This window comes from Hibiscus syriacus, unplaced genomic scaffold (assembly GCF_006381635.1).
Source record: "Hibiscus syriacus cultivar Baekdansim isolate YM2019G1 unplaced genomic scaffold, ASM638163v2 tig00110945_pilon, whole genome shotgun sequence".
Lineage (NCBI taxonomy): Eukaryota > Viridiplantae > Streptophyta > Magnoliopsida > Malvales > Malvaceae > Hibiscus > Hibiscus syriacus.
The window spans coordinates 1,203,249-1,275,337 of record NW_024062926.1 but is presented as its reverse complement, the minus strand read 5'-3'; the positions used below and the strand labels follow the sequence as shown (position 1 = coordinate 1,275,337).

The window sequence follows — 72,089 nt, the reverse complement described above, 5'->3', positions numbered from 1 at the left end:
TGGTTTGAGTTCAACGTGGTGGAGAAGATGACCAACATGATTCAACCACAAATTTCGAGATTAACAAAGACGAATTAAAACAATTGGAGCATTCAAATGAAGGCGTTACTAGGCTCTCAAGATTGTTGGGATATCATCGAGGATGGTTACACTGAGCCTGAAAATGCAGCAACAGAAGCAATCATTACCAATGAAGAAAAGAAGGTATTGAAGGAATCCCGGAAAAAAGATAAAAGAGCGTTGTTCTTTATTTTCCAAGGAGTAGACGAATCTACCTTTGAAAAAATTTCTGATGCGAAGACCGCAAAACAAGCGTGGGAGATTTTGCAAAAACCTCTACAAGGTGCCGAAAAAGCAAAGAAGAATACATAGTCGCAGCAACGTGCGCTTGCCAAGAAATAAAGAATCGATTAAAGATGATAAGCAAGAAAGCTTGGAATGGAAAGTCGAGTTTGAGGAGAGTGTTAGAAAGTCAAACTCAATTATATAGAAGAAAGTAGAAAAAAAAGCAATGTGGCAGTGCACTAAACATGTCGGCAAGATTAAGGAGGCAAAAGCTAAAATTTTCTTGAATTACTTAATTATTAAGGTGGTCCCATAAAAACATGTATTGGCAACAAATTGATGTTATAAAAGTTTAGGAATTAACTGGCACCAATCAAGAGTTTCACCACAACAAGAGACAAGCAAATTAAGGCGGCAAGAATATTGTATAAGCATATAAGGCGGTGTATTACATCTTTATATATATATATGTTAGTAGTCTTTAGTATGAAGGTGTGCGTGTAATATGAATGAGATGAAAAATAAATTTGAGTGAAAGTTTAGAAAAATTAGAGAGAATTTGAGAGAGCTTAGCAAAGCTTAGAATAGCGAAATTATGTTTGTAAACAAACCGCAGTTAGTGTTGTAGTGTTGTAATATTGTAATATTGGGGTAACGGGTAACGTCGTTGTAACGTATTTTGGTATGCGAGTTATATAAATTACCGAGAGCCCACATACACTTGTAACAATTACGAAACACACAGAGATCATAACAACTCTATGGGCATTTTGGTATGCGAGAAACAAATTCATCCATGAGGGAAAGCAATTAAGAGTTGAAGATGTTATTACCCTTGTTCGTGGTTCGTGCCCAATGCCTTTATCTCTCTGTTAATGCCAGTCTTTGAAGCTCTTCCATCCCATGCCGCTGGTCACCTCCCACTACTCCAATGGTAAAACTGAATTTTGATGCTCGATGTTTACTTGAAATAACTCGAAACAACGAGGGCCATATAATAGGTGCAAGTCGACAGAAAATCTCAAAGGATATTTCTTCATTCCTAGCTGAATCGATGACAACAGTTCACTCCGTTCAGCTTGCGGTGGAGCTTGGCTTAAACTCAGTTGTCATAGAAGGTGACTCAAAGTCGGTGATTAAAAAGCTAACGTCCACAGCTCCGGATTTGTCAGAAATCAGTGCAATTACATGGGAAGCGAAAATAAAAGGTAGATCAACTACATGCATGCGTTTTTCAGTATTTTCCAAGAGAAGTAAACAAGGCAGCTCACTATTTGGCAGCCGATTCATCTTCTGGACAGACCGATTGCTACTAGGTTGAGGAGGCGACCCACAGTGTGGAGATTCAAGTATCAGAGGACCACAGCCGGACCACTTTATTGTTAGTTTATTTTTTTGGGTTTTCTAATACAAGCCGACTATTCCCGTTTTTTTTTTTAAAAAAAAAAAGATTAAGATTTACTATAGAAGTTAGGATTTAGGTTCAAATTTTGTAGTTAGGAGGTTAGAGTTTTTTAGTTTTAAACTTTTAGGATTTTATCTTGTTCTAATGATAAATTGATAATATGAATTATGGCGTAATTATATATATATATATGTATATGTAAAATTTCATTATAATTTAAATATACACATGAAATTTTAATTTAGTTATATGTATTTAATTTTTCATATTAATCAATATAATTGTTTATAAATACACGTATAAACATGTGCTACTTAAACAATATTGTTAATGGTTCATGAAAACTCATCAAATTTGATTTCTTAGTACAAAAATACAAATTTAAACTTTATGCATTGTATTATATATATATATTTTAAATTCATGGGTAAATTTGTGATTTCACATTAAAATATAATGAATTTACCCATGAATTTAAAAAAAATACTACTTATGTTATATGTTGATAAGGGGATTTTGGCGGCTGTTGAATGTCCTGATCAGGTTGCTGACACAAGTGTGACTGAGGCAATTGCTCGTGGTGCGGGGTTAGTGGCACTGTCTGATACTTTGAAGGTCGTTTCTGGGCTTGATGGTGATGTTGAGAGGCTAAGCTTAAGTGGGGAGAGTAAAGTTGCGAGTAAGAGTGCCCCTCTTATCCTACAGTTTTCGAATCCGAAGAGGGGTAGGGGACGTCCACCTTAGGATGTTGTGAGTAAGCTTGGTATTACTAGTTCAAAAAATAAATATGAAGTTCTTTCTGGATTGGATTCTGAGTCTTTTGTTGTTCTAGATAGTCTCTCGAGGAAACCTAAGTTTCCTTAGGAGTTGCTGCACTGCTGGAGGAGATTAACGTTAAGAAGAGGGATCAATTGACCAAAACTTCAGGTGATGTTGGTTTACTGGGCCCGAAGTTTCTTCCACTACTCCTAGCTCATGAGTGTGTGCTTTTGGAATGTTAAGGGGTTAAATAGGGCCCTGAAGCAAGAGCATGTGTTGCGTAGGATATAGCTGATTAGAGTGGATGTTGTTTGCTTGTTTGAGATTCGGGTTTGAGAGCCTAATGCAGCTAATCTTATTAGCCATCGTTTTTTTTGCTCTAATTACAATGAGTTTAGTAATGATAGAATTTGAGTGTTTTTGGAAGAAAATTTGTGATTTTCGACTGCTGCATGTAGCTAATCAAACTGTCACTATTGCCGGGAAGATTGCTGATTCCTCTGTGGTAATTTCGTTATTGTATGGTGTTGGGAGGAGGTTGCTTTGGCAGCAGTTGAGGCTTATTTGTAGTAGAGTGGGGGCTTCTCCATGTGTTCAGTCAATCGAAATGATGAAATAGTCAAGAGGGGTTGAATTGACAAATAAAATTTTTGGTGGAAGCTTAAAGAGAAATTGAAAAATCAAATACAAGAGTTTTAGAATGTTTCGACTTTTTAAACCACAAATTCACTAATTTGTAAAATTACAAAATTTTTAAACTTAGAAAACCTCACAAGGGAAGTGCTTGCACAATTCAAGAATAAATAAGAACACTTGAGAAATAAAAACAAATGAGTACAAAAGTGTTCTTTGAAAGCAAAAGGAATATTGAAGAACACTGACTTTTATTTTGGCTCAATGTGAATCCTTTTTGACTTTCTCTTTGATCTCTTATCTTCACATATGACTTGAAATCTTATTTTTATACATCTTCATTCAATTCTACTTGTTTGGGCTGTTGTGGGAGTTAATAGAGCTGTTGGGAAGAAATTTCCCAAAATAAATGCTGCCAAGACGCCTTGAGTACCGATACTCATACTTGGAGTATGAGTACTACCTGCATTAAATACAAAAATCTAGCCATTAGGGAAGAGAAGTATGATACTCTCACTTCGAGTATCAATAATGGTATCAATACTTACATAATTTCACTACCAAAATAGCCTACTAGAATTTGCATAACACAAGCAATATTGACACTGCTACAAGAGGTATCAATACTACCTTATTTTTAAGTTACTTATATCGATATTGGTATGGTACCACATGAATAATATCGATATTGTTCTTGTAATATCGGTATTTCAGGGTTGAAAATTAATTTTTAACTTGATTAAAATCCAAAATCCTTTGTAGACAAATTTGAATGATGAAATCTTAAAACTTCATTAAAATATTAATTACTTTTGGTATATCAAAATATCAAAATCAACAATCTCTCCTTTTTTATATAACAAAACCTTTGAAAAATTTTAAGATTCTTGAAAATATTCATTCTTAAACATTTCTTCCACTTTTTGTTAAAACAAAAATCTTTAAAACAATATAGAAAAACAAGATACGAAGATCAAATTTGCCAAATTTAGTCAACAATGTCAAACATCCTTAAATAATAAACATTGTCATAATTGAAGAAATAAGCATGCCTCAAATATCAAAATATCAACTATAATAAAAATACATAATAAGCATCCAAAAAAATGAATATCCAACCAAATCCAAATCCAAAGTAACAAATCACCCAAGAAAATAAAAACAACCAAATATACAAACTCAAAATATCAAAGTATGATGGAACAATATCCAAAACAATCCAAAACATAAGCTGTCAAAATGAAAAGTGATCATGTATCTGATGTAGGAGGAGGATCAAGATTCGAAGATGGAGCACGGAAGGAAGTAAAGTCGCGAAAGAGGGCGTCTATCCTATCCGTAACCGTGTTGAATCTAGTAAGTAAATCACGTTGAGAGTCCACATGCATCGCATCAATCTTTAAAGCCTAAGCCCCTAAAGCAGTGAAATGAGACTCCATGGTTGCAAACCTCAAGTCCAATGTCTCCATCATCGTCTGAAAGAAAAAAGGTATCACCCTAGCATCCTCACCACCGAATCGAGGAGAATCATCAGGAATGTGATTCACTAGATCGTTGATGTCGTTCATTACGTCGTCATCCTGAGGCTGAGCTATTCTAGACTAACCAACATATTGCTTCCCTTTGTCCTTTCTTTGTAGTAGTGCAAACTTTCTCCTATCCCGATTTACGAAGAGATTTTAGATCAATAAATGAGGTCAAGGGAAGAACAACATTAAGATCAACATTAAGACTTGTTTTGACAAAGAAATGGCTAAGTAGACAACCATAAATTACGATATCTATTTTCTTTGACGAGAAACTATTTATGGTGTCAACTAGCTCACCGAAGACAATTTGAGAAAAATTCATTTGTTTATTGTGCTCAAAACAATGAAGCCACCAGGTTTTAACAGTGCGAAAGAAAGAGAATTTACCTTTGGATGACGAAACCACTAAGAGATAATGAGGTCCAAGAAATGCTAATGAATGTTTAAGATACTAGCACTATTTCCTACCTCAAAGTGAGAATCTACGTAATCTTTCTCATTATGTATACCTTTGAGCCCTAGACCTAAGTCAATGGCTATGGAAGCGACATCTATAGTAATGTATCGCCCCAAAAAGATAGGAGCCGATATTGGTTGTGTACTGTTGGTCCTCTTCTTGAACGCATACAACATTGGAATACAAAATACGAACAAGTTGATGAAAGATAACGAGTTTGACTTTAAAAGTATTGTCTAACTTCCAAGCCTTACAAGTACGAATTTATGTGAAATTGAGCTTGGTCATGACAGATTAGGAGGGCATACATATCGATTCAAAAGGTTTTTTTTTACTGGTACATTGAAGTAGGAATTTTGAATAGTGAGTACATCTGGGTCTTGATTAAGGTTAGGATTAGGGATAAGATTAGGGTTTTGAGGAGTAGGGGATAAGAAAGGTGAATTGTTTTGGGAAGTACGAGGACACTTGACATTTTTAGGAAAAAAATTAGGATAAAGAAAACCTGCAAAATAAAAAGATATATATATATATATATATGCTATTTGACACGGGACTAGAGTGTAGGCTAGCTGGTCCGTGCGGCCCTTAGTCGCTTTGCTCGGTTGCTGGGCGCTAAGGCAGCCTTCAAGCTTAAGCTTGGTTGCTTAAGTTGTAAGAAAAAGAATATGGACGGAAATAAGAGGGGACGAGAGTATTTGGCTTGGAAGCCGAGTTAATCTTATTTCCAAATAGAAAAGAATGAATGAATACAATGGGGTAGGGAGGCCCCTTTTTATAGCGAGAATCCCCTACAAGCTTGATGGCTAAGTCTACTTCTACTCTAACTAAAAGTACTTCCCTATTTAAGTTAAAACTCTAAATGATGTGTCCTTCTTGAGCAAGGATTGTGGCTTAGTCCATTTTCTTAGAGGGGGCCAGATTTAGCTTGGGGAGGGCCCGAATCAGGTGGTGTTCGGCCTTATCCCATTCTGCCACGGGCTTGGCATGTTTTGTGGTGATCTTGGTTCGTGGCTTGATGCGTTTGGGCTTCGGAGTGCCTTGGTGCGTGCCAATGCGGGCTGGATGGTGTTGGACTCGGCTTCAAGGTTGCGGTCCGTGACATTCTCCCCCACTAGTTCTAGCGACGCCCTCGTCGCTTGGCTTGCGTGGAATTGTTTGATCTTGTTCTTGAATTGCCATAGGGCTTCGGCGGGTTCCCAACTCCCTTCGCTTTTCGGGAAGCCCTTTCCATTGAACTAGGTATTCGTGCCTTGGTTTGTGTCCTACTCGGTGAACTGCTCTTTCAGCGTGGATTACTTCCACTTCCTTTTCGTAAGATGCTTTTATTCCAACGGGAGCTCAATGAGAGATGCTTCGGTCGGGATCATCCTTATCCGGATGGAATGGCTTGAGTAGGCTCACGTGTAACACGGGGTGAGCTCTGATGGTTTTTGGCAAGTTTAACCTATAGGCCATGGTGCCTATTCGTTTTAGGATCTTAAAGGGTCCTTCATATCTTCGCACCAACCCTTTATGTCTATCTTGGTTGCGCAAGATGTTTGTGAGTTTGGCAAGGACTAGGTCACCCTCTTGGAAGTTTACGTCCCTGCGATTTTTGTCTGCCCACTTCTTGGTACGTTTCCGTGCTTTATGCAGACAGGCTCGGGCTAACTCGTAGCTTTCTTGCCATTCCTTGGCAAACTGATAAGCAGATGGGTTGGGTCCTTGGTACCCAACTATAACCGTGTTGGGTGTGAGCGGTTGTTGTCCGTTTACAATCTCGAACGGGATTCGATTGGTTGCTTCGCTCTTTTGCAAGTTGTAAGAAAATTGTGCCACGTCCAGATGCTTTGGCCAGTCGCTTTGGGTAGCACTTATGTAGTGCCTAAGATAAATTTCTAAAAGTCCATTGACTCTTTCGGTTTGCCCGTCGGTTTGTGGGTGGACTGTAGTTGAAAAGTTTAGGCTTGTCCCCATCAGTTTGAATAACTCGGTCCAGAATCTGCCTGTGAATCGGGTATCTCGATCGTTGATGATCGTTTTGGGAACACCCCAGTATTTCACCACATATTTGAGGAACAAGCGAGCTGCTTCCTTGGCTGGGCATACTTTAGATGCGGGTATGAAAGTCCCATACTTGGAGAATCTATCAACTACCACCATGATACTTGATAGTCCTTCTGAGTGTGGGAGTCTAATGATGAAGTACATCGAGATGCTTTCCCATGGTCGCTCGGGAATGGGTAAAGGTTGTAGTAACCCTGCTGGTTTCTTTAGTTCTATCTTATCTTGTTGGCACACAAGACATGTTTTCACGTAGGCCTCGACGTCCTCTTTCATGTGCGGCCAGTAATAATGTTCGTTTAGCAAGGCCATTGTTCGATGGGTCCCTGGATGTCCTGCCCACTTGGAATCGTGGCATTCCATAAGGAGCTCCTTGCGTAGCTTTCCGTACTTGGGCACGTAGATGCGGTGCCCCTGGGTATATAGTAGATCTCTCTCAAGCCAGAATCTTCTAGATTTGCCTTCTTTGGCATATTCAATTAGAGATTTGGCTTCATGATCTTATGATAGCCCTTCCTTTATGCATTCTAGCACTTGTCCCTTTGGTGAGCTAATGACTTCGATGTTGTACTTTCGGCTTAAGGCATCGGCTACACAATTTACTTTACCGGACTTGTGTTCCATGGAGAAATCAAATTCGGCAAGGAATTCTTGCCAATGAGCTTGTTTGGGGGACAATTTCTTTTGGGTCAGGAAGTAGCTATTTGGGATGTTGTCGGTGAACACTACAAATTTTGATCCGAGTATGTAGTGCCTCCATAGCCGTAAGCAATGGATTACAGCAGTCATCTCTTTTTCATGGACTGAGTATCTCCTTTCAGTCTGGTTGAGTTTTCGGCTTTCATAGGCAATTGGGTGTCCATCTTGCATGATGACTCCCCCGATGGCAACATCGGATGCGTCAGTGTGAACCTCGAAAGGTTTGTTGTAGTTTGGTAGACACAACGCTGGCTCGCTCGATAGAAGGAGTTTGATCTTGTCAAAGGCCTCTTGGCATGTTTGATCCCAAGCCCAAGGCTTTTCTTTCTTAAGTAATTCGGTTAATGGTGTGGTGATCCTGGAGTAGTCTTTGACAAATCTTCGATAGTAATTGGCCAATCCTAGAAAGGATCTTAGTTCGGTTACCTTGGTTGGTGGCTCCCAATTTTCGATGACTCGAATTTTGTTCTTATCCATTTGGATCGTGCCCCCTCCTATGATGTGGCCTAGGAAGGGGACTTTCTTTTGGGCAAACGAGCACTTCTCTTCTTTGACATATAGCTCATTTTCTCGTAGGACTTGGAATACTTGCCTCAGGTGCTGGATATGTTCATCCAATGTCTTGCTATATATCACGATGTCATCTAAGTAGACCACAACAAATTGATCGAGAAAAGGTTGTAAAACCTTATTCATGAGGGTACAAAAAGTTGTTGGGGCGTTTGTAAGGCCAAAGGGCATTACGAGGAATTCGTAGGAGCCGTAACGTGTGACACATGCTGTCTTTGGCTCGTCTCCTTCGGCAATTCTAACTTGGTAGTATCCTGACCTCAGATCTAGCTTGGTGAACCACCTCGCATCGCCAAGTTGATCAAATAGGTTTGCGACGAGGGGGATTGGATACTTGTTTTTCACGGTGAGCTTGTTTAAGGCTCGATAGTCTATGCACCTTCGTAAGGTCCCATCATGTTTCTTTTGAAACAATACGGGTGCTCAATAGGGTGCTTGGGAGGGTCTGATGTAACCTGCATCGAGGAGTTCCTTTAATTGTCTACGCAATTCTTCTAATTCTGGTGGAGCCATTCGATAGGGAGCTTTGGCGGGCGGTTTTGTATTTGGCAAAAGTTATATCTTATGATCCACCTCCCTTTTTGGGGGCAATGCCTTGGGAAGTTTGGGAGGCATTATGTCTTCGAATTCGGCTAATAGTTGTCCTACTTCTCGTGGGATATCTTCGGTTGTAATTTGTGTCTTGCTTACTAGTGATGCCAAGAATGTCGGCTCTTTCTTGTGCATAACTCTGGAGAATTGTATTGCGGATAAGATCTTGGCTCCAACTCCGGGTCCTCGATTAATTGGAACAATGCATTGATGTTTTGGGTCCAAGATACATAGACAGTCGGCAAAGGGGACCGGGAAGGCATTGATCTTGTCGAGAAAACTTAACCCGAGTACCACATCGAAATCGTCGAGGGGGATCACTTTGATGACTTCTTTGCCAGTCCAGCTTCCGATGTTGAGTTCAACTCCTTTGGAGATTCATGTGATTGGAACCTCTTCGGCATTTACAGTTTTGATGTAGCCACTTGCTTTTTCTATGTGAAGGGCAAGCTTACTCGCTACTTGGTTGGACATGAATAGTTCTGAGGCGCCGGTGTCCACAAGGGCACTTAGTTTCTGCCCCTTTATGGAGATGTCCACGAACATGAGTCCCTTTTTCTTTCGACCCTTCTTGACTTCCATGGTACTGATAATGGATCCAAGTTTAAGAGTCTCGGCTTCTTCTTCTTCCTCATCGGATCCATCGATGGCAGAAAGTTGATTCTTTTGAGGGCATTCTCTAGCCAAGTGTCCCAGCCCCTTGCAGTTGTAGCATTGGATGGGTTGTTTTTCCCGCTTTTCCCCTTGTTGGGTTTTGTTGTTCGATGGCTTTCCAGGACCACTTGGTTCTTTGTCCGATTTACCTCTGAATGATTTCTCCTTGTCTCCACCTTTGGCTTTGTATTTTGATTTGGAGGAGTCATGCTTTCGGACCCCAAGTTCTATGATTAATTCGGCGGTAGACAAAGCTTTGGCGAGATCCTTGACTCCTCGACGTTCTAGTTCGTTCTTCACCTATGGTTTTAGCCCATCCATGAAGGTGAAGAACCCGTCCTCTTCGCTTAAACTTGGGACTTGAAGACTTAACTCGACAAATTGTCGAACGTGCTCTTTCAGTGAGCTATCATGTCTAAGACGCCTTAGTTTTGATCGTGCCTCGTTCTCGGCATGGTGGGGGTAGAATTGCTCTTTAAATTCAATTTGGAACTCCGCCCAAGTTCCTATGGTGGTGCCGTCTCGCTTTATCTCGGCACACTTGCGTCGCCACCATAAGAGTGCTAGATCCGTGAGGTAAAACAGCAGCAATGTTTACCTTTTCAGTATCATTCTCGATACCCATGGCTCGGAAGTATTGTTCCATGTCCCACATGAAGTTCTCCACGTCTTTAGCCGATCTGGTCCCCTTGAATTTTTCTGGCTTAGGGACTTCGGCTCGGCCCTTGGGGGTGCTGGTCATCATATTGCCAGCCACGGTAGCCTTGCACAAGGCCACCTCGGTCTTGAGTTGCTCAATTTCCTTCTTGAGATCTTCGATTTCGGTCCCTGAACCTCTATCCTTGAGTTCTTCAACCTCTTGTCTTAGAGCAAGTATTTGGCTCTCAACAGCATCTTCTTGTTGAGAACTCTTTGAGTCAAATCCATTGAGTGCCGCTTGCACATCTTCCTGGATATGTTCCAAGGCTTCAAGCTTCTCGAGATCTAGTGATCCCAGCTTCTCAAGATCGATGGATTCTAACCGATCCAAAACCTCCTTGGTCTCTCTCGCAGAGTCCTCAAGTCTGGTGATCTTGCCTTGGAGCGATGCGAGCAAGTCTTTTGACGTACCTCGCTTCCTCTCTGGGTTGCGAACCTTGACGCCTTCAGGTGCTGCTGGTTCATCGCTTTGAGTAGCCATCTTGTCTGGTTACGAGCCAGTCTCTGATACCACTTGACACGGGCTAGAGTGTAGGCTAGCTGGTCCGTGCGGCCCGTAGTCGCTTTGCTCGGTTGTTGGGCGCTAAGGCAGCCTTCAAGCTTAAGCTTGGTTGCTTAAGTTGTAAGAAAAAGAATATGGACGAAAATAAGAGGGGACGAGAGTATTTGGCTTGGAAGCCGGGTTAATCTTATTTCCAAATAGAAAAGAATGAATGAATACAATGGGGTGGGGAGGCCCCTTTTTATAGCGAGAATCCCCTACAAGCTTGATGGCTAAGTCTACTTCTACTCTAGCTAAAAGTACTTCCCTATTTAAGTTAAAACTCTAAATGATGTATCCTTCTTAAGCAAGGATTGTGGCTTAGTCCCTTTTCTTAGAGGGGGCCCGGATTTAGCTTGGGGAGGGCCCGAATCAGGTGGTGTTCGGCCTTATCCCATTCTGCCACGGGCTTGGCATGTTTTGTGGCGATCTTGGTTCGTGGCTTGATGCGTTTGGGCTTCGGAGTGCCTTGGTGCGTGCCAATGCGGGCTGGATGGTGTTGGACTCGGCTTCAAGGTTGCGGTCCGTGACATATTTAATCAATCCAATACTCAATATAGATTCAATGATTTATAAAAAAGTGAAAATGGTGGCCTAAAAAATTATATATAATATATATAATAAAAAATAGTGTAATATATATATTTATATAAGCATATATGTATAAAACAATTTATATAACAGTATATATACATATATCTATACTTATAATAGTGTAAAACAATTTATATATAATAGTATAGTATATAAAATCGAAATTCCTAAAATTGAATAAAAGTAAATGAAATTCGAATGAAATTAACTAAGTATATGAACTAATTTGTGTTTAAAACATGAAAGAACAAGCCCAACATGCATTTTGCATTAATTTAATGAAAAAGTAACTAAGAATTCGAAAAAAATTGGGTTTGAAAAGAATTTTACCTTGAATCTTTGATTTTAAATGAATATGGAAGATTCTAACGTGGATTATTGATGATTGCGGGATGGAAATATGAAGAACTGCGCGAAATCAACTCCCAGATGAAGGATTTGGATGATTTTTTTATAGAGGATGAAAGGGGGTTCGACGTCTGCTTAGGGTTTTGAGGAAATGAAAAAAAAAAAGATTTTGGGCTATTTCAACAATTACTTGACCCCGAGTACTGATGCGTAGTAAATCTGGTATCGATATTCCAAAGCTTAAAAAATTTGGTATTGATACACAATACTGATACTCCTATTGATGCTGTAAGAACAATATATATACTTGATTAACAATATTGATATTAATAGGTGAGCAACCAAAAAATAGTTTTCCCTAAATCTTTCTACGGTGTAAACTCACAACAGAAAGCTCGAACAGTTAAATTGCCCTGTGTCTGAGCCCGGGCCTATGCTATATCCATAACATTTTAAAAGACATTATTTTGATCTAACCAATGAAAACCAGTGTGCATGAGCTTAGCCTAATTTATTATCAAACACAAACTATTTCGTAATCATGTTTACTAAAATAATTCACAAATCCAAGAAAGAGTTATCAAACCTTACTTGAAATCGAATAAAATCAAACTCGAATTTTAAAAACAAGATCGAATTTCAAACCTATAATTTTGACCAAGTTAAACTCAAACGGACGTTTTACTATAACGAGAACGATAAATAAATAAAGGTAGAAGTATCATAGTTGCATGCATATGAAACACATTACACCAAGCAGTTCAACATTGCAATGACTTCAAAAATAGAAAATTTCAGGCGTATTAATCTGTTGTTTACTACCAAAAATCATAGATGATCCAGAAAAATAACTATGACTTTACCAAAGAAACTGTCCTATGATCACTTAATCTTTGTGCTGCTGAACTTCAACCGCCTCGTGTTGTTCACCGTAATCCTACAGGAAAAAGAACTATATAATCCCCAAACTTGTAAGCAAAGAACATGCATTATACGTTTGATATTAGTGTCGCGGCCGTCTTTCGGTTGGGTCCGGAATTGGGCTTCGACTGGAATTGATTGGGTTAGGAGTCGTCACCGACCACTTTAAAATGAATTTAGGTGGGTCGGACACCATCTTACCTGATCTACGTTGTACCAGAAACATGTCGAGTTCGGGAGTCGGTTACGGTCAAGGAAGGATTAGCACCCTTGAACCGCCCTTTCGGTACCAATTAATTTGTCGGTTGTTTTATTCACGAAAATTAAAATTTAAATTATTCGATCCAAATTACTTACCTCTGATTTGGTTGGAAATCTAAAAAAGGGTCAAAAATATTAAAAATAATAATACCAATAAATAAAAATTAAATACATAAAAAATAATAATAGTAAATAAATAAATAAAATACCAAAATAATAAGAAAGGAAAGAGAGAAAAATAAAATAAAATAAAATAGGAAAATAGGAAAATATAAGATGAAAAAGATAATAATAATATAATAATAATATATTCACGAAAATTAAAATTTAAATTATTCGATCCAAATTACTTACCTCTGATTTGGTTGAAATCAAAAAAGGGTCGAAATATTAAAAATATAATACCAATAAAAATTAAATAATAAAATAATATAGTAAATAAATAAATAAAATACCAAAATAATAAGAAAGGAAAGAGAGAAAAATAAAATAAAATAAAATAGGAAAATAGGAAAAAATATAAGATGAAAAAGATAATAATAATATAATAATAATAAAACAAACAAATAGAGATAAAAAAAATGAAATACGATAAAACAAACCAAGATAAAATTGGAATAAAAAAATTAGATATTGGAAAATGAAAAAATTGTTATGAAAAAATTAACAAAAAAAGAAAAAAAATATATATATACACACACATATATATAAATTATTAATTAATTAAATAAATAAATGAAAGGGACTAATATGTAAAGTTAATAAATTCAGAATCCAAATCAAAAGTGTTGAAAGTTTAATTCCAGTGATCAAAACATAAAACGTACAACTTACAGGACCGATGGAATAGTTTACCCGTGCGCAAAAAATATGTAGAAGGCCCCTTGCAAAACGGCGTAGTTTTGGTTCTAGTTTAAATATATATTTCATTGACCTAAAGAGCCAAACTCCCCCAATTTTCAACTTGGTCTCTCTTTCTCTACCCAAAGAGAGAATAACAAATTCTCTCGCCTCTCTCTAGAGCCCCTCCACCGGAGGGATGTCTGACCGCCCGCCGCCGCCGTCCATAGCCTCACGGCAGCCGAAAAAGTTAAAACCCCTTGAAATACTCCCCGCGTCACACTCAAACCGAAACCGAACCCCTATTCACCGTGACCAAGCCCGAACCACGTAGATCTACAAAAACACTCGACCTTTACCTTTTTCCGGTGAGACCCCGGCGTGCTTGCTTCCCTCTTTGCTCGGTTATCGATCGTTTTTTTGGTATTTTTGTGTGTTTTGTTTTTTTGGTTGTTGTGGTGGGTTTTGGTTTGATGTTTTGTTGTTGATGGGTTACGATTTGTTTACTGTTGATGCTCTCATGTTCGATGGTTACCGTGGTTCACTCTGTTTTGTGATGGTTCTTATGGATTTCTATCGTTGTTTTCGTTTTGTGTTTCGACGATGGTCCTGTTTGGCGTTTTTGATGTTGGTATGTTTGGTGGCCGATCTCTTGGTTTGCTATGGGCTATTTTACTATGGATTTGTGTTATAGTCGATGATCTTCCCCCTGGCAGCGTTCTCACCGGGTGATTTTATAGCCCCGGTGTGGTTGTTATTTAGCCTTGAGATGAGGGGGATCGTGGTCGTTGTGAGGTCGATCGTCCCGAAATGGGTCAGTCCCGGATTATCGGCCGATCGTTAGCACTGTTGACCATTGGCTCCTTGACTTTGCGGCGCTGTTGGAACTGTAGAAACCCTAGTCTTTGGTTGTTGGTTACGGGCTGGGTCAGGCCTAATTTTCGGACTCCCTTTGGACCTTATTTTAGACCTGGACGAAATTTCAAACAAAGAAAAAAGAAAGAAAAAAAATTAATAAAACAAATAAATAAAATAATAATAATAATATATACTAATTAATAAAACTATATAATATATATATTTAAAAAATATTTTTTAAACTATATTATATTTTTTAAAAAAGTTTTCAAAACTATATATTATATAGTTTTTAAAATGTTTTAAAAATATTATATAAGTTTTCAAAAAATGTTTTTAAAACTATATATTATATAATTTTTTAAAAATGTTTTTAAAATTATATATTATATAATTTTTCAAAAAATATTTTTAAAACTATATATATATATATTTCAAAAATGTTTTAAAACTATATATATATAATTTTCAAAAATGTTTTAAAAAACTATATACTATATAAGTTTTCAAAATGTTTTAAAAACTATATAATATATAAATGTTTTCAAAAACTATATATTATATATATTTTAAAAATGTTTTCAAAAACTATATAATATATAAATTTTTGGAAATCGTTTTCTAAAAATTATACATTATATTTTGTCAAAAACAGTTTCACAAACTATATTATTATATACATATATATATAATATATATAAGAAAATAACTTTGGGCGAAAATGAGTGTCTACAGCTGTCCCTCTTTGTCCTTTTTTCGTGGAACGAAAAATAGGACAAAGATAAAAGGACACAAATTTTGCTCGGTGGAGCTGAAAATTGATTAGGAATGACTCCCTGTCGAATTTGAGTTGCAGATGGCCCCTCCTCACGAAGTTAAGTCCATCTTAAAATGATACGGGACTGTAGTTGTAGTCCGAAATTTGAATCGGAATGTGGCTTCTCGTCGTAGTCCGCTTCGATCTTTTTCTCTATGTAAAGACATTGGTTTGAAAATTCGACTTGAAAATGATTCTTTGACTCCAACATGTGGTTGATAGGCCCTCAAGCTGAATAAAACCGAACTCGAAAGATCTTCGTTGACAGATAGTTTTTTTCGACTTAAGCTATGCTGCAGGAAAAATGGCTTATTGTCACTAAGGCTTGGCTAACCCCAGGTCTTCTTCTCGACTTGAAAACCTCGATTACAACTGGACAATAGTGTGAATGATGCGTCATCGAGCTGAATGGAATCAAACTCGACAATTTTATTGACAGATAGCCATTCTTGCCTTGAGCTATGCTGTAAATGATGTGCCTTGTAGCTGAGCGTAGTCGAACTCGAAGGTCTTTGGCAGATAACCCCTAAATGATATGCCGTTGAGCTGAGTGTATCGAACTCAAAGGTTTTGTACCCTTCTAGCCTTGAGTTATAATGCAAATGTACCCTCGAAGCTGAGTATAATCGAATTCGAGGGTCTTTGGCAGATATTCTTTTAAGCTATGCTGTAAATGATGTTCCTTGGAGCTAAGCGTAGTCAAACTCGAAGGTCTTTGGTTAGCAGATAACCCTTCTCGACTTAAGTTATGCAGCAAATGATATGCCCTCAAAGCTGAGTATAATCGAACTCGGGGGTCTTTGGCAGATAGCCCTTCTCGACTTAAGCTATACAAATGATGTGCTTTTGAGCTGAGTGTAATCGAACTCAAAGGTCTTTATTGACAGATAACCTTTCTAGTCTTGAGTTATGTTGTAAATGATGTGCCCTTAGAGCTGAGTATAATCAAACTCAGGGGTCTTTGGGAGATAGCCCTTTTCGACTTAAGCTATGCTGCAAATGATGTTCCTTGGAGCTGAGCGTAGTCGAACTTGAAGGTCTTTGGTTAGCAGATAACCCTTCTCGACTTAAGTTATGCTGTAAATGATATGCCTTGGAGCTGAGCGTAGTCGAAATCGAAGGTCTTTTGGTCACAGATAACCCTTCTAGCCTTAAGTTATACTGTAAATGATGTGCCCTCGAAGCTGAGTGTAATCGAACTCGAGGGTCTTTGGCAAATAGCCCTTCTCGACTTAAACTATGCTAAATAATGTGCCTTTGAGTGAGTGTAATCGAACTCAAAGGTCTTTATTGACAGATAACCCTTCTAGCCTTGAGTTATGTTATAAATGATGTGCCCTCGAAGCTGAGTATAATCAACTCGGGGGTCTTTGGCAGATAGCCCTTCTCGACTTAAGCTATGCTACAAATGATATGCCTTGGAGCTGAGCGTAGTCGAACTCGAAGGTTTTTGGTTGGAAGATAACCCTTCTCGACTTAAGTTATGCTGCAAATGATATGCCTTGGAGCTGAGCGTAGTCGAACTCGAAGGTCTTTTGGTCAGAGATAACCCTTCTAGCCTTGAGTTATGTTGTTAATGATGTGCCCTCGAAGGTGAGTGTAATCGAACTCGAGGGTCTTTGGCAGATAACCCTTCTCGACTTAAACTATGTGCAAATGATGTGCCTTTGAGCTGAGTGTAATCGAACTCAAAGGTCTTTATTGACAGATAACCCTTTTATCCTTGAGTTATGCTGTAAATGATGTGCCCTCGGAGCTGAGTATAATCGAACTCGGGGGTCTTTGGCAGATAGCCTTTCTCGACTTAAGCTATGCTACAAATGATGTACCTTGGAGCTGAGTGTAGTCGAACTCAAAGGTCTTTGGTTGGCAGATAACCCTTCTCGACTTAAGTTATGCTGTAAATGATATGCCTTGGAGCTAAGCGTAGTCGAACTCGAAGGTCTTTTGGTCACAGATAACCCTTCTAGCCTTGAGTTATGTGTAAATAATGTGCCCTCGAAGCTGAATGTAATCGAACTTGAGGGTCTTTAGCAGATAGCTCTTCTCGACTTAAGCTATGTTGCAAATGATGTGCCTTTGAGCTGAGTTCGAACTCAAAGGTCTTTATTGACAGATAACCCTTATAGTCTTGAGTTATGCTGTAAATGATATGCCCTCTGAGCTGAGTTTAATCAAACTCGGGGGTCTTTGGCAGATATCCTTTCCGACTTAAGCTATGCTGCAAATGATGTGCCTTGGAGTTGAGCGTAGTCGAACTCGAAGGTCTTTGGTTGGTAGATAACCCTTTTGACTTAAGTTATACAGCAAATGATATGCCTTGGAGTTGAGTGTAGTCGAACTTGAAGGTCTTTTGATCATAGATAACCTTTCTAGCCTTGCGTTATGCTGTAAATGATGTGCCCTTGGAGCTGAGTGTAATCGAACTCGATGGTCTTTGGCAGATAGCCCTTCTCGACTTAAAATATGCTGCAAATGATGTGCCTTTGAGTTGAGTGTAGTCAAACTAAAAGGTATTTATTGACAGATAACCCTTCTAGACTTGAGTTATGCTGTAAATGATGTGCCCTAGAAGCTGAGTATAGTCGAACTCGGGAGTCTTTGGCAGATAGCCCTTCTAGCCTTGAGTTATGCTGTAAATGATGTGCCCTCGAAGCTGAGTGTAACCGAACTCGAGAGTCTTTGACAGATAGCCCTTCTCGACTTAAGCTATGCTGCAAATGATGTGCCTTGGAGCTGAGCGTAGTCGAACTCAAAGGTCTTTGGTTGGCAGATAACCCTTCTCGACTTAAGTTATGCTGCAAATGATATGCCTTAGAGCTGAGCGTACTCGAACTCAAAGGTCTTTTGGTGCAGATAACCCTTCTCGACTTGAGTTATGATGCAAAGGTTGTCTTTAAAAAATGGCTTCCCTTCACAGGTCTAAGTCGGTCATAGTTCTTCAGGAGGTTCATCTGAGCAGGTCTGAGCCATGTAATATCATTTTTGAATGACTCATATTCACGGGAAAGCCCACTGATAAATTCTGTCAGCCAGATATCTTTCGTCGTGGAATTGAAATCTGGCTTGAAGACATTAACTGGAAACATGTTGCTCATTGTTGAGTTGAGCTGAACTGAATTTAATCTGAATTGGTTCTCAAACCTATCTGAAATTGATTATGAGATCTGTAGATATGTTAAGTAGGTTGAGGTGTAGCTTCTCACTGCTGAGTTAAGCAACCACCATCATTCTTTAAAGGCGTTACGAATCGAGTATCCTTCATCCTGAAGTCGAAACTTGACTCTAAAAACTGCAAAAATCATGTATGCTAAAATGATGAATGTGATGCACCTAAGTATGTCTAAGAGCATGCAATATGAATGAGTTATGTTTTATCTCTTAGATTGGAGTCTCGTGTTTTGCCTGCCAATCTGGTTCATGGAATCGATCGTTCCTCGTTCTCTTGGCTTTACATACCTTTCATATCTGAGGTTGTTCTGTTTGAAAAATGTTTCCCCCTTTTTCTTATTTTAGGAGGGAAAAAATCTGTAAAATATTGTTCGCAATTAAATCAAATTATAAACATGAGTTCAAAGAATATCAAAGGAATCAATAGCTATTTTAATGCTTTCAGAGTTACAGCTCTTTGACAAATGTTCAAATATGAATCGACTTCAGGTTGACCTAAGGTTTTGACCAAAAAAAGGTCATTTTTTCGGTTATTGCAACATGTTTTTCTTTGGCTTGGCATTTTAATTGGATGCAGAAAAAATGACGCAACTAGCATTATCAATTACTAGACCTTCTATTTCGGTTCTCTGAAATCTTCCATTTGTTCAAGTTTCGTAAGCTCCTTTAACAAAGGTAGTGCAGAAATATGTCTAAAAATAAAATTCTTGAGTGCTCGTGTGTAGTTGACTATAACAGGTGTTCCTTAACTCCCTTAGTCCATTTTTACCAATTTTTTTTGCTTAAATAAATTTGATTTAATTTGCCGTTATCTAGCTAGCTGAATCCATAAAGCCGGGGCTTTTAATCAATTGCTTTAGAGGGACAACTTAACATTATAATCATTTTTATCAAGTTAACTGAAGGGTTCATCTCATCACAAAGTCTTCAGCCTGACAATAGCAATGGAGCAAACACCGAGTTGCCAAGTATCCAAGCAATGTCATGGTTTGAACGCAATCTATTCATAAAGCCAGTGCTTTCGAGTTTCCTCTATAACCAATTGCCTTAGCGGAATAGCTTAGTTTTTACGGATTTAATATCTTAAGATTGTCAAGAAGAACCTGTTATAGTCTAGGTGTTTGTTGAAGGTAAAAAAATCATTTTTAGAGCTCAATTTCCAAGCAACTGCCCTAAACTAGATTCACCTACTCGAGTGTTCCATCTGTAAAGATCATCATCATCATTGATGTCTTAAATAAAAAGCATAGTAATGTCATATGCAAAAGGATGCCTATGTTGTTCGCACCTTATGAAAAGAAAAGGTTATATTGGCTAATTGCAAGAGCAGGGTATGGTGTTTGAGGGTATGTTCTGGGTAAGGTCAAGGTCCTTGTTTTAAATCATGTTACTTTGTCAAAGATCTGTAACTTTGAACCATTTACAGAGTTTCTTAATTCAGTTGATATTCAAAGAATTACAAGTTTGCAAATTTGATTCATTTCTCGTCATCATTAAAGTAACACAAATTTATTCAAATGTTCTTACAAAAAACTTAAGAAAAGATGAAAAAAAAAACTCAAATATAATGCCTCAAAATTGAATAAGGCCTCATCAGGATTCCCCATTTTCCATGACTCTTTCTGCTTTGAGAGTGTAATTGCTTTCATCATAAAATTACAGCTCTTTTCTGTTCACTATTAGTTGGATCAAGGCTTTAAATTCGGCACATTCTTGTACATCATGTCCATCTTCATTGTGATAACAATAATGACTGCCACCTTTGGAATATGATGTTCTAGGATGTGGTGTAAGAAACCCCACATTTATCATTTACCTCCATACCCAAACAAGAGGTGTCTTTATTTCGAAAACTCTGGTTTTGGCATTTTTACCCTTTTCCTTGGTGATTGCACTTTCCTTATTCTCTTGATGATTAGGTAGAGGGTTCTATGCAACGTGGGGTGATTCTGAATTATTAAAATGAATCCAACCCCTGTTGTGCATCCTTTGGATAACCCTCTTAAAAGGGAGGCAATTTTCAATAGCGTGCCCCAGAACACCGGCATGATATTCACAGTGCACATTCTTGTCATACCATCTGGGGTATGGGGGCTTTAGAGGTATCTCAGGATAGGGTGACACCACATGTGCGTCAAACAGTTGTTGGTAGAGCTCATTTTATGTCATGAGAATGTGATCGAAATGCTCATTTTCTCTCTTTGATTTTTGCCTAGAAGAGGGTACAGCTGCAAACGATTTTGAAATATTGATGATCTCTCTTTCTTTATTCTTCAGATGAGGCTTTCTGCTCGTCCTACCTCATGGTTTAATGGTAATTTCTACCCTTGTTGTTTTAACCTCTTCATCAAATTTTGGAATGAGGTAACTATCCGAATTATCTTGAAGTCCTGGTAAGATTCTGGGTGAGACAACCACTTGCGGGGTAGGTGGCATGGTTACCCCTTCTGATGAGCCTGCCCCAAGAGCACTTGTCTGACATAGGCCAGCTAACTTGGCAACGATCTGATCAACCAAGGACTCTTGGCCTTTCGTTATTGCATCTAGGGTACTCTGGCTATTATGATTTATCTTTTCTTCTAACTCTCTCTGGAGCTTCAACATGTTCTCTTCGATCTAAGCAATTATGGCTTCCATTTACTTCTTTTTCAAGCGGGTGTTATACGGATGGGGTGTGTCTAATGCTTGAGGTGGTGTATCTAGTATGTGCTCCTTCTGATGAGACATTTTTCGTTAGTTAATGCGAATGTAAAGAAAAAATAACAAAATGCAAAATATGTTTAAATGCATAATGTATGCAATATTCGAGGCATTGATCCTAAAAAATATGTCTGTTATTAGAAATAATCCTTATTGGAGACAAAAGTGTTTTATCTTTTAAGAGACAAAAATATCCTGACAACTTCTGATATGTTGACTAGTCTTCTGCCTTCATCTGTCACCGGTTGAATAACCTGTCGAACCACTCTGGCTTCTCTGGATGAATCGTGCAAATGTTGAGTTATTTTTTGTACTAGTCCAAGAAGTCTCGAATGACTGCATCTCTGGCATTTATCTTTTTTTGAACATGTTCCCAATGAATACGTCATTAGAGCCCTCAATTGATAGGAACTATGTGAAGTTCATTTGTCTGTTTCTTGAATTCGTCAGCAATGGTCTCCAATTTCAACTATCATTTTTCCATTGTTGTCTTTGAAGGGACTCTCGAGATCAGTAACCTTCATTTTGCCCCTACAACTTCTGCCAGTCAGTTCTTCAAAGATAGACTTTCATTGTGCTTGATGTAGACCCGGTTCATCCCGAGTCCTTTATAATGCAGAGTGACATACTTTTCAATTATGGGCACCACGTCTTCTGGGTTGAATGTGATACATAGTCGCCTTGTAGACTGTCCTCTTTATTTTTATCTCTTGTATTACAACCCTTTGTCCATTAATGCAGATTATTCATGTTTAACAAGCACATTTTTGGTGGATCAACAACTCGTTTTAAATGATGCAAACGATGAAAACAAAATAAAAGATAACAAAAATAAAAATAGTTAGTGAGGTAAATCAAAACAATAATAAAAAAATGAAAAATCCTACCCCCACATGATATCTACCCAACATGCTTATTGTTTCTACCCGAACATGATCTCTATCCCGCATGCTAATTTCAAACAAATCCTAAACCGCATATTTGTCTAGTTCGAATGCTTTGAACAGAAAGTAAAACAGAAAATAAAATCAAAGTAGCGTAGGGTTTGGAATGAGGTTTTGGGGTGGGCTCTAATTCCCTGTACTCTCCCGGTTTAGGTTCTAAAAAGGTACTCGAGTTCTCCTTATCGGTGCCTCCTTGGGCTTGCCAGACCCTTAGTCCTAAGCCCATTATAAGCTTATGTGGACTGAGTTAAACTCGAGAGAAAACATTCCCTTATGCCCGCACGGTGAATAAATTCACACGAAGACATAAGGTATATGAATCCCGAAGGCTACTTGCTAGGACCGCACGGTGAATAAATTCACACGAAGGCATCGCTTTCACCCCCACTTAAAAGGATTTAGAGCTCGGGTATAGAGTATGAGATGAAATTTTTTCCAAAAATCTGAAATCATTCAAAAAACATTAGTACAACTATTTATTTGAAAAAAATAATCAAAGATAAATAATTAGAATCGAATAAATAAATTAAAATTAAAATTTGCAATTTTCACTAAAAAAGACAACCGAAAATTAATTATGGCCTGACTCACTTACCTTGTCCCCAGTGGAGTCGCCAAGCTGTCGCGGCTGTCTTTCGGTTGGCCGGAATTGGGCTTCGACTGGAATTGATTGGGTTAGGAGTCGCCACCGACCACTTTAAAACGAATTTAGGTGGGTCAAACACCATCTTACCTGATCTTCGTTGTACCAGAAATATGTCGAGTTCGGGAGTCGGTTACGGTCAAGGAAGGATTAGCACCCTTGAACCGCCCTTTCGGTACCAATTAATTTGTCGATTGTCTTTATTCGCGAAAATTTAAATTTAAATTATTCGATCCAAATTACTTACCTCTGATTTGGTTGGAAATCTAAAAAGGGTGAAAATGTTAAAAATAATAATACCAATAAATAAAAATTAAATACATAAAATAATAATAATAGTAAATAAATAAATAAAATACCAAAATAATAAGAAAAGGAAAGAAAGAAAAAAAAGAAAAAAGGAAAAAATGTAAGATGAAAAATATAATAATATAATAATAATAAAACAAACAAATATAGATAAAAAATGAAATACGATAAAACAAACCAAGATAAAATTGGAATGAAAAAAATTAGATATTGGAAAATGAAAAAAATTGTTATGAAAAAAATTAACAAAAAAAATAAATATATATATATATACAAACATATATATAAATAATAAATAAATAAATAAATAAATAAAAAGGACTAATATGTAAAGTTAATAAATTTGGAATCCAAATCAAAAGTGTTGAAAGTTTAATTCCAGTGACCAAAACATAAAACGTACAACTTACAGGACCAGTGGAATAGTTTACCCGTGCGCAAAAAATGCACAAAAGCCCCCTTGCAAAACGGCGTAGTTTTGGTTCCAGTTCAAATATATTTCAATGGCCTAAAAGCCAAATTCCCCCCATTTTCAACTTGGTCTCTCTCTCTATACCCAAAGAGAGAATAACCAATTCTCTCGCCTCTCTCTAGAGCCCCTTCACCGGAAGGATGTCCGGTCGCTCGCCGCCGCCATCCACAGCCGTCGACGGTCGCCGTGAGCGGCAGCCGAAAAAGTTGAAACTCCTTGAAATACTCATCTCGTCACACTCAAACCAAAACCGAAACTAAACCTATTCACCATAACCAAGCCCGAACTGCGTAGATCTAAAAAAAACACTCGGCCTTTACCTTTTTCCGACGAGACCCCGACGTGCTTGATTCCCTCTTTGCTCGGCTATCGATCATTTTTTTGTAATTTTTGTGTGTTTTCTTTCGGCTTTTGGTTGTTGTGGTGGGTTTTGGTTTGATGTTTTGTTTTGATGGGTTACGATTTATTTACTGTTGATGCTCTCGTGTTCGATGGTTACTGTGGTTCACTCTTTCTATGATGGTTCTTGTGGATTTCTATCGTTGTTTTGGTTTTGTGTTTCGACGATGGTCCTGTTTGGCTTTTTTGATGTTGGTATGTTTGGTGTTCGATCTCTTGGTTTGCTATGGGTTATTTTACTATGGCTTTGTGTTCTAGTCGATGATCTTCCCCCCTGGCAGCATTCTCACCGGGTGCTTTTATATCCCAGGTGTGGTTGTTATTTAGCCCCGAGATGAGGGGGATTGTGGCCGTTGTGAGGCCTTCGTCCCGGGATGGGTCAGTCCCAGGATTATCGGTCGGTCGTTGGCACTGTTGACCGTTTGGCTCCCTGACTTTGCGGCGCTGTTGGAACTGTAGAAACCCTAGTCTTTGGTTTTGGTTACGGGCTGGGTCATTCCTAATTTTCGGACTACCTTTGGACCTATTTTGGACCTGGACCAAATTTCAAACAAAGAAAGAAAGAAAGAAATAATTAATTAATAAAACAAATAAATAAAATAATAATAATAATATACTAATTAAAAACTATATATTATATTTTTAAAAAATGTTTTCAAAACTATATATTATATAGTTTTCAAAATGTTTTAAAAATATTATATAAGTTTTCAAAAAATGTTTTTAAAACTATATATTATATAATTTTTCAAAAAATGTTTTTAAAATTATATACTATATAATTTTTCCAAAAATGTTTTTAAAACTATATATTATATAATCTTTCAAAAAAAAATTTAAAACTATATATTATATAATTTTTCAAAAATATTTTAAAAAACTATATACTATATAAGTTTTCAAAATGTTTTAAAAACTATATAATATATAAATGTTTTCAAAATGTTTTCAAAACCTATATATTATATATATTTTAAAAATGTTTCCAAAAACTATATAATATATAAATTTTTGGAAATCGTTTTCTAAAAATTATATATTATATTTTGTCAAAAACATTTTCACAAACTATATTACTATATATACACATATATATATATATATATATTATATAACAAAATAACTCCGGGCGAAAATGAGTGTCTACAATTAGAATCGACCCAAATCGAAGATACAAATACATTTTTAAACAAACTAGATTGTACTTCAATGTATACATGCATACCTTTACAACTACGTAGGAGTAACCAACAACCTTTAGTGCCTTCCCCTCGGAGTCTATCTTACATAACCGTATGCAAAGATGAAGCATAATCAACATTCACAACAATGTTAGTCAATTTGGATTTGCCACTAAAAATAATTCAAACGTAAACAAGCAATGAAATGTGACTTACACCGGCCCACTCGCCGAGAGTTTTAGAACTCGGGGCATGTAGCAATTTAACATTGTGATCGGCACAAAGCACCTTGACCAACTTAACATAATCAGGTTGGTCGCAGTCGTTAGCTATAATGCAAAGGTGCGCATTGTGCTTTTCGATCGCCTTGGCAGCTTCGTGTAAGTCGCCTGCAAGACCACCGTGAGCTTGCGACTTCCTCACCACAAGGGGCAAGGCCGAGCTGATGTCCAGTCACCAGTGGCTCACCCAGAACGGGTGTCGCCTCAGATTGGGCGACCGTAACTTCTTCCCTACAAGAGAAACCGACACGAATATCACATAAATACATATAAAGAATAAATCTTTCAAAGAATTAACCAATCTGGAACAACAAAAACAATTCAAAGAAATCCATATTAACATGCAATAAATACCTTAGTAATTTACTTCACACTAAAGCAAACTAAACCCAGGTTCTATATAATTAGAATGCAAACAATTTGAATTCGCATGAAGAAATCAAAACAAAGCCAAGAACAAGATCGATTTTTTTCTTTAGACACCATCGATATACAATAAGCACGGTCTTTTTTTTCTTTTTTTTGGATAAGTAGAATTTTATTACCCAAATAGAAATGGTTCATCATACAATTGTCATCCCAATTGGGAGTATAAACACATATTTACAAGAAGTTAGTCTATACCCCAGTAATTACAAAGTCTAGAATTAACATAGTCTAGTCTATTAAACCCCTTGTCATTGATTTTGATTCAAACAAGCTCCTTTATAGCCTTGAGTAGTTGGTCTGCTGTTCTTGTTCCTCTACTGAAAATTATTCTGTTTCTCTCATCCCAAATGAAGTATATGAAAGCAGTCCAGGCGATCCACATTACAGTAGAAAGTAGAGACTTGCCCTTCCATGTTTAAGCAGCCCATTGAAGCCTTGAATCCCAAGACCTGTGAGTATCTCTCATGCTAGATAGATTCATAATAGAATTCCATAGTGAAGTAGCATAAATACAGTCAACAAAAAAATGATTTCTAGATTCATGGTCCTCATTGCATAGAATACAAAGACTTTCAGACGCAATACCCATTCTAATAAGCCTATCTCGAGTAGGAAGACGATCCAGAATTGCCATCCATGAGATAATGCTTAGCTTTGGGATGTGAAGTGGAAACCAAATCACCTTTTGCTAGGAAACCTTATCTCTATGAACTCTTATATTTTCCCATAGTTCTTTAGTATTCGTGGAACCAATAGCTAAAATTGAAAAGGCTTCACTCTTTATTTTCATTAGTTTTCTGATGGTCCAGCTGTGGGAAGAATTAACATTAATGTCGTTTAGATCATTATTTTTAATAACATAGCAGTGAATCCATGCAACCCAAAGAGAGCCCTCTCCAACCATTATTTTCGTATGAGTTGTAACATGCAAGCTTTATTCCAGGTATGAATGTTCTTCAACCCGAGACATTTTTCAGATTTGGGACAGCAAAGTCTATCCCAGCTAATCCTAGCACCTTTAGCAGCTGTATCATTTCCTTTCCAAAGAAAACGAGAGAAAAGTTGTTCTAGACGATTGATAACTTTCTGAGGTAGGATAAATTGCCTATTCCAGAAGTTAACAACGTTGTATAGAACATTTTTAATAAGCTCAAGACGTCCAGCATAGCTTAAAAGTTTACCAGACCAATGATGAAGCCTACGTTTAATATTATCGTAGAGAGGTAGATAGTCTTTTTCAGTAAGCTTCCGAGTAACTAGAGGAACTCCAAGGTACCTAATAGGCAGGAAACCTTGTTTGAAGTTAGTGACAGATTTAATAGAGTCCAGGGTTCTATCCGGAATACATGCCGCATAAAATTCTGTTTTATTAACATTGAGGTTCAGACCAGATAAAACATAGAAATGGTTTAAAACACCTGTAACTCCAACAATAGATTCAAGATTTCCTTTGCAAAAGATTAAGAGGTCATCAGCAAAAGACAAGTGAGTAATACCAAGTTTTTTGCACTTAGGGTGGTATTCAAAAATACCTCTAGTAGCAGCAAGATTGAGAATTTTAGAGAGGATATTCATAGCTATCACAAAAAGGATTAGAGATAATGGGTCTCCTTGTCTAATACCTCTCTGACCCTTGAAGTACCCTATTAGACTACCATTAAAAGAAATAGAATATCTAGCTTCTTTGAAGGAAGATTCAATTCATTTTGTGAAAATGAGAGGTAGTCCTATGGCTCTAAGAATGGAGGAGATGAAATCCCAGTTTAGGGAATCAAAGGCTTTTTGTAAGTCAATTTTAAGGGCACATCTTGGTGAAATATTCTTTCTACCATAACTTTTTGACTAATTCTTGAGCAAGGAGGGTGTTTTCAATGATAGATCTACCTCTCACGAAAGCGGTTTGATTGAGGGATATAAGGTCAGACATCAGAGATTTATTCTTTTGACAAGGATTTTAGTAATTGTTTTGTAGACAACAGAACAACAAGAGATAGGTCTAAAGTCCCTAACTTTGCTAGGATTCTGGGTTTTAGAAATCAAGGTAATGATGGTGGAATTAAAAGCAGGATGGATATAAGACTCTTGAAAGAAGTATTTGACAGCATCAACAAAATCGTCCCCTATAGCAGACCAAGAGTGTTTGAAAAAAAGAGGAGTGAAACCATCAGGGCCTGGGGCTTTGTCATTCCCTTGGTTAAATAAAGCTTCTTTGATTTCATCAGTAGTGACATTTTTAATCAGATCAGCAGTAACCTCAGTAGGCAGATGGATTTGTAGCAAGTTTTTCAAGGTAGAAGGGTCAGGAGGTTGAACTTTAGGATCAATGTCACGTAGTTGATGATAGAAGAATTCAATTATTTCATTAGCCATTTCATCATAAGTCTCTAGCCTTTTACCCTCATTCTTAATAAGAATCCTTATGGTGTCTCTTTTATTTTTAGAGGCTAAGGCAGAATGAAAACGTTTGGTGCATTTATCTCCATCTTTGATCCATTGGACTTTCGCTTTTTGTTTAAGGAACAGATACTCGGTTTCCTCTAAATCATTCAGCTCCTTTTGAACATTCAATTCTTTATCTAAATAATTGTTTCCATTAAGAGTTGAAATCTGAATTTGTTCCAGTTCTCGCTTTGTAAGCCTTACCCTAGCAGAGATATCACTATAGTTATCCTTGTTAAGCTTCTACAAGCAAAGTTTTAGGCGTTTCAACTTGAGAAATAATTTCATCATAGGGTTTTCTTGAGAAGGTTGCTACCAGGAATGGAGGACATGTTCAAGGAAATTATGGTGCTTAGACTAGAAGTTGAAAATTTTAAAAGGCTTAGGCCTATTTATTTGAATCTCTTTATTGATTCAGGCAAGAGCCATACAATGATCTGAAGGGCCTGGGGCTATAAATTCTACAAAAGAATTCTGAAAAGAAGTAGCCCAAAGGGTGTTAATCAACACTCTATCTAGCATCCTAGCAAGATACGTATCTTTTTGTTTATTGCTCCAAGTATAGGTAGGGCCAAAGAAAGGGTGATCATAAAGAGAAAGATCTTGAACCAATTCTTGAAAGTCAGTCATTTCAGATGATGAATATGGTCCGAGAATAAGAGAATCAAAGCTTTCTTTATGGTGAAGATATGTATTAAAGTCACCTCCCCAAATCCAAGGGAGAGACCCAAACCTAGTATTAAGGTTTTTGAGGTGTTGCCAAAGAAATCTTCTAGAAGAACCATTGTTACTACCGTAGATAGCAGTGATAATAAAATGGGTGTTATTAAAAAGACATTTAGCAATAATGCTTTGATCAGTAGAATGGAAGAGAGAAATATCATACCTTTTTTCTAAAGAAGCCATATTCTACCATTAATAGCAGAATCATAGTTAGTGAGAACATTCCATCTCTCTAAAGTAGTATTGAAGATTTTTGTGGAATTTTTGGGTTTAACTCGAGTTTCTAACAGACAAAGAACATAAACTTTGAAGAGATTAGCACGGTTCAGAACTTTTTTTGTTTTGAGGATTATTGAATCCCATTATATTCCAAAAACAAATTATCATTGGGAAATTGAGGAGGATGAACCCTCTGAATTACCTTCTGAGGTACGTTTGACTTTTAGGATTTATTCTTTCTTTTTTGACTTTAGCTCTTTGATTAATTTAGCAACCCCAGCAACACTGGCAGCTCGTTTAATGGAGAATTTTCTTCAACTGTTGAGAGAATTTCGAACCTATTTGCTGAGCCTCTTAAAGCTGATTTAGCTTTAATATTTAAAGGCCTGCCTCTTCCTCTTTTAGGATTTGAAGGAGTATCAATAGAATTTGGTGCAGATTCATGAGTTTGTGTATTATCATCATTAACTAATTCTACACCAAGAGGAAGAGTTTGAGACTTGTTATCTTCATTCAAAATATTATGAAGATGATTAGAGGATTCGGCATGAACATGTTGCTCCTTTGGGAAAGGTTCTGGTTCTTTTATTGAATTATTATCAGCAGAATTAACAGTTTCCTTTGAGGAGGAAGAGTCAGGCAGAGAGACCTTCAAGGATTCTAAAGTTTCAGTTTTTTGAATAGCATTATCAATGTGATGTGTCTTTTTTCTCCAGATTTTAAGTTGTGGAGGGGCAATATTTGTTTTTTAATGCATTCTTTATCAGAATGGCCAAATGTACTACATTTCTGCATCTATAAGGGAACCAAGGAACTTCGACAAAGATTTTGGAAGTTTTGCCATTTGCCAGAATAACTTCAACAGTTTCTGGTATGTCTTCCTTAGCTCCTATTTCGATACAAACCTTAGCATATTCTAGCCTAGTTTTCGATGCGGTAATTGAGTCCATTGTTAATGGAACTCCTAGAGCACTGACTATGTAACTAAGACCTTCTCTTGAGTATAGTTCTAAGGGAACATTATATAAATGAATCCATAGAGGCAATCTAGAGAGATCAAAGTTCAGTCTTTGCATATTGGGTTCCCACTTTTGAAGGATTAAAGGTTTGTTGAGTATATGCCACGAACCATTCTCAAGAACTCAATCCCTAGTAACATCAGAATTGAAGGTGAAAATATAGAGATTTTTACCTACGAGGCTTACCTGCGCGCGAGCACCTGTCGAAGGCTGGTTCCAGAGTTTGTTGATGGTTCGTTGGAGGGAGATGAAATTCGGAGCAGTACCTAAGAACTGACCCACCAGAGAATTTTTCCACTCAGTCGTACCAGCCTCTAGGACCTCAAGGGGAGGTTGAACGATTAGGGATTTTTCGCTCTTATCTGGTGGAAAATAGTCAAGTTCATGTCCTGCTTGACACCTGAATAGTTTACGACAATCCATTGCTCGATGGGTGAAGGAATGGAAATTGCTAGGCGGAAGAATCGCACTGGAAAACGGACTGAATCGCCGGCGACGGGACGAGAATCGTTGGGTCTGATAGACCTGCTATCGTGCGCCCGGAGAGAATCGTATCGTGCGCTTCAACGATCTTGATACCACACATAGGAATAGATTTTCACTTACCCTGGCATTTTTTTTCTAGCTGAACTAATAGTAAAAGCAAAGGGTAAAAAAGGGAAGTGAAGAATATGAGAGCGACGAATCCTGAAAAGAGCGGAGGAATGGAAAAGGGTTCAGCGAAAGTGAAAGACTATATAAATGTAGCCCTATTTTTCAATATTTTTAACGGGTCAATTGGGCTGATATTATCCTCTCTTTTGTTTGGGTTTTATGGCTGATGATCCATTTTTCGCTATCAGACTGGATTTACAAAGCCCAGTTCAGTTGAAGTTCTTTAAGTTGAATTTAGTGCCGGCCATCTTTATTGTCCAGGACTCAAGCGTCGTCGTGGGGAGTGAAGTCCAGAGGGGTATGAGCTTTTGTTTGTATTCCACTTTCTTGCAATACGGAAATGGCTGAATTACCACTCTTTAACCCTTTTTGTAGTTAACCATCATAAAAGGCTAAGATGGGTGGAGATTGGAGGGTCAACAAAGGTTCTGTCATTAGTTTAAGAATGAGGCTTTGCTCTCAGTGGAGGTGGTTGGTTTTATAAAGGGTGGTTGCTCCCCTCTTCTGATTGATAAGCGAAGCCTATGATTTCACTTTCACTCAACGATATTTATCTACAACAGCGCTTTGTCTCTCTATGTCTCTGTGCTCAATTATTCGGCTTTTTATTCAAATATCACCCCTAATCATCGCTTCTGGATCTCACTCTGATATACTGTTTCTTCTTCTCTTCTTCTTCTTCATTCGGAAACCCCAATGCAATGAGGCAATGATGATTTTTTTTTTGTTATCAAAGTTCAGACTTTTGAAGAAAAAAAGGTAGTTGCTTGGCGAGGCAACTCTTGTTTGTTGCAGCCACCGGCTTTGTTTCTTTTGCCTGTCTGAAAAAAGGCAAATCTGAGCCTCCCTTTCCTCCCATATCTCATTTTTCTTCTCTTCAGGTTCTATGATTGGTTGAGCTTTGGCTGGAGGAAAATACCAGTACCAATCATATCTCATTGGGAATCTTTATCATAATCATTTGAAAGTTCTAAATTTTATGGTGAAATGGGTATGATTTTGTGTATAGTTGTGTAAAGCATGGACTTTTATAGTGTGATTTTACTATCAGAAGGCATCCCTTGTAAAGGAGAGATGGAAAGTAACATGCCAGAATCGATTCTTGGTTGTTGTCAAAAATTGATTTTGATTAGCTATTTGTTTATTAGAGTGAAGACAAGTTAAGGAATACCCCATTTGGAAAACGAAAGATCTCGATCCGCCATTGTTACTAATTTTGCATTTGGAGCTTTGTTAATAGTTGTGTTACCACAGTTCTCGCAGAGTAATAAGATGGGTTAATGTTTAAATCTATTCGTTGTTACATTCATGTTTCTTCAGTTTGAGACTTTGATCTATAGATGTAATAACCATGTTCCTCTTCCCCTCAAGGATGCTTCAAAAGAATAGTTCAAACTTCAAAGTCATTGACAATGTTCAATGGTTAAGCATGACAAGTCTAGCCTGCAAAAGATAATAGAAACAGGAGAAATCCTCAAAATGGAACTTCAGAAGATGAAAAATCTAATGGAAAAGAGTAAAATATTTCAATGAAAATAACATAATAAAAGAGCGAAAGGACAAGCTTTTGTTTGTAGCCACGTTAGTTTCACCTTCATTTACCAAGGAAATGACTCTTTTATACCTCCTTTTTTTTTTGCAGTTTCACACATCTATAAGGCAAGTGGGGAGAGGCTTAAGGGTTTTCAAAGGCTCATTAGTTTAAGAATGAGGGTTTGCTCTCAGTGGAGGTGGCTGGTTTTGTGAAGGGCGGTTGCTCCTCTCCTCTGATTGATAAGCGAAGCCTATGATTTCACTTTCACTTACAATAGATTATCTACAACCACCCTTTGTCTCTCTTTGTCTCTATACTCATTTCATACATACAACAATTTACTCACATTTTTCCTCGTTTCTGTTTCCCAGTATCTGGTTATCTGCTTGTTCTCTTCTTCTTCTTCACTCGAAAGCACAGACACAGTGAGGCAATGATGATTGTTTTTTGGGTTATTAAAGTTCAGACTTTTGAAGAAAAAATGCCCGTTGCTTGGCGGGGCAACTCTTGTTTGTTGCAGCCACCGACTTTGTTTTCTTTACCTGCATGGACTTTTATAATGTGATTTTGCTGTCATGCAATACCCATTGTAAAGGAGAGATCCAGAGTAATGTACCATAATTGATCCTTGGTTGTTTGTTAAAATTTGATTTTGGTTAGCTATTTGTTTAACAGAGTGGAGACTAGCGAAGACACCAAATTCCGTCCATTGCTATTATGTTAAATAATTTTTTACGTATTTACAAACTATATTATATAATATTTATTTATTTATTTATTTATTTGGGTTTTATTACATGATACAGGCCCAATGAACTACAAGCCCAGCAGAATACTCTGGTCCAACCCAGAACCAAAACACGAAACAATGGACCCAAGACCACTCTCAACCCGAATGCAGACCCGTGAACTGGCCCGCTGGAGCATCCGACCCGAGCTGGTGCTAGGATTTCCAGAACCCTTGTTTTTCATTTGCGTCGCTCCACTCCAACCGTCGGATCAAAGGATGATCCCAGGGCCCAGATTAACCCTAGCTTGTTCATCCCTCAGCGCCGCATGGAACATCCCATACCCGAATTTCACGGCCACACGTCTTACCTCCAACAACCCTGCATCCTCCGGCAGAAGGAATATCAACATCAAGAAACCACAAGCAACCAACTAGCGTTAGAATCCTAGTTCAAATAGGATACTAAAAATAGGATTTTTTTTCAGATTATAAATAATCCTTGTAACACATGATTTAGGGACTATGATTAGGCAAAAAAAAACCCCACAATACACACGAAAAAGCCGAAAGAAATACAAGCAAATCGAAACGTTTGTACGGTTCAAAGAGAAATAAAAGAGCTATTTTTACCTATATTGCTTCGGTTCTCGCTTGCATGTGGCTTGTCTCTATTCTTTTTCCTTTTTTTTTTGCTTCGAAAAAGTCGAGGAACGGGGGGCGTACACGAGATCTTCATTCGTAGATCTAGCCCCTGAGGTTTATGTTTTTTAAAAAACATTTTGATTTTTGGAAGCAAAATTTAAAAAGCTTTCAATTTTTTATAAAATAAAATAAAAATAAAATTTTCGAGGCGGCGCATGGTGGTTGGATTCTGGAATCTCGCCGTGTTCTTCATATATGAAGAACATGCGAGAGAGAATTGAAATGAGGAAGGGGTGTTTTGGCGTGTGAAGAAGAGTAAACGGATCAACCCACGACCCGACCCGCAACACGCACGACTCGCATGTTTCTAAAATAAAGTGGGTGAATTGTGTTTTCGGTCCCTCTGAGTTTTCTGGTACTTTTGTTTGCCCCCAAAATCCAATTTTTGCTTTAAAATCCTCCTAATTTGGCCATCTAATTTGTTTCATTTTCGATTTAAGTTCATTATATTTATATTTTAAATATTTTTATTTTCTTTTATTTAATATTTTTATTTATATATATATATACATTTTTTTCTTCATTTTTTATTATTTTTCTTTTATGTTTTTCTTTTTGTTTTTTTACATCTTATTATATATATATTTTCTATCATATTCCTTTTTTATTTTTATTTTTTATTTTATTTTATTCTTATCTTCTTTATTTTTTTCCTTTTATATTCATTTAATTTATCTATTTATTTTTTATTTTACTCGTGGTTTTATTTATTTATTTAATATATGTATTTTCTTCATTATTTTATTTATTTTCTTTATTTTCATTTGTTTTACATTTTCGTTTCTCGTATCTTCTTTATAGTTATTCTGTTTGTTTTATCTTTACTTTATTGCTCTTATCTCACCTTTTTATTTATTTATTTATTTTCTTTGTTTTAACTCTTTTTTTTATTATTTTATTTATTTATCTAACACGTTCCTTGGCCATAAGGGTACACTTTTAAAATCAATTAGAGGTAAGTAGTTCAGATTATATTTTTTTACCATTTAATTTAAACTTTCAATTTTCTTAACTTAAGACAACTGGAAATTAAGTAGTACCGAAAGGGCAGTTCAAGAGTGCTAACCATTCCTTGACTGTAACCGACTCCCGAATCCGGCACATCTTAGGTAAGACGCAGATCAGGTAAGAAATAAGGTGTCCGATCAACCCATTTGTTTTAAAATAAATGATCGGTGGCGACTCCAATTCGCTTAATCTAAGTCGAAGCCCAACTCCGAGGCTCACCCGAAAGACGGTTTCGATAACTAGGCACACCCCATTTTGGGGAATGTGAGATATTGATCAGACTTTGTTGCTAATTTTTTTTTATTTCCATCACTTGTGCTTATGACCAAGAAGTAAGCTTAAGTAGGTGATAAATTCACGAAAGAACTATGTTGCCCATTTTCTGTAGTGATTTTGGTGGAGATATAATGAACAATCTAATTGGATTTTACTTTGAGGGCTCTGAAATGGTCTTCAATTTTTGTACCAGTCCATAGAGATATCACATGCATGTTACGCTTTGTCTATTTCATCTTGTTTAGAATAAATCACACTATTTTATTGAAATAAAGAATGAATCAGGGTAATGTTCATGAGTTGTACATGACTTGCTATCGAACTGTCGATCATGGGATATTTGAAATGCTGATGAACCATCTTCTTGCCTTTTATTATGCTTTCCTGCTAGTTACAAAGGCAATGCCTGTAAAATAATACCTTTGTGCTCTTTTTGTTACTCTTTCACGGGGTTGGCTAACCTCTGGGTCACAGGTTAGTTTATTTTAACAACTCAAATCGGTCTTTATGACCTATCTCTTTATATCCATCCTTTTAATTAATCGAAACATTTCCCTTTACTCATTTGGTGAAAACATTATCAGGTATGCATTTGATTATGGTGAATGCAGATTGTGGAGTCAATGACTGATCTCACGCATTGCCCTCTATTCATTCGGTGAAAACTTGATCGTGTATGCATCATACTGATTATGGTGAATGCAGAGACTGTGGAAGCAATGAATTCTGGTCTCGAGTGAGCGAGGTAGAAGCAATTCGTGGACTTTCTGAAACATGAACATCACCTTTTCCGGAGATATGAGGGTGGCTTCCGGCGGAAAAATGGATAGCAGCCACTGAAATCTGCCAAGAGGAGGCAAGAAAGCGAGCCTTGCCGACTGATCGAATGGAATTTTGTAAATGTTGATAGTTTTTGTAACCTAGAACCCGGACCAACAAGTATATATATGATCTTCTGGGATAAACTCTGTTCGTGTGTATACATTGTTCGGAACAAAAATCTGAATTCTAGATCAAACAAACTACATAATCTATAATATGTACCATTTTGCCATCTCTGGGAAACAGATTAAGCTGTAAAACTAAAATGAACCATTTTTGGTTTGGTTTCTTTCTCAAAAGATTACAACTTCGTTCCAAGTTCACTGCTTTCAATCCAAGCAAGATATAGATGATAGAAACAGGAAAAATCGTTGAAAGGGAAACTTCCGAAGCTGAAAATTCCAAGGAAAATAGTAAATATTTAGCTAAAAAAACTGTTTCCAATTGTCACTGTCTTTTGTCGCTCTCGTATTACATAAATGGATTATATCACAAATAAATATTTAAAGTGTATTCTATTTTTTATTTAAGTACTTAAAGTATTTCTAATCAAAATAAATATTTAAAGTTATCTTTTTTAGTCAAAATAGAGGTAATTTGACCAAAAACTCACCATATTAAAAAAATACTACCTATCAAACATCATTTCCTAATTATTTCTCGGTCTAATACCTAAGAGAAGGAGGCGCGTTCGGTGAAACGCGCTTTAAAAGTAAGGCGTGGTTGGTAGGAAGCGCCTTAACCGAAAACCGTTAACACCAAATAAAACTGTCGATATCCTTGGAAGGAGCATTCCCAGGGGCGCGCCTTACCGGGGTTTTCTGACAACCCTGGAAGGCGTATCCCATAGGGCGCGCCTTTCCTCTCCCACCCCAATTCCCCACCAAATTCTCCCGTCTACCCGTCAAATTCTCCCATCTATTTCCCAACAGGTTGCCTATATAAACCCCTTCCCCCAACTCACATAAATCACACATAAATATCTCTCATTCCTATCAATTTTCAATCTAGTAAGGTATAATTATTTTTATAATTTATTTTTTATTCATTAAAATTTTTATTATTAAATTAATTAATTATTTTATTATTATTTTACTTTAGTTTTTATTTTTTATTTGATTATTTAATTGTAAACTTATTTAGTTAATATTTATTAATTACAGTTAAAAACGGAAGGTGCATGTTGCGATTGGATGTTGATCATATTTCGAGTCATTTTGCTGATACGGTAAGAATACGAAACTATATTCTTTTTAAATTTATGAATATTATGAAATCGATTATATATTATTTAAATTATTATAATTTATTTATTTGAATTTATTTAAATAATTTGAAATAGTAGTTCAAATTTTAATGACTAGAATTTATTTGTTAGGAAAATGATTGTATATTAGAAATTTTTATTCGCAACAAGAAGATGGAAACATCGAGGCGTATTTGGCCATATTTGTTTAAGGCTGGATTCAGTTACTTAGCAAAAATTGAAGAAGGTTGTAAACTTGAGACCGCCCTAATTTATGCACTAATTGAGAGATGGAGGCTAGAGACACACACATTCCATCTACCATGTGAGAAGTGTACCATTACACTAGAGGATGTTTTAATGCAATTGGGGCTTTTAGTCGATGGAACTGCCATTTGTGGTGTGGCAGATGATGATTGGGGGTTTATGCAGGGAGTATCTTCGAAGTTGTTTGCCTAGTTTCAACGGTGGTCGAATGACATTAGGGTGGCTGAAAAGTGAATTTAAAGAGTTGCACGAAAATTGTTCGGAGGACGAGGCAAAAGAATTTTCCCGAGCATATATACTACAACTCATTGGAGGTATATTGATGCCTGAAAATCTCGGAACCATGTCCATTTTATATGGTTGAGGCACATGATCGATTTTGAAGTAGCTGACACATTGAGTTGGGGGTCTGCAGTGTTGGTATTTTTGTTTAGAGAAATGTGTCGGGCTACAAATTATAAGAAGATTGTTATTGGTATTGTCTCATGCTTCTCCAATCATGGGCATGGTACCACATTCCTTTTTGTGCCTGATAATGAATGAGCCATATGCTTTTCCGTTACTTTCAAGGTATCAATAGTAAATTTAGTTTTAAATAATGTTTTCGATTATTATAAAAGAACATATATATATATATATATATATATTAAATAGGTGGTCAAGTAATAGGAAAAATCATTGTGATATCCCACAAGAATTACAAGATATTCGATTAGTCATTGACAAGAAAGTTGGTGTAGAGGTACGTTTTTTGAATTTTATTTTTTTATTTAATTATATTTATATAATTTGAATCTCATTTTAATTTTGATAAGAAATCTATATTTTTGTTTTAGTTCAAATGGTTGCCATATTTGGACGACGTATTGAGGGTTTGCATCCCACATAACCTTAGTGGGATATTGGATGCATGAATGACGGTTGTGCCCCTTATTTGTTATGCTATTGTTAAGTGGCATCCGACTGATCGTGTGCTTCGTCAGTTTGGGTTTACACAATTTATTCCATAACCACCAAGGAACCTCGACAGTATTCATAACATCTATAGACGGGAAAGAAAGAGGTAAATTGGTTGGTGAAGCATAAAGACTGGTTGACGATGTGGGAGAACCGACATCAACACTTGCCCCATCGATAGTATATAACATAAGTTGTTTTTATGGTTTTATATGGTTATATTGAATGGTTCAATGCAAACAGGAATTCATTCTTACTTTCAGCAGAAGCACGAGGAGTGGTAATTCATCGTCCCCAAAAAAATGTCTGATGTCACATCATCGTCGTCCCCCCACTACTGGACGAAGAGTGGGTGCTTCTGGGTCATCCTTAGCTATGCCACCGAAACCATTACACCAGCAACCAATAACACCAGTTTACATCCCTAACCGTCCAATTCAAATGGGGACACCACCATTTCAGACGTCACCATAACCGGTTCAAATGCTATATCCGTAAGTCCAGATTTCATATTCGTCAGTTTAGATGTCACCATCGTTTGGTACGCACAGAGCCCGTAAGGTTTTATGACACCTACTAGAGGATATTTTTCAACTATGCTTATAGAACCATCATTTAGTTCCTACACGAATTATGTTGCAGATGGTCCTCCCCCATAAACACCTCAACCGCAGTATGCGTCACAGACATCGATGTTTGGTTTTTCATAATTTTTGTAGTTCTCAGCGAGTGGTGGAATCTTCAATCATACACCTACAGAGTCCTTGTTCTATAGAGTTCATATATCAACATTCATCCCTTATCGAGATAATGTTGTTAAGAGTGATGATGACGATGAGGAGGAGGAGGAGAACGATGATGAACATGATAATGATGACAACGATAGGGATGATGAGGAGCAACATATAAGAAGAAACTTTCCTAGAAGTAGGCGACCACCACCATGTCGAACACATTCCAAGAGACATCGATGAAATTGATAACCATGACAATCTTTTTATTTATTGTGTGTTTACCATGATGTATTTGCCTCTTATTTAGTTTTTTTATTATGTATTTATATAAAGTAAGATTTTCTTCTAAATTGGTTTTTGTCTCTTATTTTGTTTCGTTATTCTGTATTTATATAAAGTAAGTTTTTTGTATGATGTTCAATGTCTTTTTACGAACAAGGACAAACAAGACACAATAATTTGGGTAGGCTCGTTTTATAGGACCACTTTCATAGGCAGATGTGTGTTGTGTGTGTGTGCGTGCGAGGCGAAAGCTAATTCTAATTTATTTAGAAAAAAAACTTTAGTTGTTTAGCTAGGATGGCTACTATTTAGGTAAATGTTTTTATTGCAAATATTTAAGCATTTCTTTCAACAACAAAAAAGGATCACTTGAGGAGTTGAAACTTATAATAGAAAGAAATGTTAAACTTGGGGGGGAAGAAGAATTTCTTTGCTATATTATAGATTGTTAGTATCATTTAAGAGGTTTGTTCTAAGTGATGATGTCGAGCTTTGTGGTATGATTAAAACATACTACTCTCATTCTCTATCTTATGTAGATTTATTTGTAGAGTTTGAGGATGTTGATGATGATGCTTCGAGTTCAACTACCAAACAAATTAAGCAGAATGAGTTCATGAACACATAGATAGAGGATGAACACCAGTAATCATGGTTAAAACGCAATTAGGCATCGTAATATCATTAAGAAAAGTCTGTTTTAGGTGTATGTATATGCTTTTATTTACTATTTTAAGTGTATGTGTATGATTTTATTTACTGTTTAAGGTCTGTGAAAGATGTGTGGTATTTCTGGTTCGTTGGTTTGGTATGCTTCATGTCATGTTTGATTTTGTTTTGTTTGATGTAATGTTTATAATTTGTTGTTTTTATAGTTAACATCTATAAAAAATCTCATATTGAATTTAATTAGTCCTACTAAGAACAAAATACATTACAATATTACTTTCACGATTCTAGAAACAATAAAAGTAACCTTTAAATGTTTCATCACATGAGCAATATGTTTGTGGAATCTTTTCGATATACAAAACCGGGAAAATTTTGGCAATAGTTGAGATAGGATGCTTCTGTAGTGGAAAAGCTCTTTTTGCTTCATCTTTATATGCATTAGGTTTAGGCTGAATAACACTTGATATCCTTCTTGCAGGCTCTCTTTTATGTGAAGCAATTGTATGCCTAAAGCGTAAATTGCTTCGATGACAGCCATGGTAGAGGCTTACTTAAAGATATGACAACCAACTTCAATATTAGCACAAGATTTGGAAAAACACTGAATTATACCTTCCCTAAACAATGCATTTGGATTTCTAGAAACATAAGCTTTTCGTACGAGCAGTCATTCAAAATGATCCAAAGGTTTCAATGCATACCAATGAAGTCGAACATTTGCAAATATGAATCTATAATTTGATGCCAAGCAAAGTCCCAACAAGTTAAACGAAGGTGGAGAAAGTCATCAATAGAATAAGAAGCATTGCAACGTAAAATCTCAGCTAATATATCATTTGGGAGATAAGATAATAAATATTTAGTTACCATTGAAAATGATGGAAAATTCTATGAAAATGATAGATAACATAATTAGAAAGATAGACGGAAGGCAAAGTATTGAGGACTACTTGCTTCATCTCTCATATATATAGTGTCTAACGTTGGATAAGATAAAATCTGAAGAAAAAAAAAGGGATGTGTTTCAATGGAAGTATTTTCCCCATTTTCAGAGAATATCTGTCTTGTCATAGTGTTTTCCATTATTAAAAAAATCTCTACCATGTCATAGTGTTCTATCCCATCCGAAATGAAAGGTGCATTCCAGGGGAACTGTTTTCCATTATTATTTAAAGAATCTCTGTCATGTCATAGTGTTTCATCCCATCCGAAATAAGAGGCGCGTTCTAGGGGAAGCGTTTTCTATTATTATTCAGAGAATCTCTGCCATGTCATGGTGTTTCATCCTATCTGAAATGAAAGACGCATTCTAGGAGAAACGTTTTATATTATTATTTAGAGAATATCTGCCATGTCATGTGTTATATCCCATCCAAAATGAAATGTACGTTCCAGGGGAAGCATTTTCTATTATTATTCAGAGAATATCTACCATGTCATAGTGTTTCATCCCATCTAAAATGAAAGGTGCGTTCCAGGGGAAGCGTTTTCTGTTATTATTCAAAAAATCTTTGCCATATCATAGTGTTTTATCTCATCTAAAATGAAATGCGCGTCCTAGGGGAAGCGTTTTCCGTTATTATTCAAAGAATCTTTGCCATATCATAGTGTTTCATCTCATCTAAAATGAAATGCGCGTCCTAGGGGAAGCATTTTCAATTATTATTCAGAGAATCTCTGCCATGTCATAGTGTTCTATCCTATCCGAAATGAAAGGCGCGTTCCAGGGAAAGCATTTTCCATTATTATTCAGAGAATCTTTGTCATTTCATAGTGTTCTATCTTATCCGAAATAAGAGGCACATGTTCCATTATTATTCAAAGAATCTCTGCCATTTCACATAATTGACGTGAATTATTCTCCGACCCTCAATCTCTTAAACTTTTCATTCCTAAAACTCTGTATCTTAAAAATCTCAAACTCTCAAACTTTCAAAACTTTTAATCTCTCAAAGTAAGAAAATTGCTCATATTTCAACTGTTGTTTATTATGATGGAGAAATTGGGGAAGATGAATACAGGGTTGTTTTTCGATCATATCATTATATCCTTCTATCATTAAGGAGAAACATCACTCTTCACAAATTTAATCATAAAAATCTCAAGGAAGGCTCGTGTTGGAAACAGTAAAAGACTAGCTACATTGCAGTACATATTTCTGTCTAAACTTTTTCCGTTAACAAATACATCGTTCAATCTCTCAAATGAAAATAATGTTACTATGATGGTTGATGCTTCTAGTAAAAATTTGAACTCTATTACAGAAATGTATGCCACTTTTGTTGATGTGCATCCAGTTCGGGGTATGTATGTATTTCACATCATTAATGGCTAACCCACCTTCTGTTAGCATACCATCAAGGTCCAGGGGAAGGCATTCATTTGCCAGTACTTTCGACCTTGATATGGAGATGCCTTCTAGTTCTAGGGGGAGACATTCATATGCCATCACTTTCGACATTAATATGGCAATGTCTTCCACACAACACTCAATTCATAACCCATATAATGACATCCCTTCAAGCTCCATAGGAAGACATTCATCTGCGAACTTGTTCTGTAACACCCCAACCCGTATCCGACCCGAATATGAGTCCGAGCTGTCACATTGACTTTTTAAAACATTTACTTTTATAAAATAATGAGTAATTTAAAACTTTTATAACATATAAATGACTAACTTACATAAAATACATTTACATTATTGTAAAAACCGATCAGGGCATGCATAATTCACTTATTCATCTACATATAACTTATTCAAAACGTTTACAAAACTATTCAAAGTTTATACAATATATTCTTTTTAATACATGCCAACTAGAACTTTATATACAAAAAGACATATTATTCACCTCTTTTCTGATCTGACATTCGGTAAGGATAACTGACTTGTCTTTCTCCACATTGGTCTTTACTCTTCTCGAAACCTACGTGTAAATCACTTACACGCTAAGTCTATGACTTAGTGAGGCAAATAAACATATAATGTAAACTATAACTTGTAATCATGTTTGAACAATTACTGCTATCATAGCATACTCAAACATATTTCCTTTCATCCATCAAATCCATACATGCATATAATTATCTTCATTCCTATCATTATCATTTTATTATCATTCATATTTCTATTCTCTTGTTCATATGATTTATTATGTTCATATCATATATCTTATAACATATACAATAATCATTAACACACATATATCATGTCATATAATTCATATCCCAAAACATACATATCCCATATATTGTATTCAATATTATCTCTTATTAGCCCATGTACACATGTGAGAACTGTAGATATGTGAGTATATTAAGGTTGTGCACTATGTTGTCACCACAGCTTGTATAATTCCCACTAGGAGCGCGTAGAATTTATCCCGAATGACCACGTAGATGTCCCGAAGGACTACATATAACACATATGTCCCGAAGGACCACTATGTCCCGAAGGACCACTATGTCCCGAAGGACCGCGTAGACACTCGACTCTTGGCATGCCAACTATACCTCTAGCTCTCAATACACATAACATGGGCATTTTCACTTATATCATTTCATATATACACTTCCATATCACATGTTCATATAAGCTCATAGCTTCTTTCACATATACATGTAGACATATAGCTTCTTTTCATGTAATTTATATCACTTTTCATATAATTCACATGTTCACATATCTATTTTCATATTCTCATAGGATCACATAGCTCATATATACATCACATAGCACATACTTCTCATAGACATATAAAAACATAGATCTTTATCACATAACTTATATTACATGTTCATATAATCATTTATATCTATACCACATAGCTTATATCACTTTCTCTTGTCATTACATAAGTCATTATTATTTACATAGTTTATGATCATATAACTTATATCATAGAGTCACATCATCACATAAATTATAACATATAGAAAAGAACATAACAATACATATTCACATACTAACGGCTACCAACTATACTTATTTTCATGCATTCATAAAATCAGAACATGGAAATAGACTCATCGCAAGTCTAATTTCCATATAATCATATACTATAATCATATACACTCACCTTAGCCTTGTTTACTTTGAATCAATCCTAATCCTTCGATTGTTTTGGAACAAGCTTTCCTTCTATATCTATATAGTAATACATTGATACTTATCAGTATCCTAAGTAACTATCACTTCTTAGGCTAAAAGAAAGGCTAATTTCATCCCTTAATGAAGGTATGTATCGATTCACTACACCATGTATCGATGCATCCCTTGACGGGTGCATCGATGCACTATCTATGTATTAGTGCATAAATCACATTCAATGTTTGTATTTTAAGCAAGTGCATCGATGCACTCCTTATGCATCGATGCACTAATTGCATTCGATGTTCATTTATTTGAGAGTGCATCGATGCACATTGAATGTGCATCGATGCACACAGCCCAGAAATGATACTTTGAGCACGAAAATCCCTTCCTGGTCCTCTCAACTCTTCATTTTTTTCACCCCTTTTTATATTCCCAACTTTCATACACATATTTACACTCATTCTTACTCAATAATCAGTTTTTAACCTCCAAATCATATCCTTTATATGGCATTCAAGAATCATACGTAAATATCAATATGTTCTAAATCTCATCCTAACACTTCCTATTGCTTATTTAGATTGATGACAAGTCAAATCCACTTCAAATTCTAATTATTAACTCTATAACAAAATTTCATTCAAAAACTCACAATCTTTAATCTCTTCTAATTCCATCATCTTTTGATTTTAAGATAACTTAAGCTTTCCTTAAGCTTAGTTATCATCTAATAATCATAAACCCATCTTAAATTTAACAAAAAACTAACTAACCAGAAACTCACCTTTGTTTTGGGTTCCCACGCATGAAGGAAGAAGAAGAGAAAGAGAACTCTGGAAGCTTATAGATTTCTCTTCCCTTCCATGTGGTTAATATATAACCTTTCTTTAATTTAATTATTTCCCTTACAAAAGACCCTTTTGCCCTTCACTTCATCTAATAATTACTTACCTTTTTCAGGTAATATTTCCAAATGAATCATTGAATTATTCCATTCTTCTACTTTAGTCACCAAGTTCTAAAATTTTACAATTTAGTCACTAACCTATAAATTGGGATGTTACATGTTCAAACTAAATATCATAGTCACAGAAGAACCTTATCTTCTCCAAAAGAACTTCTTCATGAGCCATTAGCAGATGATGCTAAAACTAGATCATTCCTTGAACTCGAGTCACCACAATTCAACATGGAATTTAATGATGATGCAGATGAAGTTTCTACAAATATGGTACAATATGAACCTCCAGAACACATGTATGAAGCTAACTATGATGCGATGTACGGGCTAGAATTTCTTGATATGCTTTATCTTAGAGACTATGTGAGGCATTCATCAGTCAATGATGGTGATTTATATCGTGGAATGGAGTTCACATATAAAGAAGAAACAATGATGACAATTAAGAACTACAATTCTTAATTCAGTTCAGTCTAGAGTCGATCGATCTACCACCAAAAATTATGTTTGTTACTGTGTCTAACATGATTACGGCTGCACTGGATGGCTCCTGCTTTAAAGAGGAAGAAGACCGGCAGATGAGAACTAACAAAATACAACGGTCCCCATACATGTTGTGCACAGGGGATCGACCAGGACCATCCAAATTTGGACTCCAACGTGATTTGCCAAGCCATTATTCCCTTGGTCAGAGCAAGCTCCCACATACCTATTGTAGTGTTGATTTCTACAATACAATCTCAATATGGGTACACCGTACAAAAAAACATGAAAGGAAAAACATAATGCCATTATAAAACTACACAAAAAATGGGATTCATCTTACAACGAACTACCCAGTTGGTTTAACCTGGTTCAACGACTGAATCCTAGGACAATGGTTAAGTTTGAAACTCGTCATTCATACCATAATGATCGAGTTCTTCGATATGGATGCCAATTCCACCAATTTTTTTTGGACTTACCCACAATGCATTAATGCAGTGAAATACTGTAAACCCGTTGTCCAAATTGATGGTACAATCTTGTATGGAAAATACAAACAAATTTTTATTATTGACAATTATCCAAGATGATAATCGTAACATTATTCTCATTGACTTTACCCTTGTTGAAGAAGGAGGTATAGAGACTTGGGTTTTTTTAGAAATCTATGGTTACATGTTATCATGAGGGAACATAGTTGTATCATTTTAGACTGAGGAGTTGGGATCAAAGCAGCAATGAACTATTTGGGTCTAATGTGGAAACCCCCACACGTCCAACATTGTCTCTGTATCTGACATATTGTTGTAAACTATCATGCACATATAAGAAGAATGATGAATGACAATTAATTATACGCATGGGTAAGTTACATTTTCCCAATTTAATTTCTCACTCATTTTTTTTTATACTAACCACTCATTTCACTTAGGTTACAAACTATCACCTCAAACGTTTGAAGTTATGCTTTAAGAATTACGAGTAAAAAATGAACATGGATACAATTACATCAATAAAATCAACAAAGAAAAGTGGACAAACACATAGATGGTGGATATCGATATGGACATATGACAACCAACTTGGCTGAGGCAATCAATTCAATTTTAAATGGGTCCCATTATTTACCAATAACTGCTTTGGCTAAAACGACGTATTTTCATTTGGGTCAACTTTTTGCCAAGCTCAAGGGACAAACTCTTACTTGGATACAAAAAAAGTCATGTTTATCACCCGCGATTATTAATAGATCTGCAGCAAAAGGTTGCAGCATCAAACAACATGTCAGTAATAAGCTTTTCTCGCACCCAAGAATTATTTAAGGTCACAGAAATGTCACGACCTCTGTAAGGGATTGAATCTAGAAATGCCATGACCTTTTTAAGGGGTTGAATCTAACTCTTTCATAGTTAATCTACGAGATAGATGTTGTGACTGTGGGTTTTTTCAAGCGTTGAATGTACATACTCCTATGTCATAACAACTTGCTCATTTTCTCGTCAAGACTATAAGCGCTATGTGGATCCCGTATACCAACTTTCACAAGTATTCAAGGTATATGAATATTATTTTCCCCTCATAGATATGACAAAGACCCAAATGAGGTCCAGACTTGGCTTCCAATTATACCATATCTTAACTTATTAAAGAAGCCAAGTCATCCAAAATCCACTCGAATTCATTGTGTTATGGATATTTGAGAGACATCGAGACAAAACGTAAGATGTGACCATTGGAGAAATCCCAGCCACAATAGGAGAAACTGTCCATCTCTTTCATCATCACGTAATCGTTGACCACCACTTATGTAATCATATTTTTTAATGTTTCAACTTATGCTATTTCATTTACTTTTAGTTTCAATTAATGTGATTTTAGCTTGTTTATTTTACAAGATGACCCTTTCGTCTATCTGTATAATTTTCCAATTAAATTTTAACGTTTATTTCTTACAATCTAACATACAATCAACTTTAACCTTACCCTACTTTAAAAACACAAGCATTCTAACATACAATCAATTTTAACCCTAAATTTCTTTAAAAACCCTAAACCATGCAATTATAACACCCTAAATCACTAAAAAACCTAAACCAATTAAAAACTCTAAAATCGCTTTAACATAAAACCCTAAATCTAAAACCGTCAGGCATAAGAGGCACGTTCCGTATGACACACCATTCAAGGGAGGCGCGTTCCGTAGGACGCGACATTCATAAAACCTATGGAAGTCGCGTTTCATGCGACGTGCCTTCCCTCCCCTGACTAAGGCGCGTCCCTTGTCGTGCGCCTCCTTCTCTCTCCTGAAAAAAGGTGTTAGATCAAAAAATAGTTAGGAAAGGGTGTTTGATAGGTTGAATTTTTTTAATATGGTGATTTTTTAGTCAAGTTGCCCAAACATGATACTTAAAATATTTTATGTCAAAATAGGTATCTAAACTATCCAAACTTTTTCATCTAAGTTATAAAAAAGTTGGGCATGTAACATTAATAAAAGGATTAATACAAAAATAAGTGCCTAAAGAATTTCTCGAGAAACGTTTTAGTGCCTAAATAATTTTTCGTTAAAAATAGGTGTCTAAAGTTTTCTCCATTAAATTTTTAAGTGTCTACCGTTAAAAAAACCTGTTAAGTGACACGTATCACTTAACAATATTTTTAATGGCATGCACCTAAAAGTGTAACGGATAAAACTTTAAGCACTTATATTTAGCGAAAAATTCTTTAGACACCAAAAGTTAATTTTGAGTATAGTTTAGACATTTATTTTTATATTAAGCCTTAATAAAAGAACACTTCAGGTATTTGGATGAAAAAATGAATATTTTAGGAATTTGTTTTGACAAAAAAAAACACAGTAGGTATCTATTTTGACCCAAAAAACACTTTATGTATCTATCTTGACCAAAAAAGATTACTTCTTTTTAATAAAATGGTATGGATTCATAGCAGCAAACATACACAGGGAAAAATTATCATATGCCTCATTAAAAACTCCCTAAACCTAGCAGGAGTAAAAGGGTAGATGTAATAATGCCAAATACATCAAACAAGGAATCAACACTAATGATCAAAAACACAATCTGAATAAAAGCAAAACAAGCCACCCATCGGTCAGGGCCTAAACGCACATGACATCCTGTAAAAGTGGCTCCACCGATTCTGGAGCAGTATGAAGCAATATAGGATCAAACGAAGCAGAACTAGCACTCTTGGCCAGGACATCGGCCACTTTATTACCGTCACGGCAAACATGCTTAATCTCAACGATCCAATGGTGGTGACGAAATTCAGTTAAATGCTTAATCAAAAGATGATGACCATTATAATCATTTCGGAGCATCCGAATAGCTTCAAGGCTATCAAATTCGAGAATAATGTATTTAAACTCGCATCCCATGCCATTGAGAGACCAACATAAGCACCTCAAAACTCCACATCAGACACCGAACAAATGTCAAGGAACTTATAAAAACCAAACCGCCAAGAACCAGAACTATCTCGAGCAACGCCACCACAAGAAGTGTAACCATCCAAAACACGACGAGCATCTTCGGTATTGAGTTTAATCCAATGATCAGTTGGTGGAGACCATTTAGAAGGACAAGGAACAGCAGCGTGCATAGCAGGAATTTCCAGACGACTCTCTTCCAACGCCCGTACAGTCACATTCACCAAGTGTCGACTACGATCAATGACATTACAACCACTGTCAAAGGAAGTCCTTATAGTTTAGGGATAACCAAAAATTTCAAAGAATTGCACCGAATAAAAGGTCCCAATTATCATCAACAAAAGCAAAATAAGACGTGTCTGTGAGGTTTGTAGAAATCCACTCGACTAAGTCAAAAGCCAAAAAAATGCGAGTTTATCCGATTTAATCAGTTCATTCCAAACACCAGTTCATTCAAAACATGCATGGCGGGGGGGGGGGGTAAGAGTGAAGAACATGATTAATATCTTCCACAGCAGTTCCACGAATTCGACAGCTACTATCCAACGCAAAATGCCAACGAACACGTTCATTACCTTGTTCCAACACACTAACCACATAAATATTCTTATACGTGGCAGTCCCTTAAACTCGTGAAAAATCTTCCCGACGTTATTTAATGAACCTATAGAGGGGCCACAACGAAGATTATAAGCCGACTTAATTGTAAATGTCAAATCATTATTACCACGCCAACCAATAGGGTCATGAGTTGTCGAAGAAGAGGGACCCTTAGTGGCAGCAATCCACACTAACACCTCCTGAGGAAGTAAATGTTCGAATAGATTCCATTTCCAATCTTATTAGAGTCGGCCACAGCGGCCACCGGAATATTTCCAAGCTGAGGGACATAGTTCGAACCAAAAACGTAAGCAAGAGGGTCGAAATCGCCAAGCTAGGGATTGTGCCAGAAATCCACATTCATCCCGGAACCAACCGGTCAAACAATATTATTTCGAACTTCGTTCCAAATGACACTAAACCTTTCTAGAGGAGCGAGCAATTATAAATTCTAAGCGACGTGGGAACACCATCAATGCATTTATATTTCGCCCTTATGAATCGAACATAGGGGTCGTTTTTACGGGTTAAAAGGTTGAATGCAAGTTGCATAAGAAAAGCTTCATATGCTTAGTAATTTTGCGAAAACCCTGACCCCCTTCGGAATAGGACGACATATATCATCCCATTTCACCAGTGGAATGCCGCTTCTGGAGTTAGAAGTGCCCCAAACAAATTGACGAATCAATTGTTCTAAGTCCATACAAATACGCTTCGGGATAACTGCTGTTTGCGTAGTATATGTAGGAATCGCGAAGAAAACTGCTCTAGTAAGAGTAATGTGGCCAACCAAGGATAAACAACTTACTTTCCAGCCACTGAGTTTTCATTGGACCATCTGGCACCAAGTATTGATAAGAGTAGAATTAACCCGATTATGTAAGGTAGGGATGTTGAAAAAAAAAGTTGAATTATATTGATGGATTTTAATATTTAAATTAAATTTAGAGTCCTTTTATATATTGAAAATTAAAAGATATGGTTTAATTTAAATATCAGTAAGATAATTACTCTCTTAATGTGTTAAATTAAAATTGTATGTGTTATCTTTTTAACTTTGAATATTAAAAGATAATTATATACTTTTATGTATTTCAAATTAAAATAATATTTGTTTAATTAGAATAATAAAAGGAGTGTATATCTGTTTAATATTTTAAATTAAAATATATTTATTATCTATATAAATTTATATATTAAAAGATATTTGGTTCGAGTAAATCTCTCAGATTTAAAATTTTATTATATGTTTAAATTTAGATATTAAAAGAGATTTAGTTGGAGAAAAAATCTCTCCAAACTCCTCTTATAAATACTAAGCAAATCTCTCAATTTTTTCACAACTCAGAATTCAAGAAGCTTTCTTCTCTTGAAAATATTATCTCCTTCTCAGAAAATATCATTTTTCTGTTAGTTTTCCGGTGATAGTCGAAGGCAAGGAAAGTTTGTGATCTATATTGTTGTGCTATTGTAGCTGATCATCTAGTTGTTGTATCTTGGGAGGCAAACGACCAAAGAATCTCGAGCACCAAAGAGTGACCGAAAATTTGTCTTAAAAAAATTGTATAGCGATATGCCTCAACTGATTCCGATCTCATGATCAAAATACGGAGTATTTTATTTCTTGTAATTCTCTTCTATTTTTTAAAAGAATTTTGTATTCTTTATTTTACTTTTCTCATGTTCCAATTTAGTCTTGGATTGTTACTCTCGAATAATAATCTTAAGACATATTTATCTTCATTTACCTTTTTTGATCCGAGATAATTCGGAATTGTGGGGAAAACGAAACACAAGATAGTAAACAAATTTGTTTCGAGATTTATCATGTCGTCTTAACGGGTTCACTAGAATCTCAAGTAGACAAATCTGTATAACAAAAATTGTCATAAAAGTAACAACTGTTACTGATTTTGTTTCATAATATTGATTATGTCCGATAACAGAATCTAAAATAAATTAGAATTAATTTTTTGTTTATTGGAATCTTTGATTTCGTATTTGAAATCAATCAAGATTTTAATTCTATCACATAACAGAATTATAAGATTTATATTAATATAGATCATGGGAAGTAACAACTCTGTTACTGGTTTGTTTCAGAATTTTAGTTCATGACTAAATTATGTTGATTGAATAAATAAAAAATTAATTTTGGTGTTGGAATTATTTCGTGTTAACCGGAATAATAGGTAATCTCAATGATTCACCTAATTCGTGATTTGGAACGTTTATTTTAACTCAAACTTTGAATTTAAATTCAATGGTGTTGATGGTTGTAAGCCACAACAATAAGCTTATTCAATTCTAAAGATATAATTTCAAAATGTTATAACATAAGATGTTATTTTATTTGGTCAAGGTGAATTTAACCAAATGTGAGATGATCCTCCTATTATTAGAGAGGATGAGGTAAATATTATTACCATATTAAAATGTGTAAGCCTTAATCATGGCCTTTTAATATAAAATATTAAATATGGCATGAATAAAGAATATTGTTTGATATTTATAATTATTATAAGTTATCATAATAATTATGGTTAGTGTTTGGAAACATTGTACTATTAATTTCTTTTGAGAAATTTTATAGATACAAACAGATTCAGAGTTTAATTAAAGGCTCTTAAATATTGGGTTGTCAAAGTTAAAGGGTTAGTTCCTTTTATCTCTGGTTGTTAATCATAACGTGATTGCCTTGATATATCTGTTTTGGAAGATATAACACTGGAAAAGGATAAATAAATTGTTGAATTTATTTCACCTTAGAATTTTGCGTTGATTCTAACTTTGTAAAGGAAATAAATTGTTGAATTTATTTTCCTATGAATCTTATATGATTTTGTTTGCTAAAAAGAAATAAAACGTCAAATTTATTTTCTTGGAAATCTAGATTGATTTCATATTGTAGAAGAAAATAAATTGTTAAATTTGATTTATAGAATCTTGTATGATTCTGTTTTGTAAAAGAAATTAAATCATTAGATTTTTTTCTTGAGAATCAAATATGATTTTATCTTGTAAAAAGAAATAAATTGTTGCCTTTATTTCTTGAACGTCTCGAATCAAAGCTTGGAAAACATGATTTTCTAAGATGTAATCACATTATCAAAGCCTTATCTAATGCATGTTATGAAGTGTACAATGTTTAAAATGGCTAAAGAATTATGTATGGTATTGAACCGTAACTACGAAACGAAAGATGCTGACACTAAGGAAATTTTAGTGGTCAAGTTCTTAAAATTCATAATAATGGAACAAACGAGGAAAAATAAATGTTTTATTACCTCTAGTGATGATAGCAAAAGTATTGATATGTGAATTTGCTTAAGAGCAAAGATGAAGCTATAGAGAAATTTAAACTATATAAGCAGGAAGTCAAAAATCAACTTAATAAAAAGATTAAGATAGTAACAAATGATCGTGGTGGTGAATATGTTGAACCATTCGGTGAATTTTGTTCAGAAAATGGTATTATTCATGAAGTAACACCAACTTATTCTCCTCAATCAAATGAAGTTTCTGAGCGGAAAAATCGGACTCTAAAAGAAATTATGAATACCTTGTTAGGCGGTTATGGTTGTCACAAAACATGTGGGAGAAAGTTGTTCTTTCAACTTACCTTTTAAATAAGGTACCCTGAAAGGAAAAATATAAGACACCATGCGAATTATGGAAAGGTCAGAAACTTTCCTACAAACATTTGAAAATGTGGGGATGTCTTGCCAAGGTAATGGCCCCATTACCAAAGCAAATGAAAATAGGTCCTAAAACTACGGATTGTATTTTCATTGGCTATGAAGGATATAGCAATGTGTATCGATTTCTTATGTATGAATCTAAGAATCTTGAGATTCACAAGAATACGATAATGGAATTAAAGAATACATCATTCTTTGAAAATATTTTCCCTTATAAATCTACAGAGGTTAATCAAAGTTTAATGAAACGAACCTTAAAGACTAATAATGAGGATAGTCCAAATGATCAACAAAAGCTGAAATTGAGATAGAGTCAAGAAAGAGTAAACATGCAAGGGTTGAAAAATCCTTTGGGCCAGACTTCTTAACCTTTATGTTGGAGGTTGAACCTCAAATATATATTGAAGCTATACGATCCTCTGAAGGCACCTTATGGAAAGAAGCTATTAAGAGTGAAATAGATTCCATCATGCAGAACCATACGTAAGAATTAGTGGATCTTCCTCCAGGGATTAAACCCCTAAGTTCTAAATGGATTTTCAAGTGAAAAATGAAAGCAAATGGAACAATTGAAAAGTGAAAATCACTGGAAAAGGATAAAAAATGATATTGAGATATCTTAGATATACTCGGGATTATGGGTTGCATTATTCCAGAGATCTTGCGATCTTAGAATGATACTCCGATGCTAGTTGGATATCTGATATTCAGGATACCAAAAGCACAAGTGGATAAGTATTCACTTTAGAAGGAGGAATTGTGTCTTGGAAATACTCAAGACAAACGATAATAACTAGATCCACAATGGAATCTAATTTTGTAGTTGTAGACAAAATTGGAAAATAAGCATAATGACTTCGAAACTTTCTTCAGAATATTCCAGAATGGCCAAAACATATGCCCATGGTATGTATATACTGTGACAACCAAGCTACAATTGCTAGAGCATATAATTTCATGTATAATGGTAAATCGAGACATATGCGTCATCGACACAATACCATTAGACAAATGATCTCAAATGGAGTTATTTATATTGATTTAGTAAAATCAAAGGATAACATTGCGGATCCGCTAACCAAAGGGTTAAATCGAGATCAAGTTGAGAAACCATCTAAAGGAATAAGACTAAAGCCCATGAAATTTAAAGGCGTTATGTGAAGAAAAACCCTACCTTGTTGACTGAAGATCCCAAGATCTAGGTTCAAAGGGACAACCTAATTGCATAACCTGTGTATGGTCATTATGGGGGTTTCTTATCCCAAGTTCGTTTATATGATGTAAATAGTGATCAAGGTTATATAGGCTAAGCTAGGCTTTTAATGACCATTAAGTGTTGTGGTGAGCTGAGCAATATAAGTCACATGTATGAGAGTGAAGTGGGACCACTTCAAGGAGACTATTGGGACATAGTTCTCTCAAACTCTTGTAGAACCAGGCGATGTCCATGGCTTTAAGGACATACCCATGAGAACTAAATTCTTGTTAGAGGGGTAGTTGTGTGAAGTATGTCATCGTTTACACAAATGGAAGAACAGTTCAAAGACATCACGTCTACTGTTTAACCAGTAAAGTAAATATACTGTCACAAGGGAAGGTTCAAAGGAGGACACATACCTATCCTATGCAACTATCAATCGTAGAGGCTATCTGTTGAAAACATTTTGATATTTCGATATAACAAATTAATTTAAATGAATTTTAAGATTTTCCAAAAAGATTTTCTAAGTATATTCGATATAATTATTCGAATATCAAAATAATACTCCAAATCTTTCAAATGTCATTTTTAATCATTACTCAAGTGTAAAATTAAGTTTTAATCTTAAAATAATTTCAAAACGATTTTACAAAATATTTCGAACCATCTCAAAGCCAAAATTCCAGATTGCTCAGAGGGAACCGATTCCCCCCCCCCAAGGGGGTACCGATTCCCCCTGAATGGTTTGGCTCCGAGAATTTCAGTATGCTCGGAGGGAACCGATTCCCCCCTTGTGTAATGGTCGAAATATTTGAATTTTACACTTAGGGAACCGATTCCCCTTAAGGGATACCGATTCCCCCCACGCTCCAAACTGTTTTATTAATTGATTTCACACTAAAACAGCTATTATCTTCATTAATGATCCCCAACGTTCAGAAGTGATTCAAGGTGTATTTAAGCAAGCTTAGAAGCCATTGATCAACAACAAGAAACATCAAGCAACTAGAATTAAGAGAGAATCAAAGAGAAAACATCAAACCTTAAGTTTGAGCATTTCAAGCCTATTTTTCATTCAATATTCATTTTGCTTTCAAGAACACTTATTGTGCTCAATTGTATTCATTCTTGAGTGTTCTTTTCTTTGTTCTAGAATTGTGCAAACAATCTACCTTGTGAGGATTTCCTTGTAAGTTTGCAAATTTGTATTGTTCTCTTTGGGAGAGAGTGTTCTCAAGAATTTGGGCTATAATTCTTGAGGGTTTGTAAGGTTAATCTTTGTCCTCAAAAGAAAGACAAATTAGTGAATTTGTGAAAAATCCTTAGTGTGGATAGCTAAGGTAGTGGACGTAGACTTTGGTTGAGAAAGTCGAACCACTCTAAATCGCTGTGCAATTTCTTTCAATTTTCTGCAAAAGCTTCCACCAAAATTTTTATTGCCAATTCACCCCCTCTTGGCCGATTCGTCATTCGATTAACTCAACACTATCACCACACCGTGTCAAAATATTTTTGATTAAATCATCAATTTCATTCATGTGGGGGATTGTTGAAAAAATGGTGAATTACATTGATGGATTTAATATTTATATTAAATTCAGAGTCCTTTTGGATATTACAAATTAAAATACATGGTTTAATTTGAATATCAGTAGGATAATTACTCTTTTAATATGTCAATTTAAAATTGTATGTATTACTTTTTTAACTTTGAATATTAAAAGATAACTATATACTTATGTGTATTTCAATTTAAAATAATATTTGTTTAATTTGAATAATAAAATAAGTGTATATATGTTTAACATTTTAAATTTATAAGTTATTATTTTCTATTTAATTTTATTTATTAAAAGATATATGGTTAGAGTAAATCTCTTAGGTTTACTATTTTAAATTTTAAAGATATTATTATTTGTTTAAATTTAGATATGAAAAGAAATTTAGTGGGAGAAAAACTCTCTCGAAATTCCCAATAAATACTAAGCAATTCTCTAAGTTTTTTCACAACTCATAATTCAAGAAGCTTCCTTCTCTTGAAAACATTTTCTCTCATTCTCAGAAAATATTTCTTTTCCCTTAGTTTTTCGGTGATAGTCAAAGGCAAGGAAAGTTCGTGATCAAAATCTCGAACACCAAGGAGTGGTCGAAAATCTGTCTTAAGGAAAATATGTAGCGACATGACTCAACTGATTTCAATCTCAAGATCAAAGTACAGAGTATTTTATTTTCTGTAATTATCTTTTATTTTTTTATTTGATTTTTTCTTTTACTTTTCTCAATTCCAATTTAATCTCGGATTGTTACACTCGAATAACAAGGGGAATCCAGATGCTTGCCAAGATCTGCTACCTCAAAGAACCCAAAACCACCACTAATGCTATGACCCATGGCTAGGAGCACATTCTTGCAAAAAAAGTGCCATTTTGGTTAAATTAACTTTGTGCCTACAAACTGACAAAATTTATCTAGAATCTATCGAACAACATTTAATTAATCAATAGAAGCCTTAGTAAATAAGATCATATCGTCAATAAAAACAAGTGAAAAATCGTTAGACCAATCTTCGAATTTTTTGATAAGTCACCGCTTACTAAAATATAATTTTAAATACTTATTTTAATAAAAAAAATATTTTAATTATTTAAATATAAAATATATTATAAATATAAAATATATTATACTTTATGTATTTATTTATTATATAAGCCTACGTAAAAGGGGCAAGAAGTTTCACAAAGGCTCGGTGGTTTAAGAACGAGGCTTTGCTCTCAGGGAGGTGGCTGGTTCTCTAAAGGGTGGTTGCTCCCCTCTGATTGATAAGCGAAGCCTATGATTTCACTTTAGCTTACACAAAATCTACAACACTTTCTACTCAATTCATCCATTCACTCATAATGTTCATCATCATCGCTACTACTACTGTGATCTGTCTATGCTATGCTCCTTCTTCATGCAAAGACCCCTATGAAATGAGGCAATGATGATTGTCCTTTGGGTTATTAAAGTTCAGACTTTTGAAGAAAAAAGGCCGTTGCTTGGCGGGGCAACTCGTGTTTGTTGAAGCCACCGGTTTTGTTTTCTTTACCTGTCTGATAAAAGGCGAATCTGAGCACCCTCCCCCCATTTTTCTCGAGGTTTTGTGCTTGGTTGAGTTCACCTGGATGGGGAAAATACCCAGTTTCATATCTTAATGGGAATCTCTATTATAAATCTTATTTTCATTTCAAAGTTGAAAATTTTATGGTGAAATCAGTGTGATTTTGGATCTTGTTGGTTAAAAGCGTGAACTTTTATAGTATGATTTTACCTGTCAAAATTTGATTCTGATTAGCTATTAGTTTATCAGAGTGAAGTTAATGACTACCCCATTTGGAAAATGTGGGATCTTGGTTCAGCCTTTGTTGCATTTTGAGCTTTTTTAATTGTTATGTTTCCATAGTTGTTCTGTTATTCATGTTTCTTGAGTTTGAGATTTTGATTTATACCTGTTGCTAATTTTAGAGTATCAATATGCTTGTGCTGTTGACATGCAACAAAGATGTGATCCAGTGAATCAAAATCCAATCACATTTCTACTTGTTAAATCATATATTGAGTTGGGGACTTGAGGGTTCTCTCAATGGCTCATTAGTTGAGCTTGATCAGCCATTGTTGCTAGTTCTGCATGTTGAGCTTTGTTAAATTGTTATACTTACTACTTGAAGGGGAAATGGCACTTCTAGGTCCGTTTCCTTCTCTTAGTGCTCCTGCTAGTTACAGAGGCAATGGTTGTAAAATCTTCATCAATCATTGTGTTCCGTACTCGGTACTTTCGGCATTCTATATGAATAACTTATTTTTTACTTTTTGCAGGGTTTGCTAATCCCTCGGTCACAGGTTAGAAGTCTGTTCTGTCAACTTGAGTCGATCGCTATGTCTTATTTCCTTGTATTCATCCTTTTAATTTAAACATGATCGTCTATCTATGTTATGGAATATGAATACTGATTGCAGAAGCAATGACCCTGATCTCACGCGATGACATTGGTCTGTGTCTTGTTTCATGTTATTTTTCCGTATCGTGTATTATGTTATCAAAGGATTGCTACTTCTATTATCTTTGCCAACATTTCATGAGAATTCATCAGAGGAAACTGATCATCACAAGTGAAGTTGAGGCTATTATGTATAAGCAATAATAGTCTTTCTTTTCTCATCTTGTCAAGACAAAATATATACGTTCTTTCTGGTCAAATGACTCTAGACTTGCATGAGTGCACAAGAACCAGCCTAATCCGCATGTTTTCCCATGAAATCATATATGAAATCCAGACCACTGAGTATGTATGATCTCATGGATATACTCTCTACCCGTATAAATGTTCGGAACTGGATCTGGATCCTGGATCGAACAGACTACATGTATCTGTGATATCTTCTATCATTTTACAAGTCTCAGGGAAAACAGATTAAGCAGCAAATTGTACCTTGGGTTGAAAGAAACCATGTCCACGAAGCTGGCTCTATCAAGGGGATCGATTCTTGTGGGCGATGCAACAGCCCTTTTTCAACGCCGCTACCTTTTTCCTGAATTTTAAGCATTTGTTGTGTTTCGATTCCATAATACCGGGGTTAGTATTAAGTTGTTTTGATCTCCTTGCGGAATTCATCTCCATGTTTATGAAAATGTTTAGTGTTGGATGTATTCCGGATACGATTCCAGGTTGCTATGGCCACCACCCTTGACCCATAAAGGCTCATACTTTCTTTGGAAAGTTCCCATAATCGCTTCCCGTGAGACCAGTCAACTGTTTCGTCATCCGTACCCTGTAACCGGTGATAAACGACGGCGTGATTATACAAACATGATGCTACTAATCGGAGGTAAAATATACTTACATGTACAACTAGAACCGGACAAGTGACCGGTTGGATTTTATCGATATTCTGCAGATACTTAGAAAGATATTCCTCAATATATAGATCAAAATACTTGTAAAGTTTGCAGAAGAATGGAAGATCTTCACATGAAGAACAGAAATCGAAACTTACCTTAAATATATCGAACCAAAATGTCATCTTAACAAGATACAAGGCTCTATGAAGAACGACTCCTTGTAGTTTCGGAAAACGGGCAGCCAAGTGGAGAGTCGGTCCGCTTCCGACGGGTTGGCCGTAAATTATCAAATCCTACTGCTTAACCCCATACTCCTTCTGCAAACAATTGTACACGACCTCTATGTCATAATATGTGTGGAGCTCAGTTGGCTATTCCAATGGCAGAAAACAAAAGAAAATGAACTTATCAGACTAGTCCCAAAGTAATTTGGTAAAACAGAAGGAAAAAAAACAACCATAGAGATCCATTTACCTTGCCAGAGGATGCTCAATACCCTGAATAATCATAACTGCAAGCAAAAAGTGAAAGAAAATTATCAGAAACTGTACAATTCAGCCATTAACATACATGAACAAGAAGAAGCAACACCAGACTTCATCAAACATAAAAAAAATAAAAAAGCCAACACAAAAAAAAATATTTCAAGGGAAAACTTAACAATTTCATGGAAGATTAATGATAGAAGAGTACCTCATAATATTGACACGAAAATGGGCTCTGAGTTCATGCATCTGCCCAATATCAGCAGCATTGGCATGTGAATAGAACAGGGTAAACCTGGCAAAAGGTTGTCTACAAAACGTGGCCACGATCGTATTACCACCTCCGGTATCGAGCAAATGAACATCCATGTTCTTGTCGGCTGTTATTCCGGGCAAAACCAGCTTCCCATTTTCTTTCCTGTAAACTTCGTACGTTGGTGGGTCTGGTGGGAAAAATGCAAGCTTTGCAGCCACATTCGACGTCACATCACCCATTTTTTCACAACATAAACCAAATCATTAACAAAAGGAGAAGAAAACAAAACAAAAAAAACCCCTGTTTTTCTATTCTTTATTTTCAGATAAGAAACTGGGAAACAACACATGCCATGAACATGTTTGCAGAAGAAAACAAATGCTTGGGTTAAAGGGTGTTGGTTTCTTTTGCGTTTTCTTAGAATTTCTTCTGGTTTTAAAATTTTATGTTAGTGATGGAGTGCTTTTCCCGTTGTGGGGATTGGTGATGTGTGGGTTCTGTTACTCTTCTTTTATGGTTTTTTTGCAAAGGTTATCAAAACCGGATTTGACTGGCCGGTTCAACCGGTTGAACCGTAAATTAATGATATGTCCGGTCCGATTACCTCACAATAATGGTATGACAATGAATCGGTTGAAAATCGGTAAAATCAAGGTGAACCGGCTGAAAACCGGCAAAACCGCTTTGAACCGCCGGTTCACTTTTTTTCTTTAAAAAAAATTAAACCAAATGACGTCGTTTGTTCAACGAGCCGAGTCAAATTCGAGTATTGCTGAACTCGATTCGAACTCGAAAACTTTAAAAGTAAGTTCAACTCAACTCAAAAACTCACGAGCTAAAAATTACCAAGTTCAACTCGAACTCAAAATATAATATTAAAACTTGAACTCGAAAAGGCTCGAACTCAAAAAAGAATTAGAAGTTCATTGAAGCCTAAAATTTGAGCTCAATTGAAGCAAAAGAATAATTCACTCTGTGCTCACCAAAAGGTTCAATGATTTTGAATGTCAAATTATTTCTATTATTTATAGAAGTAAGTTGGGATGTTTTTCTATGTTTCTTAGCCATGTGGGATTGTTTTTTTTTTTAAAAATTAAACTAAATGACATAATTTATTATGATTTTTTTAAGTCCCAATTTTATTTTTTTATTATAGTTATATAATTATATTTATTATTTAATATGTTTTACCTTAAATATTATGTTGTAGTTGATTTGAATTATTTTGTTTCACTTGATTTTATGGTTTTTAATTTATATATATTATGGCTTGTGATATTTTTATACCTTTTAATATTGTAAACTTAAAAAAAAGTGTTTCATATATATATTAATATTGTTTTGAATATTATGTAAAATTAAAAAAAATATTATTTTATATAAAATTCGGTTCAACCGCGATTAAATCCGTTTGAACCAGTGAACCAGTACCTTCACCGGTTCAATGTCCGATCCGATTTTAAAAACATTGGTTTTTTGACTTAATATATAAAGAAAATAACCTCAGTGACCAAAAATACCTTATAATATACAATTTTAACCAACTTTTTTTAGATTTGCCAAAATGACCAACTAAATCGCAATGCGATCGATAATTCCCAACGCGATCTCCGGTATCGCAAATCAATTTCTAAATTCTTTGCGATAGTCCAAATTCACGTTGCGAATCTGGAAACTGATTTACGATACCGGAGATCGCGTTGCGAATTATCGATCGCATTACGATTTAGTTGGTCATTTTGACAAATCCAAAAAAAATTAATTAAAATCATATATTATAAGTCATTTTTGATCATTTTCTCTAATATATATATACATACGGTGTTTACTGGGGATAATGGAAATGCAACAATCCAAAGGTGAAAACTTGATGGGGGGAAATGAAGATCCGTTCTAAGCGGGTGAGCTGGAATTTCTTTCTAGAGAGATTGCTAGGTACCATACATTCTTTTTTTTTTTTTTTACTTTTAGAGTAAATTACACTGGTGGTCACTTACATTTTAAATTGATTTTATTTTGATCACTAGATTTAAAATTTATATTTCAACCAATAAACTTTTATTTTTTTTCTTATTATGGTCACTATATTTATTTGATGTGAAGAAATAATATGGCATTTTTAAGTCTTTTCTCTCAGAAAAAACCCTAAAGTTCTAAATTTGCATTCTTCGTTTATCATTCAAGACCAACATTTTGATGAATGGAATGGTTGCCAATTAATTTCAATGACCAGACCAACGTTTTGATGAACGGAATGGTTTCCAATTAATTTCAACGACGAGAATGATCTGTTTAGTCAAAAGATTAGAACAATTTTAGTTTCAAACTAATTAAACTATTGATAATGACATATCAAAAAGTTTTAACATTAATCCCTTTACTAATGTTGGAAATTGTGTTTATCTCTGGTTTCTTTTTATTTTGGTATTAAATATTTATTAGTAGGGGACAAAATTATGTCAAACAAAAGTAGAAACTAAATCTCGAATTTCAACATCACAGAGGAACCAAAACCATAATTAGACCAACTGGAAAAGCGTTTCCCGACAAGAGTAGTTGTCAAGTCTCTAACAAATTTTCCAATTTTAGTCCTTGTCTTGTTGGACAGACAGTTTAGACTTGATTTTCAGGACAGGGTTTAAATAGAATTTGTAAAATTCCCTTTTATGGTTAACATGTTGTAGGACATATATACACTTGTTGCATTATATTAACATATCATAAAAATTAAAAAATCATTTAATTGTAACATTAAAGGACACAACTATGTCATAATAAGAAAATGTTAAATCTCAATTTCAATATTATAGAAGTACTAAATCCATAAATAGACAAATTAAAAAAAATTGCAATCAAGAGAATCTGTTCGTTTCCTTTATCCTCCAATGACTTGGTAAACACGTTGCAGAACATATATTTTGCTGGTTGCTAATCCGTCTTGATCTTTTATTCATAGGCTAAGCGCAACATTGAATCAGATGACATATCAGAAGAAAATAGAAAGAAAACTTGGGTAACTGAATGCAGAATGCATAAATGATCTCAGGACATCAAAATTTTTATGTTTTAACATGAAAATACGGTTCAGCAAAATCATATATGATCCAGCTCCATGGTTACTAGTTGGGGTTCTCGCAAGGTCCTGCAGACGATGAATACAAATTTTTTCTTTTTAGTGATGGAAACTCTAGCTATTCTGCTTTTCTTTCATCCATTCTACAAAATTGTCGAGAATCAAAGGCCAAGCTAGGCCTGAGTCGTAATTTCCAAGATCGGGAAAGCTAATCTGCGATAAATGCCACAAATTGCATGAGGGAAAGGGTGGGGGACAAATACTTATCAGGCTTAGTTCAGTTCTTTCAATGTAAGTCTATAGATAGATTATTTGTAAACCTTAACAATATTGCACGAGAGAAAGAAATATTCAATTTTCCAGGGAAATAACGGCAAACATCTACAATTTTGTTTGGAATAGGCTAACCTCTTGGAAAAAACGTAGAAAGTTGTTCCACTGGTCCAAATTTATTACTTTGTAATCACTCTGGACCTAACAGCACATCAAGTCCAGGCATTATAAATGCCATCGGACACATGTTCTGATAATTTAATGCATCTGATCTGCATATCTTTTGTAAAGATGAAACAATAACAGTCCAACCTTTAGATACTCAATTAGTGAATCAACCTGAGGACGAAATTGCGCATCAAGAACAATTCAACAGTTCACAGATGCTTTCAATGTCCAAGCTCTTTGTTTCTCCTCTGAAGCAGTTGATCGATGTCAGCTTTTATTAAAAGAACAATTACTACAAAAGAGAAGCTGGCTTGGTGAAAAAGAGGTTGCTTTCATTCAATTAAAGGGCAAACCTGTTAGGCAATATTGAAATGCATAGGTATAGAATCCTCATAATTTTGGGCTTCCGCACCTTTTAATTTCATACATAGAAAAGCTAAATTCAGCACTACCACTTAACTGCTCACTTGTCAACTAGAAAATGAATTTACAAGAAAGCAATAACTGTGGCAACAGATACAAGTAACAAAGTACCTCGATCTCCAGCTGAGGAAGTGCCTTTTTTAGTTTGCTAAGAGAATCAACCCCCAATGCTTTCATGCCAGTTCGCCACTCATCCTGATTCGGTGCAAGAGAAGGAAAAACGTAGTGCTCATTCATCTAATGTGAATGTCAGTTCAAATTTATATTATAGCATCCAATAACAAAAATGTCATTCATATAATTCGTGCTTCTAATGACCTGGGTAAAGAAGCCCTGCTTTGCAGCTTTTAATTTCCTGAGTTATGCAGAACACATGATGTTAGAAGATTCTCAGACCCAATGATGGATTTGGTTAAACCCACGGAATATTACATACCAAGCAAGCATCAATATCCTCACATCAGTGTAGTCCACTCCTAGATCTGAACAGAGTGCTTCAATACCATCCGGACTGCTCATGAAACAAAGCGCATTAAAAAAAAAAACCCACATTACAACAATTTAAAACAGAAAAGAGATCAAATGTATTGGCTTGTTCTTCCTTTGTAGCACTACAAATAAAAAGAATGAAGATGGGATATACTTACTCAATCATGCCTGATGAACTATTTGCATATGAATTGAACAGACGAACTATCTTTTCCAGCCCCTTTGTTTTAGCTTTACTCAAGACTGAGAAAATGAAATATAGCATTATCTAACTAGAATACCAGGCACTCCAACAAAACACCAGAAAAGGTTAGTCAAATAATATCGAGCATATTTAAGAAACAACTCTTTCAGGCTTGATCAACTAAGAACAACCAACAATATCATTATTTTATCTTTTTAACAAACATTCAACAAAGACAGCAATGTTGTAACAGACTGTTATTCCTGTGGTTTTCTGGCATAAGCATCATATATTGCTATGATAATCACCAAATTAAGGAAAGAACAAAATTACAAATAACGTCTGCAGATCATCAAATCAATATTAACAGCCCTTTTTATGTGAGAATCTTCCTAACATATCAATGACTGTTTATTTTTCACAAGTTCCAGTGATGGGTTAAACCTGAAAAAAACTTACTAAATTTCAGTGAAATGGTAATAAGCTGCAATTACATGCAGCCAAGATGATAATCAACAACACCAATCAAAGAATAGTCGAATCAGACTTGATATGAAATTAAAATATTTATATAATATCCTAGGAAAATTCTTTGCTGAAAGGTTTCTTTTGTCTTAAACAAATTTCTATATACGTTCTTATTCCCCGCGATCTTTGAGAAACCAGTTAGAATAGAATAAATCAAAATTCGCATTCGAACCAGAATATCTATATACGCTAATTATAACTTCTTCATCAGAAAGAAATTAATAAAGGTTACTCTAGATTTCGCTAAAATTCCTTTATTTTCTTTAACCCTTTTTTCCCACGGTTTCTCGCGTACCAAACATGGCAAAATCTCTTCTTCTTCTTTTCCAAATAAGAAAGGGGAAATTGGGGTACCAGAACGACCGTCGGATGATGTGACGGATGAGGAGTTGGGTGGGGCCGTCTTTCGCTTAGATGCGCGAGGTGGCATGGCGAGAATGCGGAGGAGAAAGAAAACCACAACCGCTTGATTTAATGACCAATATTGAATTGACCAAAGGTTTGAACAACCAAGAACCCTAGATCCCAATAATATTTGAAACTGGGAAATTGAAAAAAAGGGTGTTCTTTAAAGGACTGGGAAAAAGAAAGACGAGCGTGTGAATGTTACAGGGAAGGGTTTTCTTTTTCATCTTTGCGTGCTGTTCAACGCGCGTATCCGCACGTGTACTGTAAACTGCCGGTAGGCCCATTGGATCAAACTAAAAAATCCAATCCATCTTAGGAGTAAATCCCAAAATATTATTATTTTGAGTATATTATAAGTTAAAAATGACGAAACTGATAAATAGAGGTTGTCTCTAGAAATACGGATTAATATACGGTTAATATACGGTGTTACCGGAAACATAATAAAATATTTAATAAAGTTGGTTTAGTGCTACTGGAAATATTGAGTGATAATAATGTTGTAGGCGGAAATCATGAAGAAATATTAAAAAAATTGGCAACCAGCAAACTTAGCTTGACGGTACGTATCGATACAATTATTAAGATATGTATCGATACATAATAATATATCAGGTAAAAAAAATGAGAAAATGGGGTTCAATATGACAAAACCGGTAAAGTGCTACCGGATATGTTGAAAGTATCGATTCCATTGAAATAAGTATCGACACTTTTGGAATTTAAAAGAAAAGCAGGAATAGAGCCTATAAAGTATTGATACTTTATAAACATGTATCGATACATAACAATATAACAGGTAAAAATATGATAAAACCGGTTTCATAATGACAACCGGTAAAGACCTACCGGTTATGTTAAAAGTATCGATTCCATTTAAATAAGTATCGACACTTTTGGAATTTAAAAGAAAGTAGTAATAGCGCCTATAAAGTATCGATACTTTATAAAAAGGTATCGATACATAACAATATAACATGTGAAAATATGATAAAACCGGTTTCATAATGATAAAACCAGTAAAGCGCTATCGGATATATTGAAAGTATCGATTCTATTTAAATAAGTATCGACACTTTGGGAATTGAAAAGAATAGCAGTAATAGCGCCTATAAAGTATCGATACTTTATAAAAATGTATCGATACATAACAATATAAAATAAAAATATGACAAAATCAGTTTCATTATGACAAAGGTAAAGCACTACCATATATGTTGAATGTATCCTATAAAGTATCGATACTTTATAAAAAGGTATCGATACATAACAATATAACATGTGAAAATATGATAAAACCGGTTTCATAATGATAAAACCAGTAAAGCGCTATCGGATATATTGAAAGTATCGATTCTATTTAAATAAGTATCGACACTTTGGGAATTGAAAAGAAGCAGTAATAGCGCCTATAAAGTATCGATACTTTATAAAAATGTATCGATACATAACAATATAAAAAGTAAAAATATGACAAAATCAGTTTCATTATGACAAATCGGTAAAGCACTACCATATGTTGAATGTATCGATACTTTGATAAGTACTAAGAAATCATCGATACTTTAAAAGAAATAGGTAAATATCCTATCGAAAGTATCGACACTGACATAAAATTGAGAGTTGGGTAATTTATCAATAAATATAAATAACATATCCGGTTAAAGTATAAAAGACATAGCTAAATTTCCTCTGAAAATAGATAGAACACGACAGAGTTTTTGAAATCGAATCGTAATTGTCATTGCATTTCAGAATGCGTTTTTAAAGCGAAGTTTGTTTGTTTGTTGTTGCAGTCGAATCGAAAAGTACGTTGTCGAAACCCTAGTTTTTTTTATTATTACAGTAATCGAAAATAAGGGTTTTATATGATTGGGGTTTTCGAAGTAAAAAAGCATTTGGGACCGATTACAGGTAGAAAGTGATATTTTAGGTAGATGATAAATATCGATACTTTTATTAAATATTTTAGGTATAAAATGATATTGTAGGTTGTATAAATGTACTGATACTTGGAGTATTGAGTGTTCCCATTAGTTTGAAGGAAATAGGAATTAGGGTTTTTGGGTTTGATTTGGGGAATTTAAATCGAAGCCAAGAAGAATTTGGGATCGATTATATATATAGGTAGAAAATAAATATGGATACATGTATAATATTATAGGTAGAAAATGATATTGTAGGTTGTATAAATGTATCGATACTTGTAGTAGTGGTCAATTCTTTTGAAGGAAATTGTTTTACTACAAGAGTATTTATCTTCTTATCAATATTTGTATTGAATAAAGTGTATATAATCAGCATTTGGTTTTGATTTGCATAAATTGATATATGAAGGAAAATGAAGTCAACGGATCTTGCAATTGTTGTTGGCGAAGATGACTTTGAAATTGAGGTCGAGAGTCGAAAGTAACCAAAGGGTGGATATATGTACTTCTAGTAAGTATCAATGTATTTTTGTTATTATTGTTGAAATGGTAATTGGATTAAAGTATTTAAGAACTTTAAATTGATTACAAATTTTAAATTTTGACAGTATGATTGAATGCCAAAGGATGAAGGAAGCTGGCAATCATATCGGTTCGGTATGTAAAATGATATTGATATTGAGTATTATTTAGTGTTAATGTATTGATTAAGAAACGTTTATGCTTAATATTGGGTGAAAATGATGTTGTTGGAGAAATGGAAGTCGATGAGTGTTGTTGAATGAACCTTACATGACACGGTCAAAGATGGATAGACAAGAATACAAAGCTTGGAGGAAAGCACATGAAAAGATATTCATTAAACTTGTAAATACTTTGATAAAAAATATATAAGAATAATAACATTATATATATTTTTTAAAATGTAGGAAGTTTCGACAAGGTGCAGCATAAAAAGAGTGAATTCATTAACTGAATACCTTAAGGAGAATGAGCAATTGAACGTGCTGAAAGAAATGGGGTTTAGATCTTTGATAGGAGTAAGGGATCGACCAATTCAGAGGGAATTGTGTCTATCCTTGGTGGAGGAATTCGATGTCCAACATGTATGGTTAAATATGGTGATTATTCATTTCCTCTGGGGTTTCATGTGATTCAACCGGCTTGGGGTATAAAATAAGGCAAAAGGTTTGTAGAAGTCAGTAAGACTAAGAACTGGAAAGCACTTGCCTCCAAATATGATCTGAAGCACAATGTGACATATGCTGAACTTGAAGAGAAAATTAATAGTGGATCTTACAAGGGGATGACCTGAAAGCCTGAGTTCTGTTGTACCTTGTTGGAATCTTTCTTTGTCCAACGGGTGATACATCAACGAGCAAGGACAGTATAAAGTTGATTTGTGATAAAAGCTTGAAAGATGAATTCAATTGGGCTAAATATGTCCATTCGAGATTGATTAAATCAATAATCATCTTTCAAAAGGGCCACCAGAGATACCTCAAAGGGTTCATAGCAATCTTAGAGGTAAATGAGTTAAAGAACATTTTTGTTTTTTTATATAAAATGATAGTATAGTTATATAAAATGATAAATGTAATTATAAATGCAGGTTGCACTATTTCATTTTTGGTCGAATTGTAATAGTGTGCCGGTATATGAAAGAACCAGAGTGGCATGTATCCATGCATGGGGGAAGGAAGAGGTGATTAGAGTGATGGCGAAGTTGAAATTGGATAGACCGACGAAGCAAGAAATGATAATAAATTTAATTAAATAATATTAAGAATATAATGAATGATTAATATTGTAATTTAATTTTAAAGGTTATTAGAAAGGATGTAGAGGAGTCAGTATGGGCAGTGGAGGAAGAGGATAAGGAAGAAGAGATCGTAGTAGGGGGATGATGGTAAAAAACAGAGCAAATTCAACATTTTGATGTCTGAATTGGCAGATGTAAAAAATTCCTTTTTGATATTTTGCAAAGAATCAAGAGTCGAAGATACAATAAGAGGCTTAAGGGGAAGTGTTGTGAAAAAATAGAGTGGTGAAAAAGTTGAGGAGTGGGGTGAACTAAGATGGTGACGGGTGAAAAAATTGATGGAGTGGTGAAGGAAGTTGTGGAATTGAGATGTGAACTTACGGAGGTGAAGGAGGGGTTGAGAAAAAGTTGGATGAAGGGAAAAAAATGAAGCGCGAAATAAAAGAGATGAAGAGTTATGTGGAGGAAAAGCACGATGAATTGAAAAAATATGAAGTAGAAAATATGAAGGGAGTGAGGAGGAAAGATGTGGATGTGATTTATACACCGGAGAGTGTTATAGATGCATATTTGGATTTAGAATGTCCTGCACCCAAGAAGAAGTAGAAGGTAAGCTGAATAAAAGAAAACTTAATTTGAGTTTTATTATTTTGTTGTGACAAAAATTTGTATGCAAAATTGTAGGTTGAAAAAGCGGAAATTCAAAGAAAATTGGTGATTACGAAGCTGCAATGTGTGATTATTTATGGAATAGTAGGTTACAATCGACGTAAGTGAAATATATTGCTTTGTGAGTGATATTTAAATATTTCATGACAAAATATTAATCCTAATGCTTCATACAGAAATGTTGTAATCGAAATAGGAAATCAATTCGCTTCAGTATCCGACGTTGAAACGTTGAAGCCTATGGAATGGGTTAGCTGTGCAGTAAGTAGAAAGTAAAAAATGTTAAAACCTAGAGAATATGTTGTGATTGTGTAATTAATTTTGTTAGTTTATTGACTTGGTTGGCTAGACAATATGTTATGAATCGAATAAGTTACCGTTGCATGGGAAGATTGGTTACATTCCATACCACTTAGCGGTTGGTTAATTAATAAATGTTGAAAAGTATTGTTATAGATAGTCAATTAATAATGATTGTCGCGTAAATGCAACAACAGGCGTTGGAGGGAAAATCAACTCTTGATGGTATTGTGAGCTTTTGGGAGATGATATTAAATGACTATTCGAAATTCACCGACTGTGACAAGGTAAGACACCATACGAATTGTAAATGATGTTTTTAGATATATAATGTTGAATTTTGTCAAATTAGGTGTGAAATTTATTACAGATCCTGATCACAATAAACGACGGTGGTACCCATTGGTATCTGTTGGTGTTGGATATGGTTTATTGTGTTGCAATGGTATATGATAGTCTATTTTCATCTCCAGCTGCCAAAAACAGAGTGAAGGATTGTAATATCCCAAAATCAGGGTCAGTGACTAAAATGGAATTTTTGTAACTTTTAAGTATGATTTCAAAATATTATAAATATAGGGACTTATTTGTAAATATTTTTTAGGGATTGTTGGTAATTATTAAATGAAGTAAAGGGTAAAATGGTCATTTGATAAGAAAGATTTTTATTTTCTTATAGATAAGGAAACCAGTGGGAAGAGAAAAGGTTCCAGAGTTCTCTTCTCTTCTCTTCTTCCTTCTTCATACGTGAAGGCTTGAACAAAAGGTGAGTCTTCTATCTAGATAATTTCTGGTTAAATTTAAGGTTGGGTTATGATCATTAGATGATAACTAAGCTTAAGGAAAGCTTAAGTTATCTTAAAATCAAAAGATAAAGGAGTTAAGGAAGATCAAAGATTTAGAGTTCTTGAGTGAAATATTGAAATAAAGTTTATAATAAGAATTGAAAGTTGAATTTGACTTGCCATCAATGAGAATAAGAAATTTATGAAGTTAGAAAGGATTAATAACAAAGTTGAAAGTTTAGTAAGATTCTTAAATTTTAAGAATCATGATGAGATATAGAAGATAAAGATGGTTTATATGGATATAAGTTAGTTTAAGTAATGGTAGTTGAGTTTAGTGACATGATAGGGGCTTAAAATAAAAGAATTGAGTGAAAGGTTGATGGTTTTCGGGCTTAAAATACAAATTATGGGCAAGGTGTATCGATGCATATTCAATGTGTATCGATGCACTCTTTAAAGAAGAAACATCGAATGCAATTAGTGCATCGATGCATAAGGAGTGCATCGATACACCCCCTTAAAATGAAAACATCGAAGGTGATTGGTGTATCGATGCATGGGTAGTGCATCGATGCACATGTTAAAGGATGCATCGATACAGAATGTATCAATGCAGTTCAATGGAAATGGAATAAATCTTTCTTTCATTCTAAG

General features: G+C 35.3%; 2 protein-coding genes, 2 long non-coding RNA genes and 1 pseudogene across 4 annotated transcripts; all 5 read right to left on the bottom strand.

Moving 5' to 3' along the window:
- Positions 1-29,679: 29,679 nt before the first annotated feature.
- Positions 29,680-30,859, bottom strand: LOC120147904. Its single transcript, XM_039161149.1, has 3 exons — positions 30,623-30,859; positions 30,203-30,505; positions 29,680-30,066 (listed from the first exon to the last, which is right to left on the bottom strand). The coding sequence occupies exons 1-3, from the start codon at positions 30,857-30,859 to the stop codon at positions 29,680-29,682; spliced, it is 927 nt and encodes a 308-aa protein (XP_039017080.1).
- Positions 30,860-33,077: 2,218 nt separating this feature from the next.
- LOC120147963 lies at positions 33,078-57,949 on the bottom strand. Its single transcript, XR_005518329.1, has 2 exons — positions 57,911-57,949; positions 33,078-33,166 (listed from the first exon to the last, which is right to left on the bottom strand). It is a non-coding gene; the product is annotated as an uncharacterized LOC120147963 (long non-coding RNA).
- Positions 57,950-59,151: 1,202 nt separating this feature from the next.
- LOC120147987 lies at positions 59,152-60,809 on the bottom strand (annotated as a pseudogene).
- Positions 60,810-63,622: 2,813 nt separating this feature from the next.
- Positions 63,623-64,154, bottom strand: LOC120147988. Its single transcript, XR_005518334.1, has 3 exons — positions 64,101-64,154; positions 63,924-63,989; positions 63,623-63,728 (listed from the first exon to the last, which is right to left on the bottom strand). It is a non-coding gene; the product is annotated as an uncharacterized LOC120147988 (long non-coding RNA).
- A 142-nt stretch (positions 64,155-64,296) lies between these two features.
- Positions 64,297-66,164, bottom strand: LOC120147903 (DCN1-like protein 4). Its single transcript, XM_039161148.1, has 6 exons — positions 65,935-66,164; positions 65,027-65,111; positions 64,816-64,890; positions 64,698-64,734; positions 64,491-64,574; positions 64,297-64,368 (listed from the first exon to the last, which is right to left on the bottom strand). Exons 1-6 carry the CDS (start codon positions 66,008-66,010, stop codon positions 64,297-64,299), a joined length of 429 nt encoding a protein of 142 aa, XP_039017079.1. The 5' UTR covers positions 66,011-66,164.
- Positions 66,165-72,089: the final 5,925 nt, after the last annotated feature.

What these genes read in the sequence shown, in the direction of transcription:
- LOC120147904 (XM_039161149.1), bottom strand. Translation starts at nt 30,859, where the DNA reads ATGGATTGTCGTAAACTATTCAGGTGTCAAGCAGGACATGAACTTGAC. An exon ending in CGACAGGTGCTCGCGCGCAG is followed by an intron (nt 30,506 to 30,622) that starts GTAAGCCTCGTA and finishes ATCCTTCAAAAG; the next exon opens with TGGGAACCCAATATGCAAAG. An exon ending in TCCCTTATAGATGCAGAAAT is followed by an intron (nt 30,067 to 30,202) that starts GTAGTACATTTG and finishes GAATCCTTGAAG; the next exon opens with GTCTCTCTGCCTGACTCTTC.
- LOC120147903 (XM_039161148.1), bottom strand. Translation starts at nt 66,010, where the DNA reads ATGCCACCTCGCGCATCTAAGCGAAAGACGGCCCCACCCAACTCCTCA. An exon ending in AGTTCATCAGGCATGATTGA is followed by an intron (nt 64,891 to 65,026) that starts GTAAGTATATCC and finishes TTTCATGAGCAG; the next exon opens with TCCGGATGGTATTGAAGCAC. An exon ending in AGCAGGGCTTCTTTACCCAG is followed by an intron (nt 64,575 to 64,697) that starts GTCATTAGAAGC and finishes GCACCGAATCAG; the next exon opens with GATGAGTGGCGAACTGGCAT.